Source organism: Lactuca sativa, chromosome 1 (genome assembly GCF_002870075.4).
Source record: "Lactuca sativa cultivar Salinas chromosome 1, Lsat_Salinas_v11, whole genome shotgun sequence".
Lineage (NCBI taxonomy): Eukaryota > Viridiplantae > Streptophyta > Magnoliopsida > Asterales > Asteraceae > Lactuca > Lactuca sativa.
The window spans coordinates 55584845-55656933 of NC_056623.2; the positions used below are offsets into that span (position 1 = coordinate 55584845).

At 36.5% G+C, this 72089-nt stretch overlaps 2 protein-coding genes, 1 long non-coding RNA gene and 1 other non-coding gene across 12 annotated transcripts; all 4 read left to right on the forward strand.

The window, feature by feature from the left end:
* The first annotated feature begins 25239 nt into the window (after positions 1–25239).
* Positions 25240–26114, forward strand: LOC111891298 (lachrymatory-factor synthase). The gene has a single exon (XM_023887360.3). The coding sequence runs from the start codon at positions 25442–25444 to the stop codon at positions 25946–25948; it is 507 nt and encodes a 168-aa protein (XP_023743128.1). The 5' UTR covers positions 25240–25441; the 3' UTR covers positions 25949–26114.
* Positions 26115–28399: 2285 nt separating this feature from the next.
* Positions 28400–31555, forward strand: LOC111891286 (uncharacterized). Of its 9 annotated transcripts, XR_008231720.1 has the most exons (6): positions 28401–29112; positions 29224–29300; positions 29410–29486; positions 29585–29881; positions 29965–29987; positions 30739–31490. It is a non-coding gene; the product is annotated as an uncharacterized LOC111891286 (long non-coding RNA). The 9 variants fall into 9 exon arrangements; XR_008231723.1 differs by having other exon boundaries at positions 28400–29112; positions 29585–31071; positions 31228–31555; XR_008231722.1 differs by having other exon boundaries at positions 29965–31490.
* A 16399-nt stretch (positions 31556–47954) lies between these two features.
* LOC111891331 (small nucleolar RNA snoR104) lies at positions 47955–48086 on the forward strand. The gene has a single exon (XR_002850153.1). It is a non-coding gene; the product is annotated as a small nucleolar RNA snoR104 (small nucleolar RNA).
* Positions 48087–55263: 7177 nt separating this feature from the next.
* Positions 55264–56188, forward strand: LOC111891272 (lachrymatory-factor synthase). The gene has a single exon (XM_023887334.3). It carries the CDS (start codon positions 55324–55326, stop codon positions 55852–55854), a length of 531 nt encoding a protein of 176 aa, XP_023743102.1. The 5' UTR covers positions 55264–55323; the 3' UTR covers positions 55855–56188.
* The last annotated feature ends 15901 nt before the right edge of the window (positions 56189–72089 follow it).

Genomic DNA, 72089 nt, shown 5'->3' on the forward strand with positions numbered 1-72089 from the left:
TCAAAGAATTAATTTGGAATTAATTAAGTGATCAAAAGTTAACTAATTAAATATATGGGTTGATTATGTAAATCATTCATATCTTGTATAGTGGGCTAAGAGGCTCCATGGATTATCAAGTTAGGTTCTACCCATAGGATGCTCCATGGATGCTCCATAGGAGTTACAAACCCATAGGTCATGGAAATGAAGAGTCATGACACATTAGGGTTTACATGGTGTAACCCTAGATGTGTCAACACTATATAAGAATCCCATTCTCTACAAAATCGGCTACACATAAGAAACTAGAGGGCTAGGCTGATTTCAAGAAGTGTGTATTCTCTCAAAGTCTTTCCAAGAGCATTTGGTGTTGTGTGAAGCATTTGAGGCATCACACTTGGGGTTCTAGGCTCACAAGGTTTCAAGGAACATAAGCAACAACAATGTAAGTTATTCTATCTTTCATTCAAGTTAGAAATTGTTCCCCATGTATGCTAGATAGGAATATAACCTTGGAATTCAACTTTGCATGATAATTAGACAAACATAGATCCAAGGTTATTAGGGTTGCATGTACACTTAGGAAGTGTTAGAATGCTCAAAACCCATCAGTGGTATCAGAGCCTAGGCTTGTTTGTTTGTTATTTGTGCTTAAAAGTTGAAAAAAGTCAAAAAACTTGTTGTCTGCCTGATGAACTCGCCGAGTCCATGGGGAGACTCGCTGAGTTTACTTGTATCTTCAACCTACTCGCCGAGTAGGTTCATGCACTCGGCGAGTAGGAGCCACAGAGTGCAGATTTTCGACTTTAGTCGCTGGAAATGGACTAGAAACATTACCCTAAACTGTTTTGGTACTTGAAAACTTGTTTTAGATGGTGTAATGTCTTTGCTAATCCATTTACAACAACTAGTTATCAAAATTACAAAGTTTTAAGTGTAGTTTTGATTCATGAAAGTGTTCATATTCATGTTCTTGATCTTATGATGTTTAGATGATCATAGGAATTATTTGTAACCTATGTGGTAGTTTAATTCTTGATCATAATGTGTTTTAATGAAGTCCATAACTTGTCCTCAAGTTATGGAAAACCAAAAGTCACTTGAGTTAAAACCATTAAAAGAACACAAGAGTTAGAAAAATGAAGAATCATCATTTTATTACTCTAATAAACTCATAAGTTACAAGAAATGAAAAGTTTTGAAAGTTTACAAAACTTGTCCTCAAGTTTTGGAACAAGTAAAGTCATGTTAAAAACTTTAGTTCCAACCCTTAGAATTTTAAAAGTTAAAATTCAACCCTTATACTTATATTATTATGATTTAATAATTATATATATATATATATATATATATATATATATATATATATATATGTATGTATGTATAAGAACAAAGTCGTTTTACTGCTAGTACGCCTCATTCACGAAGCCGGTCTATAAGGTGGGTATAAGGTTGTTGCCTATAAAATGGCAACTTAATGGGTGTCCACTCTCACCCACCGCTTGCTTGACCGGTGGAGGGTCGTTAGCCAAACGGGTAAGACAAGGACTTATAAATTTTCATTAAAAGTATGATGAATATTATAAAGTAACTAAATGTTTTATTAAATTCCCAATCTTAGTTACTTTAGGAAAAATGTGAATAAGGTGCTAATCCATGAAATTACACTTTACATTTTGTTTAAGTCGTTGGTGGAGCGTGTGTGGTTAACCGGCACACTAACTTGGACATAAAAAGGTAGGTAAAGGGTGACTTAAGGTTTATTATAGTATCGGTGGAGCGTGTGTGGTTTACCGGCACATCGATTGAGTGATAAACTTTAAGGGTACCAAGTGATTTGCATGGTTACTTCACACCTCGTTTTGTGATCCTCGGTATCCCAGTCACAAAACTTGGAGGGCACACTCGAGATTGAAACATGCCTTTGAAAAGTTCATTGAATCTCAAAGAATCTAGGAATTTCTAAGAACCAATCAAAAACCAAATATTTAATATTTCGGTTTTCGTGGTGGAAATTGGTGAATCGTCATTCACCTACCTTTCAAATATGTTATAGCTTGGATTATGGCATACCTCTTCTAAGTTATAATATATTGTGATTGGGTCCTAGCCTTAATATTACATTTGGGTGTTTTATTAAGGACTCTCTTAATATCTACACTAATCTTGTCCTCTTCCTTCAGATGTCTTCAAACAATGTTGCTTCTGGCTCTAATCCTAATGGCTCCTTTACCCTTATGAACTTGTGTGGGAAAGTCACTTTTGATGGATCCAACTTCAATGAGTGGATCAGAAACATCAGGATGATTACCCACTACGAGGACAAAGAATATGTCCTTGACAAGGAGCTTAAGGAGATTGATGAGACCACTGCAACTCCCCAGGAGATCGCTGACTTTCAGGCACATGAAAGGGATGCTACGAAAGTGGCATGCATCATGATGGCCACGATGACAACGGAACTCCAAAAGTCTTATGAGGATTTCTACCCTTATGAAATGCACCAAGATCTGATGGAAAGATACCATCAAAGTGCACGACAAGAGAGGTATGAAATCATCTGCTCCATGATAACAACCATGATGAAGGATGGGGAATCCGTCACGAGCCACATGCAGAAAATGCAAAGGTATGTGGATCGATTGCTGAAGCTTAATGTGAACTTCCCTGAGGAGCTTGCAATAGATATCATTTTGTACTCCTTACCATCGTGCTATGATCAATTCCGCATGACATATCACATGAATAAGGAAGAGGTCACTCTCAGCAAACTTCAGGGACTTCTCAAGACCGCAGAAACAGGTCTTAAGGGGAAGTCGGATGTTAACACTCCTACTCCAAACTCTACTCCGGTTTTGGCAATCGGGGAAAGTCGAGGGAAGAAGAGAAAGAGCTCTTCTAAGGGTACCAAGGCTCGGACCCTTGATGGCTCTTCTTCAAGTGGAACCAAGAAAGGTTTCGTCACTCCTTCTTCTGACCCAAAAGAGGCTGAATGCTTCTATTGCCATGAAAAGGCTCATTGGAAGCGGAACTGCCCAAAATACCTGCAAGATGTGAAGGATGGGAAAGTTAAACCCAACCATCACTACAAGAAAAATAACCTTTTACGACGCGCAAAATACGACACTCGTTGATTTATGTTACGCAAAAGGGAGTGACATTAAAAAAGTGTCATCTCTTCAAAAAATTTAAGGATTTAGGTGACGCATTATTGCGCGCCCTTAAATTAGTGTCTCATGTAAAAAAAAACACGGAGGGCACCTTATCTAAAATGCGCGTCCTCTGTGAATGTCGCTTTATAATTTTTACTCAAAACACGCGTTCTTATAAGAGGGAAATGAAATCCTCTTAAAATTCTAAAAATTTTAAATACCCCGCTTCAAGATCTCCCTTCTCCCTTCGTTTTCTTCTTCCCTTCTCTCTGCAAACCCTAACCATGATACTATCTCTGCTATAAACCTCGACAACTCATATAATCGTTCTATAATATTTTTTCTTAAAAGTGGCGTTTATTCCTGAAGATCACAAAATGGCGACCAACAACTAGGGCTTTTATTTCCCACTTACATATAATCTTGATTTTCATCAAGAGTTTCAAAAACACTTCCTTCACGTACGCTTTTCTTCTTCAATCTCACATCCATTTAGGGTTTTGGCATATAAGAACTCTATTCAACTCATCACACACCAACTATTAAGGGAAGACATCAAAGCATTCATAGGCCGGATGTAGCAACAGTCTAAGATTCACCTTGTCTCGCCTCGTCATTCGACAACCTCTTTGGTCACCTCTCCTCAGGTGACCTCGTGCTCACTTCTCCTCGTCGGAGACCCTATCATCTGACCTCGTCAAAGACTATGACGATTGCTCAAATTTACATGCCCTAGTTTTACTAAGGTATGTTTTTTTCTCTCTATTCCTAATGTTTTCGTTCTTCTATCCTCACTCCTCCATAATTTCTGAAAAATCCCGAAGCTTTCTGGTTTTCTCATGATAAAAAGTAGATTTTGGTTGTTTTAGTCGATAGAGTTTTCATGGCAACATCTCTCTCTCTCTCTCTATATATATATATATATATATATATATATATATATATCAAACTATTACCCTCCATGGCGATGTCTCCATGTCTTTTGTCTTATATCTTTTTCAAAACTGATCCCTATCTATTTTTGGTGGGTGATTAATAAATAAATTGAACTCCTCATGTTAAATATCTCACATAATTAGCTTAAGGTTCTTGCGTTCGGCTCCTGGTGTGTTTGGCGTCCTTGATTGTGTGGAATTTTACAGATGAGGCTTTGCATACTTTCAATTTTCGTGTTGAACTCATAATCTCATAAGCTTTATCCTCATATGACAATATTGCCCTTCCCACTGTAGCAATATATGTATTGTTCCATGTATTATTGTCTACAATCACAATAAAAAAGATTCTCACCTTAGATAATCCCTGTATACTCCATGTTCCCTTAGAAGACACGATTTGAGTGGTTTTTCCTCTAATTTATTGGGTCAAATTCTTTGTCTAGTCGTAAAGCTACTTTGGAGGGTTATTTCCATGAACACGAATAAGTTATTGACGCCCACAAGGTGCTCAACACAATGTTTCTGTTAGGTCAGTTACTGACGCCCACAAGGTGCTCGACATAATGTCTCTATTAGGTTTTCACCAAGATGAGACCAATTTTGCTACCTTGTCTATCTATATGCAACAAAAGGACTTGAGAACAAGATAACTGAACTACAATACTTGGAATTTAGGTTCAATTTTACCAATAAATCAATGTTTATTAGTGATGGCTTGTTAGCAGCAAGTCAACTTGTTAACAATCTTATCAAAGATGGTGAAATGTATTTTGTGTTAATAAGGATACCATTAATTATTAAGTTTGACATCTTTCTTTGTTGTTGTTGTAGGTTTGACAACCAAAGAAGAAACTCTATTTGGCATGTTATTGAAGCAGGGTTATTAACTTCATATACAAAATTTACAAAAATCTCTTTTAATTTCTTTCCTTTATGAGCTTGTTAACTTCATTTTGAAATTTAATAGACAACATTTTTTGTGTAGTGGAGCTGACCTGTTTACATCTGGTACCCAATCACCTACCTATCATAAGGAATTTTGATTTAGTAGTCTCAATAATTTAACTGAATAGGTTCAACAGTCTTTAGTCAACATATTCTCCAGTCCAAAGGCTAAAAGAGAATCTAATCAGGTTATAAATTGTTATTTGTATTATATTTCTATATTATAAATTTATAAATTCTGATTTTATCTTATTCGGTGTTTTTTTTTTCTGATTAAATATTATTATTCCAGATTGGTATTAAAGCAGACTGGCGAGGTCTAATCAGGTTATAAATTGTTATTTGGATTATATTTCTGTGTTTTTTTCTAATGATTTAGGTTCAATGCCCAGTTGAAATGGTATTTCAGTACTTATCACCTGTTATTTACACTTTTGTTGTATTTCAGTTGTGTATACTCAACCCCTCTCATCAACCTCTTAGTTTTCAGTGTCGGAGAAGGTGAGGTGAGGTCTCGGTGGATCTCTTTATCAGTTTCATGTAAATAAAAAAAATACACCCCTGAATTTTAAAAAAGGAAAAAAAAAATAGATGAAAGTATATGTTGATATTTATTACATAAAAATGCACGTAACACTACAATACAACAGTGAAAAGCTCTAAAATGCACTATTTCTTCAAGTTTTTCTTTCTTTCTATTGAAGTGTTTATTTGGTGTTATGTGTCGGAACACTAAGGTAAAATTTAGTATTTACAATGTCTTTGAGAAGAGGGTTATATCCGTCTTTTGTCTTTGTCTTTTTGGTCAAACCAAACTCTTCCATAAACACTGATGTATGAAGCTACATATACCCGAAACTGTAATGGTCGATCCGCTCCAAAAGCCAAAAATCAGTTGGGAAAAATATATCCACATCACCCTGCAACAAATATAAAAAAAAGATATGTAAATTTATTTATATTTAAAGAGTGCAAATATGAAACTATACCTTGTCATCCAAATATGGATGTGTGTGGTGATTTATGCAGCCCCTTTGATTAATGGATTTTGTTGTGTTGTGCGCGTGTGTTATATTAAGAATAATCACCACGTCGTTATCGTTGGTGCTCCTCCCAGGCTCACCACAGGCCACCGTGCAAGGGTGGTTGTGGGATGTGTTGTTGTAACCTGTTAAGAGTAAGGGTTAAGGTTGTTAAGAGATGTTTCTTTTTAATTAGTGTAACCACGATATTTGATTCTGATTTTTGAATTGGGCTCATGTATCTGACTCTTTTGACTCTTGCTCCAACTGTATCTCGCTATTTCATCTTTGGTTCTCATTTTTCATGTATCCTGACTCTTTTGTTCTGTTTTTTTTATTGTTTTCTTCTTTGATATATGCTATTTCATTACTTTTTTTCATTAATATTATAGTTGTTGAAAAGAAAGTAATAAATGCCGAATTACCCTTCACATAAGGATTGTTATAGTTGTTGAAAATAAAGTAATAAAGGATGGGGAATGGAAAGAGGTTTGCTCCTTTTGGTCTTAGTTGGACAAAATTGCCCTTCTTGGAATTACTCCTGTCAAAGCCTTTTTTACTAACTTTTTGGGTTGTAGTCTTAGCTCATATACTTTAGATTGTTTTGTCCCTTGTTTAGTTTTTTTTCTTGATCTATTTTGGTGTGTAGCTACACTGTATCTTTCCAGCTCCTAGATGGTTTTACTTCTTTTTTTTTTTTTTTAAATTTAGTTCTTTCGTTTGACAAATATATAGGTCTTGTATATAAAAAAAGCTTTGATATGGTCATCATTTCTGTTTTGGTAAAAGCTACCAAAAATGAACTATTAATTTTAGTTATTTAATTATAATATTTGTTTTTTTTACGGGGGCTCATTTTTACTTTTGCCCTAGGCCCAAAATTAGCTAGGACCGACCTTGACGAAAATGTTGCTTGAAAAAAAAGCACAAAGCAGACGCTTGAAGAACAAACGACCCTGGTTGCAGGAAGCCTTAACAGGTATCTCTCTCTCTCTCTCTCTCTCTCTCTAAGTTCAAAAAAAAGAGGATAGTTAATATCTGATATGAAGTATGTATATCTCCTTCAATTGCTATACATACAATACTCCCAATAAATAGAATAACAAGTAGTAATATAAATTGATAATGAATAACTGATCTCAATTGCTATACATACAATACTCCCAATAAACAAATTCAGATCATTCATTCAGTCCCAAACTGTTTGATTAAATGCTAAAGAGACTATCATCTACGAGGTAAATTATAAATATTATTATTGATACTAGAAAATAAACTATGAAGAAGCTTTAACTTTTTTTTCTTTTTTCTTTTTTTTTTTTTGTTTTTTTGTTTTGCAACTTGTCACATAGATTGAAGCATTGAAGTCAGCAGAAATGGTTTCGACTTTGGACTTACAAATCTATATATAATATATGTTATTTTCCAATTTGAATGAATGGGTATTAATTAACTTTTTTGGTATTTTCAGATGTACCAAAGATGTAGTCAGCATGAACGCATTGTCAGCATTCTAGACGATTATTTGAGAAAGAACCCAAAAGATGTTGATCTGAGTGTGGTCCATGTATTGGCTTCAACGCATATGTTGGGAAATGCACATGACAAAGCTCTTCACCATATTAAAAATGCACAATAGAATTATTCTGCTGCTAAAGACTTACCTGTTGAGTTGTTGGTTCAAGCAGGGATATACCATGTTCATCTTGGAAACATGGAAAAAGCACAGGTATTTTTTTATAAAAAAGTACTCATTTATATATCATGGATTAGGATAAGAAGAAATGGAAGTATAACGCTATAACATAATTTTTTGTGGAAAGAACATTACTATTTCATATATTTGGCCCTTGAGTGACTTGTTTCTCTTTAAAACTAACCTTGTTCTCTTTTGTTGTCAAATGTTTGTAGGCTTTCTTCGATGTGTTCACACATGAGACTGTAAATGATTATTCTCACTTAATTATTGAAGCTGCTAACTCATTAATGACCGTAAAGCCCCATGCATACCTTATGTTAGAAGGGAATGATGGTGTCAATAAAGTAAGTAAATAATCACAACCATGAAGGGTAATTATTATCATTTTCTATTGCTTTTCAATTCAAGAACTGGTTACAAACTGTAGAATGTGTTCAGTAGTGAATCTCATAGGGACAAAATTAATGGTAAATCTGCATGTGGTTGAAACAATGTCATTTATTAATCTTTGGAATTATAGCCTCTATATGTTTGACTAAAACCTTCTGATTTTGTTGACTTTTTAACTTTATTTTTGGAATTATAGCCTCTGTATGTTTCATTTAGTAGTTAACAACATTCTACTTAAGCAGGTGAGTAATCAAGATTAAGGGAGACTTGTAATCATGTTTGACATTCCTTTCCAGTATGAAACAGAGTTGTATGATTATTTGTTAGTTTTATAGAAATGTATAACCCATGTTAGCAATGTATTATTTTTGTTTAACATTTGAATGATTCTTTGTATGACATTACAATTTGTGCAATTTATTTTATTTTTTGAGTATGAAATTTTATTTTATATTATGCAATGGATTGTATTTTTTGTATATGGTATTTTATTTCTATTATGAGAAATTAAATGCAAATTTAATTTAAAAATTAATAAATATATAAATTTATTTTTTTAAACATTTAAATTTACGATACGCAAAAATGTGTGTCATCTTCATTTATGACATGGCCTTTCTTGACAGGGGCTTTCTTGATACGCATTGCGTGTCATTAACACGCGCGTCGTAAGGTTACGACACGCGAATGCGTGTCATCTTCCTTTATGACAGGGCCTTCCTTGATACGCATTGTGTGTCGTAAACGCGCGTCGTAATTGCGCGTCGTAAATGAGCGTCGTAAATGCGCGTCGTCTCTCTTTATGACAGAGCCTTCCTTGACACGCATTTGCGCGTCGTCTGAGCCTTTTACGACGCGCAATGAGCGTCGTAAAAGGCTGTTTTTCTAGTAGTGCATGCAGGTATTTACACTATTATTTCTAATAACTCACCCCATTCTAAATCTTGGGTCCTTGATACCGGTTGTGGTATTCATATTTGTTGTGACTTGCAGGGACTAAGAAGAAGTGAGAATATGGAGCAAGGAAGAATAAACTTAATCATGGGGAATAGGAAAGCTTTACCTGTTACCAAGATTGGAGTTTATACTTTATCGCTAAGTAGTGGGTTTAGTTTAGATTTGAGTAAGTGTTGTTATTTGCCAGAAATGGCAAGAAATATTATTTCCTTTCATGCATTGTATAAACAAGGTTTCACCTTTTCATTTGATAATGAAGTTGGTTCGATTAATGCTTTCTTTAATAATGTTCTTTATTTTAAAGCATTACCTTGTGATGGCGTGTATGAAACAGTATCTGTGGTTGATAACTTAGGAAATAATGTATTGTGTATTGATTCTGTTAATAATAATAACTTGGATAAAGCATCATTATGGCATTGTCGTCTTGGACGTATAAGCAAGAAACGCATAGGCCAACTCCAAAAGGATGGAGTCTTGGAGTCATTTGACCTAAAGTCAGATGATAGTTGCGAATCATGCTTACTTGGAAAAATGACAAAGTCACCTTTCACAGGCTCGTGTGAGAGGGGTGAAGGTTTGTTGGACCTTGTACACACGGATGTGTGTGGACCATTCAAAAATGCCACAAGAGATGCTAATCGTTATTATTTGACTTTTACTGATGATTACAGTAGATATGGATATGTCTACTTGATCAAGCATAAGTCAGATACGTTCGAAAGGTTTAAGGAATTTAAACAGGAAGTCGAGAATCAATTGGGCAGGAACATTAAGATGCTTCGATCCGATCATGGTGGTGAGTATCTTAATTCAGAGTTCCTTGACTATCTAAGGGAATGTGGGATAGTCTCACAATTGACACCTCCCAGGACACCACAGTTGAATGGTGTGGCTGAGAGGTGAAATCGAACCTTGTTGGATATGGTTCGTTCCATGATGAGTCGAGCTTCACTACCAATCTCATTCTAGGGGTATGCCTTAGAGACTGCCGCCTATATCCTTAATCTAGTCCCTACAAAGAAAGTTGCCAAAACTCCTCACGAGATGTGGACTGGTAAAGTACCCAAACTAGACCACATCAAGATTTGGGGTTGCGAGGCTTTCGTGAGACGCGAGACTCATGATAAGCTCGAACCCCGAAGCGAGAGGTGTATTTTCATCGGCTACCCACAACAATCCTTTGGTTACCTCTTCTACAGACCTAGTGAAAATGTGGTCTTTGTAGCTAGGAGGGCTTTCTTTAGAGAGAGAGAGAGAGTTCATAAGCCAAGGAAACAGTGGGAGGCAAGTTGATCTTGAAGAAATTCAAGAGTCAAACGGTGAAGGTGATGGGTTTTGAGCATTCTAACACTTCCTAAGTGTACATGCAACCCTAATAACCTTGGATCTATGTTTGTCTAATTATCATGCTAAGTTGAATTCCAAGGTTATATTCCTATCTAGCATACATGGGGAACAATTTTAACATGAATAATAGATAGAATAACTTACCTTGTTGTTGCTTATGTTCCTTGAAACCTTGTGAGCCTAGCACCCCAAGTGTGATGCCTCAAATGCTTCACACAACATCAAATGCTCTTGGAAAAACTCTTGAGATAATACACACTTCTCAAAATCGGCCAAGCCCTCTAGTTTCTTAGTGTTCAACTTGTGTCGCCAATTTTGTGGAGAATGGGTCTCTTATATAGTGTTGACACATCTAGGGTTACACCATGTAAACCCTAATGTGTCATGACTCTTCATTTCCATGACCCATGGGTTTGTAACTCCTATGGAGCATCCATGGAGCATCCTATGGGTAGAACCCAACTTGATAATCCATGGAGCCTCTTAGCCCACTATATAAGATATAGATGATTTACATAATCAACCCATATATTTAATTAGTTATCCTTTGACCACTTAATTAATTCCAAATTAATTCTTTGATCAACTAATCAAATAATATTATTAATATATTAGAACTTATAATATATTAATAATCTCCAAGTTATTTCTCTCATTTAGTCTATCCAATTGCATGGTGCCATGCAACCCAAATGGACCATGCCGGGTCGGGTCAAGTACAAGCCCGAAATAGTTATGGACTTAGACACCTTATCCAACAGTCTCCCACTTGGATAAGTCTAATAACTATATCTCTAGTACTTCAGGAACCGACCGGCAATCGTAGCTCTTTCAAGGTCTCTCGGAACTGAGAAGATGATGGTACGCCATTTAAGATAAGTGATTATATAATCCTCCGTTCTAGATATCAGCCGGACAAATACATGGAACATTATCTTGCTTATTGTCCAGCATTTGTTTCCCGATTTCCGATTGGTTTGACATAGAACTTAATTGAACACATCAACTTAGTTCTGACCGGGCCCGGTACATGGGTCAAAACAAAATCATCGAGGGGCCCAGATATCAGCTTCTAATCCAAGAAGGAACAGATAAACTTCAACTCATATGTTTGTTCTACCACTCATTGAATTACACACAAAAGTACGTTTTATAACATCGAGTTACCAATGCGGTTTCGTACAGTCAATGCATAACCAATTTGTAAGTAACAAATCATATCTCTAGGTTTGAAGACTTATATGATATTACCGTCTCACGATCACTCGAGATAGAATTCCATGAAGTGATTCCAGTGAGCGTGGGTTGAGTCCAATGCTCAGAACTTATGAGCACTCATGATTGTTGTAGCCTTGTCCAAGACCTCTACAACCAAACATGACAGTCTTGATTCATATCTACTTCCAACATATGACCGACTGTGGAGGTTTGAATAATATGTTATACCAAACAAAATTATTCTGGAAGTCAAAACATGCAAAAGAAATATAGTAAACGATCGACAAGAGATAGTAACACTTTACTCATAAATAAAATACTTTTTATTCATCATCAAATGTCAATTACACTTTACAAATTTCGAGACTATCTAACTACTAAATCTAATATCATCCTTCAGCCCTATGCTCCGAGCATGCTGGAGATGCTTAACCCGAGACAGTCCCTTTGTGAGGGGATCTGCTGGATTCTCATCTGATGATACCCTCTTTGCCACGAGGTGTCCTTCTTCGATCCGATGTCTAATGAAATGGTATTTTCTGTCGATGTGTCTGGATCTCACATGATCCCTTGGTTCCTTGGCTAAGGCAACAACACTTTCACTATCACAGAAAATTTCCATTGGCTCTTTAATAGCTGGTACAACTCCAAGGTCTCCAATGAAGTTCTTCAGCCATATAGCCTCCTTTGCTGCTTCGCTAGCTGCAATATACTCTGATTCACAAGTAGAATCTGCCACTGTCTCTTGCTTGGAACTCTTCCAAGAAATTGCTCCTCCGTTTAGGGTAAAGACCCAGCCCGGCTGAGAGCGGAAATTATCCCTATCAGTCTGGAAGCTAGCATCACTATACCCTACAACTCTCAAGTCATCACTCCCACCGAGGGTAAGAACCCAGTCCTTAGTCCTCCGTAGGTACTTGAGGATATTCTTTACCGCAGTCCAGTGTGCCTTGCCAGGGTTCGCCTAATACCTGCTAACCATGCTCAAGGCAAACGCTACATCGGGTCGAGTACACGTCATAGCATACATGATCGATCCTACAGCCGAAGCGTAAGGTGTTCGACTCATTTCTGCTATCTCAGCCTCAGTGCTAGGGCTTTGTGTCTTACTCAATCTGGTGTTACTCTGGATGGGTAACTCTCCTTTCTTGGAATCCTGCATGCTGAATCTCTTCAGCACCTTATCCAAGTAGGTACTCTGACTAAGTCCAATTAGTCTTTTACTCCGATCTCTCAAGATCCTTATCCCTAGAATATAGGCAGCTTCACCAAGGTCCTTCATAGCGAAACACTTCCCAAGCCAGGATTTTACTTCCTGCAGGGTTGGAATGTCGTTTCCTATGAGTAGTATGTCATCCACATACAATACCAAAAAGCTAACTATACTCCCACTAGCCTTGACATACACACAAGATTCATCTTCACTCCTAGAAAAGCCAAATTTCTTGACCTTTTCATCAAAGCAAAGATTCCATCTGCGAGGTGCTTGCTTCAATCCATAAATGGATTTCTCAAGCTTACACACTCTATTAGGGTACTCGTTGCTGACAAAACCCTCTGGCTGACTCATGTAAACATCTTCAGCCAACTTCCCATTAAGGAAAGCGGTTTTGACATCCATCTGCCATATTTCATAATCATGAAATGCAGCTATGGCTAACATAACCCGAATAGACTTAATCTTGGCTACTGGAGAAAAGGTCTCATCATAATCCACTCCAGGAGTTTGAGAGAAGCCCTTTGCAACCAGTCTAGCCTTATAAGTGTGTACTTTACCATCCATGTCGGTCTTCTTCTTGAAGACCCATTTGCACCCTACTGTCTTATGACCTGGTACATTTTCAACCAAGTTCCAAACTTGATTGTCATACATGGATTGTATCTCGCTATCCATAGCCTCTTTCCATTTAGCAGACTCGGGGCCTGCCATGGCTTCCTCGTAGTTGTTAGGGTCATCTTGACTTACTAGTGTCTCATCACTAATAAGTGTCTCACCTTCTGCAGTAATATGGAAACCATAGTAATGCTCAGGTGCACTCCTAACTCTCGTGGAACGTCTCAGAGGTACAGATTTGTCAATTTGCTCAACAGGAGTGTCCTCCTCAAGTTGAGGGCTAGAGTTTGAAGTTCCTTCACCGCTTGATTCTCGAATTTCTTCAAGATCAATTTGCCTCCCACTGTCTCCTTGGCTTATAAACTCTCTTTCTCGAAAGACTCCTCTTCTTGCTACAAAAACCACATTGTCACTAGGTCTGTAGAAGAGGTAACCAAAGGATCGCTGTGGGTAACCGATGAAAATACACCTCTCGCTTCGAGGTTCGAGCTTATCATGAGTCTCGCGTCTCACGAAAGCCTCGCAACCCCAAATCTTGATGTGGTCTAGTTTAGGTACTTTACCAGTCCACATCTCGTGAGGAGTTTTGGCAACTTTCTTTGTAGGGACTAGATTAAGAGTATGGGCGGCAGTCTCTAAGGCATACCCCCAGAATGAGATTGGTAGCGAAGCTCGACTCATCATGGAACGAACCATATCCAACAAGGTTCGATTACGCCTCTCAGCCACACCATTCAACTGTGGTGTCCTAGGAGGTGTCAATTGTGAGACTATCCCACATTCCCTTAGATAGTCGAGGAACTCTGAACTAAGATACTCACCACCACAATCAGATCGAAGCATCTTAATGTTCCTGCCCAATTGATTCTCGACTTCCTGTTTAAATTCCTTAAACCTCTCGAAAGTCTCTGACTTATGCTTGATCAAGTAGACATATACATATCTACTATAATCATCAATAAAAGTCAAATAATAACAATTAGCATCCCTTGTGGCATGTTTGAATGGTCCACACACATCCGTGTGAATAAGGTCCAACAAACCTTCACCCCTCTCACACGAACCTGTGAAGGGTGACTTTGTCATTTTTCCAAGTAAGCATGATTCGCAACTATCATCTGACTTTAGGTCAAACGACTCCAAGACTCCATCCTTTTGGAGTTGGCCTATGCGTTTCTTGCTTATATGTCCAAGACGACAGTGCCATAAAGATGCTTTATCCAAGTTATTATTAGTAGAATCAATGCACAAAACATTATTTCCTAAGTTATCTACAACAAATACAGCTTCATACACACCATCACAAGGTAATGCTTTAAAATAAAGAACATTATTAAAGAAAGCATCAATAGAACCAACTTCATTATTAAATGAAAAGGTAAACCCTTGTTTGTACAAAGCATGAAAGGAAATAATATTTCTTGCCATTCCTGGTGAATAACAACACTTATTCAAATCTAAACTAAACCCACTACTTAGCGATAAAGTATAAACTCCAATCTTGGTAACAGGAATAGCTTTCCTATTCCCCATGATCAAGTTTATCCTTCCTTGCTCCACATCCTCACTTCTTCTTAGTCCCTGCAAGTCACAACAAATATGAATACCACAACCGGTATCAAGGACCCAAGAATTAGAATGGGGTGAGTTATTAGAAATGATAGTGTAAATACCTGCATGGTTGGGTTTAACTTTCCCATCCTTCACATCTTGCTGGTATTTTGGGCAGTTCCGCTTCCAATGAGCCTTTTCATGGCAATAGAAGCATTCAGCCTCTTTTGGGTCAGAAGAAGGAGTAATGAAACCTTTCTTGGTTCCACTTGAAGAAGAGCCATCAAGGGTCCGAGCCTTGGTACCCTTAGAAGAGCTCTTTCTCTTCCTCCCTCGACTTTTCCCGATTGCCAAAACTGGAGTAGAGTTTTGAGTAGGAGTGATAGCAACCGACTTCCCCTTAAGACCTGTTTCTGCGGTCTTGAGAAGTCCCTGAAGTTTGCTGAGGGTGACTTCTTCCTTGTTCATGTGATATGTCATGCGGAATTGATCATAGCACGATGGTAAGGAATGCAAAATAATATCTATTGCAAGATCCTCCGGGAAGTTCACATTAAGCTTCAGCAAACGATCCACATACCTTTGCATTTTCTGCATGTGGCTCGTGACGGATTCCCCGTCCTTCATCATGGTTGTTATCATGGAGCAGATGATTTCATACCTCTCTTGTCTTGCACTTTGATGGTATCTTTCCATCAAATCTTGGTGCATGTCATAAGGGTAGAAATCCTCATAAGACTTTTGGAGTTCCGCTGTCATCGTGGCCATCATGATGCAAGCCACTTTCGTAGCATCCCTTTCATGTGCCCGGAATTCAGCGATCTCCTGAGGAGTTGCAGTGGACTCATTAATCTCCTTAAGCTCCTTGTCAAGGACATATTCTTTGTCCTCGTAGCGGGTAATCATCCTGATGTTTCTGATCCACTCATTAAAGTTGGATCCATCAAAGGTGACTTTCCCACACAAGTTCATAAGGGAAAAGGAGCCATTAGGATTAGAGCCAGAAGCATTGTTGAAAGACATCTGAAGAAAAGAGGACAAGATTAGTTTAGATAAGAGAGTCCTTAATAAAACACTCAAATGTAATATTAAGGCTAGGATCCAATCACAATATAATATAACTTAGAAGAGGTATGCCGTAATCTAAGCTATATCATATTTGAAAGGTAGGTGAATGACGATTCACCAATTTCCACCACGAAAACCGCAATATTTTAGTATTAGGTTTTTTTGAATGGTTCTTAGAAATTCCTAGATTCTTTGAGATTCAATGAACTTTTCAAAGGCATGTTTCAATCTCGAGTGTGCCCTCCAAGTTTTGTGACTGGGATACCGAGGATCACAAAACGAGGTGTGAAGTAACCATGCAAATCACTTGGTACCCTTAAAGTTTATCACTCAATCGATGTGCCGGTTAACCACACACGCTCCATCGATACTATAATAAACCCTAAGTCACCCTTTACCTACCTTGTTAAGTCCAAGTTAGTGTGCCGGTTAACCACACACGCTCCACCAACGACTTAATCAAAGTGTAAAGTGTAATTTCATGGAATAGCACCTTATTCACATTTTCCCTAAAGTAACTAAGATTGGGAATTTTAATAAAAACATTTAGTCACTTTATAATATTCATCATACTTTGAATGAGAATTAATAAGTCCTTGTCTTACCCGTTCGGCTAACGACCCTCCACCGATCAAGCAAGCGGTGGGTGAGAGTGGACACCCATTAAGTCACCATTTTATAGGCAACAACCTTATACCCACCTTATAGACCGGCTTCGTGAATGAGGCGTACTAGCGGTAAGACGACTTTGTTCTTATACATATATATAATTATTTAAATCATAATAATATAAGTATAAGGGTTGAATTTTAACTTTTAAAATTCTAGGGGTTGGAACTAAAGTTTTAACTTAACTTTACTTGTTCCAAAACTTGAGGGCAAGTTTTGTAATCTTTCAAAACATTTCATTTCTTATAAGTTATGAGTTTAATAGAGTAATAAAATGAGGACTTTTCATTTTTCTAACTCTTGTGTTCTTTTAATGGTTTTTAATCCAAGAGACTTTTGGTTTTCCATAACTTGAGGACAAGTTATGGACTCCATTAAAACACATTATGATCATGAATTAATCTACCACATAGGTTACAAATAATTCCTATGATCATCTAAACATCATAAGAACAAGAATATGAATATGAACACTTTCAAAATCACAATTAATCTTTGTAATTTTGATAACTAGTTGTTGTAAATGAGTTAGAAAAGACATTACACCTTCTAAAATAAGTTTTCAGGTACCAAAACATTTTAGGGTAATGATTCTAATCCATTTCCAGCAACTCAAGTCGAAATTCTGCACTCTGTCGACCCTACTCGCCGAGTGCATAAACCTACTCGCCGAGTAGGTTGAAGATACAAATGAACTCGACGAGTCCTCCCCATGGACTCGCCGAGTCCATCAGTCAGACAGCAGAATTTTCGACTTTCTTTAACTTTTAAGCACAAATAACAAACAAACAAGCCTAGGCTCTGATACCACTGATGGGTTTTGAGCATTCTAACACTTCCTAAGTGTACATGCAACCCTAATAACCTTGGATCTATGTTTGTCTAATTATCATGCTAAGTTGAATTCCAAGGTTATATTCCTATCTAGCATACATGGGGAACAATTTTAACATGAATAATAGATAGAATAACTTACCTTGTTGTTGCTTGTGTTCCTTGAAACCTTGTGAGCCTAGCACCCCAAGTGTGATGCCTCAAATGCTTCACACAACACCAAATGCTCTTGGAAAAACTCTTGAGATAATACACACTTCTCAAAATCGGCCAAGCCCTCTAGTTTCTTAGTGTTCAACTTGTGTCGCCAATTTTGTGGAGAATAGGTCTCTTATATAGTGTTGACACATCTAGGGTTACACCATGTAAACCCTAATGTGTCATGACTCTTCATTTCCATGACCCATGGGTTTGTAACTCCCATGGAGCATCCTATGGGTAGAACCCAACTTGATAATCCATGGAGCCTCTTAGCCCACTATATAAGATATAGATGATTTACATAATCAACCCATATATTTAATTAGTTATCCTTTGACCACTTAATTAATTCCAAATTAATTCTTTGATCAACTAATCAAATAATATTATTAATATATTAGAACTTATAATATATTAATAATCTCCAAGTGTTATTTCTCTCATTTAGTCTATCCAATTGCATGGTGCCATGCAACCCAAATGGACCATGCCGGGTCGGGTCAAGTACAAGCCCGAAATAGTTATGGACTTAGACACCTTATCCAACAGAAGGAACTTCAAACTCTAGCACTCAACTTGAGGAGGAAACTCCTGTTGAGCCAATTGACAAGTCTGTACCTCTGAGGCGATCCACAAGGATTAGGAATGCTCCTGAGCATTATTATGGATTCCACATTACTGTAGAAGGTGATACACTTATCAGTGATGAGACACTGATAGGTCTGGATGAACCTAACAGTTACGCGGAAGCCATGGCAGGCCCTGAGTCAGCCAAGTGGAAAGAGGCAATGGACAGCGAAATACAGTCCATGTATGACAATCAAGTTTGGAACTTGGTTGAGCATGTACCAGGTCGTAAGACAGTAGGGTGCAAATGGGTCTTCAAGAAGAAGACCGACATGGATGGTAAAGTACACACTTATAAGGCTAGACTGGTTGCAAAGGGCTTCTCTCAAATTCTTGGAGTGGACTATGATGAGACTTTTTCTCCAGTAGCCAAGATTAAGTCTATTAGGGTTCTGTTAGCCATAGCTGCATTTCATGACTATGAAATATGGCAAATGGATGTCAAAACCGCTTTCCTTAATGGAAAGTTGGCTGAAGATGTTTACATGAGTCAGCCAGAGGGTTTTGTCAGCAACGAGTACCCTAATAGAGTGTGTAAGCTTGAGAAATCCATTTATGGATTGAAGCAAGCACCTCGCAGATGGAATCTTTGCTTTGATGAAAAGGTCAAGGAATTTGGCTTTTCTAGGAGTGAAGATGAGTCTTGTGTGTATGTCAAGGCTAGTGGGAGTATAGTTAGCTTTTTGGTGTTGTTTGTGGATGACATACTACTCATAGGAAATGACATCCCAACCCTGCAGGAAGTTAAGTCCTGGCTTGGGAAGTGTTTCTCTATGAAGGACCTAGGAGAAGCTACCTATATTTTAGGGATAAGGATCTTGAGAGATCGGAGTAAAAGACTAATTGGACTTAGTCAGAGTACCAACTTGGATAAGGTGCTGAAGAGATTCAGCATGCAGGACTCCAAGAAAGGAGAGTTACCAATCCAGAGTAACACCAGATTGAGTAAGACACAAAGCCCTAGCACTGAGGCTGAGATAGCAGAAATGAGTCGAATACCTTATGCTTCGGCTGTAGGATCGATCATGTATGCTATGACGTGTACTCGACCTGATGTAGCCTTTGCCCTGAGCATGGTTAGCAGGTATCAGGCGAACCCTGGCAAGGCACACTGGACTGCAGTAAAGAATATCCTCAAGTACCTACGGAGGACTAAGGATTGGGTCGTTACCCTCGGTGGGAGTTATGACTTGAGAGTTGTAGGGTATAGTGATGCTAGCTTCCAGACTGATAGGGATAATTTCCGCTCTCAGTCGGGCTGGGTCTTTACCCTAAATGGAGGAGCAATTTCTTGGAAGAGTTCCAAGCAAGAGACAGTGGCTGATTCAACTTGTGAATCAGAGTATATTGCAGCTAGCGAGGCGGCAAAGGAGGCGATATGGCTGAAGAACTTCGTTGGAGACCTTGGAGTTGTACCAGCTATTAAAGAGCCAATGGAAATTTTCTGTGATAGTGAAAGTGCTGTTGCCTTAGACAAGGAACCAAGGGATCACGGGAGATCCAGACACATCGACAGAAAATACCATTTTATCAGACATCGAATATAAGAAGGACTCCTCATGGCAAAGAGGGTATCATCGGATGAGAACCCAACAGATCCCCTCACGAAGGGACTGACTCGGGTTAAGCATCTCCAGCATGCTCGGAGCATAGGGCTGAAGGATGATATTAGATTTAGTAGTTAGATAACCTAGAAATTTGTAAAGTGTAATTGACATTAGATGATGAATAAAAGGTGTTTTATTTATGAGTAAAATGTTGCTATCTCTTGTCGATAGTTTACTATATTTCTTTTGCATGTTTTGACTTCCAGAATAATTTTGTTTGGTATAACATATTATTCAAACCTCCACAGTCGGTCGTATGTCGGAAGTAGGTATGAATCAAGACTGTCATGATTGGTTGCAGAGGTCTAAGGTGTTGGACAAGGCTACAACAATCATGAGTGCTCATAAGTTCTGAGCATTGGACTCAACCCACGCTCACTGGAATCACTTCATGGAATTCTATCTCGAGTGATCGTGAGACGGTAATATCATATAAGTCTTCAAACCTAGAGATATGATTTGTTACTTACAAGTTGGTTATGCATTGATTGTACGAAAACGCATTGGTAACTCGATGTTATAAAACGTGCTTTTGTGTATAATTCAATGAGTGGTAGAACAAACATATGAGTCGAAGTTTATCTGTTCCTTCTTGGATTAGAAGCTGATATCTGGGCCCCTCGATGATTTTGTTTTGACCTATGTACCGGGCCCGGTCAAAACTAAGTTGATGTGTTCAATTAAGTTCTTTGTCAAACAAATCGGAAATCGGGAAACAAACTGCTGGACAATAAGTAAGACATTGTTCCATGTATTTGTTCGGCTGATATCTAGAACAGAGGATTATATGATCACTTATCTTAAATGGCGTATCAACATCTTCTCAGTTCCAAGAGACCTTGAAAGAGCTACGATTGCCGGTCGGTTCCTGAAGTACTAGAGTTATAGTTATTAGACTTATCCAAGTGGGAGACTGTTGGATAAGGTGTCTAAGTCCATAACTATTTCGGGTCAGTACTTGACCCGACCCGGCATGGTCCATTTGGGTTGCATGGCACCATGCAATTGGATAGACTAAATAAGAGGAATAACACTTAGAGATTATTAATATATTATAAGTTCTAATATATTAATAATATTATTTGATTAGTTTGATCAAAGAATTAATTTGGAATTAATTAAGTGATCAAAAGTTAACTAATTAAATATATGGGTTGATTATGTAAATCATTCATATCTTGTATAGTGGGCTAAGAGGCTCCATGGATTATCAAGTTGGGTTCTACCTATAGGATGCTCCATGGGAGTTACAAACCCATGGGTCATGGAAATGAAGAGTCATGACACATTAGGGTTTACATGGTGTAACCCTAGATGTGTCAACACTATATAAGAATCCCATTCTCCACAAAATCGGCTACACATAAGAAACTAGAGGGCTAGGCCGATTTCAAGAAGTGTGTATTCTCTCAAAGTCTTTCCAAGAGCATTTGGTGTTGTGTGAAGCATTTTAGGCATCACACTTGGGGTGCTAGGCTCACAAGGTTTCAAGGAACATAAGCAACAACAAGGTAAGTTATTCTATCTTTCATTCAAGTTAGAAATTATTCCCCATGTATGCTAGATAGGAATATAACCTTGGAATTCAACTTTGCATGATAATTAGACAAACATAGATCCAAGGTTATTAGGGTTGCATGTACACTTAGGAAGTGTTAGAATGCTCAAAACCCATCAGTTATGTGTGTTGTGTATTTTGGGAACTCACTAAGCATGTGCTTAGGGTTTTGGTTGGTTGTGTCAGTTTAATTGTGAAACTTTGAAGAAGTATAACTCCTTCTTACAAAGTCAGATTTACGCGTTTTATATATCTACAGGAATCGTATCAACATTTCCTATGTGTCTATGATAATTACTTTGGCTTAAGAATATGATATTTTTATTTCTTATTTTATTACAATATACGGCCTGGGTAAAATAGGGTGTTACACAATCAACATATATTGTGAATGGATATTGATGGGTCTGAAAAAAGAGATCATCACATAGAGTGTCAAAGTGTTAGGCGGTGGCCCTTGTTTGTCTTCTCTATCATCATCAACACTATCATCGACCATATTATCTAACAACCGTACACCCGTCATCATGTCATCCACGCCTCACCACCATTATCCTTCTTCAAAACTATAACGTTAAAAAATCACAACAAATTTTACTTTTCAAAACAACTCATTTACTCAAAAAGTGTTTACATAACCAATGTTTCCAAAAACATTATTAGAAATCAGAGTCTCCCAAGATCCAACATCATAAAACCAAGGATGTGTACGGTCACGTCTTCGTCTTGCCACGGTCCTCAGAAGTACCTGAAACAAAACTAAAATTGTAAGTCAACGCTTAGTGAGTTCCCCCAAAGTACCACTACATAAACATAACAAACAACATCATGCACACAAAGCCTTCAACATGACTGGACCACCTCACCGGACCTTCAGCCCATCTGGACCGCTCTCTGGGCCTTCGGCCTGACTGGATCACCTCGCAGACCTTCAATCTATCTGGACCGCCCTGGGTATCTTGGCCTTCAGTCTATCAGCTTGTACACCTTAGCCCAGTAAACCACAACATATCGATATAAACATTATCAATCAATCACAGCCAACACAAGTATTCCTACAGATCTACCAGTTTAATAACATAACCAATAACCATATATCTCTGCATAACATCATACAACATCTAGGATATCTAATCCAATGGGCCGACTAGTGCCTTAGACCTATAAGTACAATGAGGAAAACCCACCTCTCAGTCTCAATCTGAATACAGTCCGAATGAATTTCTGCTCCGACAACCGACTCTACCCGTCTCCTAATAATCAAAACATTTCTCATTATAAATTAATAACAATTTTCCCAAAATGCCCTTGGTCAAAATCGGTTAAAATCAACAAAATCAGTCGAGTCAACTCAGACCCCGTACGCGGGGTGTACTCATGGTCTGAGGTGTTGGGGCTCAAACTATATACACGTAGCGTACCATTTGGTACGCCCAACGTACGCAACATGTCTCGTTCTTAATGACTTAAGGGATGCAAACATAGAAAACATTGGAGGGATATATATATATATATATATATATATATATATATATATATATATATATATATATATATATATATATATATATATATATATATATATATATATATATATATATATATATATATATATATATATATATATATATATATATCGAAAGAAAGAGAAGAGCAGTGGAAATTGGGAAGTACTACCTTTTTTCTCAATTACAGAAGAAGGATTTTGTATTTCTACTTTATTGTTGACTTAATTACTACATACACCGAGAATCAATCCATCCAGGGCATCTAGAAAGTTATCTTGTAGCCAATTGATTGGACAAAAGGGGCTGAATGGTGAAAAAAGTTTTCTTGTTTTTAGGTTTTAAAATAACAAATTTAATATAAAATTAAATCATTCTATCTTACTGTCCATCTTACTCATACAAAATAATAATACTTAGACCCGTGGGGTGTGGTGTCACGTATTACCACATTTTTTGGCCAACCATGTTAGCACCATATCATTTTTCTTGCAACCCACAAAACTAATAGGAATGATATCATACTTCTTTGTAATTATATAAAATGTAATTTAATAAAATGTAACTGTATAAAGTTAATAAAAGAAAACCATTTCATTAATTAAAAAAAAATACATACTAAAAAATTAAGACATAAATAAATAAATAAAATATATGATCGAAATATAGTAAAATAGTACGTCACGCCTAATCACCGTCAGTAATCTTCCACCAAATCAATGTGAAGGTTGTGGTGTCTGACTCGATCATATACTTCCCCTATGTTCGCCATGTATCTCAATGTACTGATACTTACTCTTTCGAATGTTGGTAAATTCTCATTTTCATTGTAACAGGAAATTGTCATCCCCTCATCTTCTATAATCATATCATGCAATATGATGCATTCGTACATCAGGCTATTTATTCTTTTTTACTTGAATGATCGTGCCAGTACTAAGCGTATTTGCCAATGTTTCTTTAGAACACCAAATGTCCACTTGATATCCTTTCTAGATGATTCTTAAGCCGACTTAAACGTTAATCATTTTTCGTCATTTGGACATGAAAATGATTTCACAAGTGTAGCTAACTCGGGATATATCCCATCAATAAGGTAATACAAACGCTTGCATGATGTCTCATTTGCTTGAAACGGCATATCATACGATTTCTCAAAGTAGATGTCATTGAATATCGACAATTGGTTTAAAAAATTGATGTTGTTGGAACCCGCTACACCAAAAGTGCATATCATATTCAAAGATCATAGGACACCACTGCTTCTAAAATTATTTTCAGTGGGTTTCGATCACCACACATAAATTGGCCGTGTCATGCATTAGGGCATATTGACCACCTCCAATGCATGCGATCAATACTACCAAGCATTCATGAGAACCCATGTTTGTTTTCATGTGCCATGTACAGTTGTTGCATTTCGCTAACTCGTTATGTGTAAGCTTGCGTAAGTAATGACCATAACAGAGGATAATCACAACTTTAACAAACTTGTATAGACATTCCTGTGTTGTTCGTTTTGGCATCCTCAAATATTTATCCCATGAGTCTTATATCATGTCGAATGCTAGTTGACGAATTATAGTTGTATATTTTTGAATTGTAAAGAAACCTTCTTGGCCTCTTGCATCAATCTTTTGCTGAAAAGATAGATATCGATTTTTTAAACCATCAACAGTGAGTAGAAATAATTATTTCCTTATCCGGATTTCTCTGTAGACTACATCATTATTAAAGTAATCATTCATAAGTTGGTTGTACTCGGCTCCACAATTTCTCCGTATAAAATGATTTCTAGTTTTTGAATGCAAACTTTCAGCTTTATTTTCTTATAGATAATCAAGTGTTGTTAGCATAACGTTTCCGATAAATACTAACTCCTGCAACGCAAACATTTCTAACGAAGTCATTTTTGAATTCTATATATAAAGAAAATAGAAAGGAAGTATTTTTTTTTTTTTTTGTGATTTAAAATGTGTATTTATAATAGAGGGAAAAAAAAAAAATTAAAAACACACCTAAAAGAATTGTCACAAAGCAACTGCCAAAAAAATGTGAGGTTATTCTCCTCGTGTAGTGGCCTTACTGCGTTTTAAAACAGCCGATGGTGTGGTGTTCAGAACACCTCGGTGACCCGTCATCACTACGGTATACGTCTATTAATTCTCGTTTTTAAATATTTACTTTAACCGGCCTTATCTAAGCCTCCTCCCCATCATATGGATCATTATACGTCACGTGTCTTGCCAACCTCCTAAACCCAGTACATATCTCTTTCGCTCCTCTCTCTCTCTCTCTCTCTCTCTCTCTCTCTCTCTCATAAAGATAAAAGAAATGGAGGAGAAGTCGTCTGTGGCAAAATGGGAAGGTAAGGTATCAACAACTGTAACAAAAGCAAGTGCAGATGAAATATGGTCTTTGTTCATAGACTTCTTCAACTTCCACAACTGGTTTCCCAACATGTCTACTTGCTACGGTGTCCATGGCGTGAATGGCGAGGTTGGCGGCGTACGCTACTGTGCTGGTTTCTCTCTCCCAACTGAAGATGGCAGTGCTGAGCAAAACTGCAGTTGGTCAAAGGAGCGGTTAGTGGCCGTTGATCGGAACAAGATGTCAATGAGCTACGAGATGGTTGATTGCAATGTCGGATTCAAATCATATCTTTCCACTTTGAAGGTGGTTGGTGGTGGCGATGAAGGGTGCGAGATTGAATGGTTGTTTGCTGTTGATCCGGTTGAAGGATTGACATATGATTATCTTCTTCAGAAGTATCAAGATGGACTGGATCAAACTGCGAAGAAAATGGAGGATTCCTTCGTTCAGAAGAAGGTCGTTCAGTAAAATCCAAGAAAATGGAGGATTCCTTGGTTTAGAAGAAGGCCGTCCAATAAAATCCAAAGAATAAAACGAGGGGAGTGTTTTCTTACTTTACCCCTTTGTATTTGTACTACATTTTAATATTCATTGTGCCGATTTTAAGAATATAATATGATATTAAAAGTGATCATTTTCTGATTTAAAACTCAAGGTATACAACTCATTTTTGTTTTAGATTAAATGTTTTTCTTTTACGCCGTATATATTATTATACAATAATATTTTAATTGGATAATGACTTGAAATGATTAAAATGGCAAAAGAAGTTTTAATTTTGTTCAAATATAGTTATTAAAACTTTTTTATATATTCGTGAATTATTTGAAATTATTTATGTTTTATTTTTATGACTGTCTATAACCAGACATAAAATAAAATATTAAAATATGAACAATTTCAAATAATTCATATCTAAATCAGACAGGAAAATTGAAAATTCATTACCCTAAAAAGTCAACAAAAACTTAAAAAGTTGATAAGTCAAACATTAAGAAACTTAAAAAAAAACAAAAAGAGTTACAAAAAAAACATCTAAGCCCCCATTTTTTGCATTAATTACAAGATCTTCCCATATCAACTTACAACACAAACAAACGTCATAAAGAAAATCTAGTTTAGCAAAAAGGGACTACTACAAAAAAGAGTATTACAAATCCGTCGGTAATCCGTCGCTAATACCATTTACCAACGGAATTGTAACAGACTAAAATCCGTCGATATATTCTTGTCGCTAATTATTTGTAACGGATTTCCGACGGCTACAACAAATTATTAGCGACAGATTTTTCCGTTGGTGATTAGTAACGGATCACCGACATAATATTTTCTGTAACGGATTACCGACAAAATCTGTTTGCAAAGGATTACCGACGGAATCTGGAATAACTTACTAACGGATTACCGATGAAATCTCGGAATAAGTCATTGACGGATTACCGACAAAATCTAAGGGGGTCAAATACTTTCATTATCATGTTGGAGAAAATCCTTCCATGGCTTAAAGTGAAATGAAAACATACACAAAAATCATTTGTTGCTTTTTTTAATTTGAGGATCCTTTACTTAGTAAAAAAAAGAACCAACTAATAACTATTCATACATTTAAACTAATGAATATAAAAGAAGTGTAACTAGAAAATACTTTCATAAATATTCATCACAGAGTCATTATATTCTTCAAAGTCGTTAATCATCCATGGAATTATATCAATATCAACTAAATATGAACTTAATATAACATGGCTAAGTTTAAGACAAAGAAATAGAGTTTAAGTGTACCAAACATCCAACTAAGATGAAAGATAAGTGAAAAATGATGAGCTTCAAGCTTCAAGAACACCTCAAAGCTCCAAGAAAAAGTCTTCGAATTTCTTCTTTAAAAGTTGCAAAAGACCTCACTGAACCTCCTCTAAATAGCAACCAAATGCGAAAAGACAAGAATATCCCATAGGACTTACATTTGTGTGGATTGCACAAAAGCACCTGCTAGCTTTGACTTGCATGGTTAAGTCCATTTCATCCTTGATCTTCCTTTCCTCTTGCTTCCATTCCAAACAAAATAAGAGTCTAAAAGGCTTCCAGAATACTCAATTAAGCCCAATATCACTTCTTCATCAACTATATAGCCCATATTCATCCAATCTTCATTAATCTTCAAGCCCAATTACACAAATCTTCAAGATTAAGCCCAAGCTCCTCTTACTCTACCAAATAGCCCAAATAAAAATACATTCCAAGTCCATAAATTACCCCAAAGCCTACAAACACTCTCAATCAAATCTATACCAATCTCGTATGTCTTCTAATCGTCCATACTTCGTCTTCTAAAAATATGCAATTAAACACAAAAAGTATCCAAAATAGATTTAAAATAATAAAAAATAACATATACATGATAATTAACTAAAAGTAAAATAAAATACCTTAAAAAAAACCATAAAAAGTAAATAAAATGCACCTATCAAATGGGTTGGGAGAGATGAGAAAAATAAGTTTCCATTTTTATCTGATAAGAGATGTGGAAATTGGAGAATAGAAAAAAGTTGATACTGATGTGAAGTGGTTTGGAGGGTTGGAAAAGGTGGATACCCTCCACTCTTAGACTCAATGATATACATGTTTTTAGTTTTTTATTTTTTTCAATGTCATCTCATCTTTTTATTAACTTTTCTTTAGCTCTTTAAAACCCAGGAAATTTCACATTTCACTTCCTTTTATTCTTTATTTTTTTTAAATTATATACAAATAATATACTTTTTTTTTTTTTTTTTTGTAGAGAATCAAAAACCATATATTTTAATATATATTTTTTATAATATATATATATATATATATATATATATATATATATATATATATATTATTAAATATATTGGACATTTCTTGAAATTTAAGAGGTAGCTAATCCAATACATCGAATACAAACATATTATGCTTATCACTTGCTTTTCATCGTATACACTTTTCGTTAAAGCTTACGTAAACCCTAAAATCCTCTGCACATCCTGTCTCTACTCTATCTCAAGATCTTGAAAAAACTAAACCCTAACCTCCTCTACGCTACACACCTTCACTGTCGTCAAACTCACATCTCTTCTATCTCTCTCCTTATTCTCTCCGGTTTCTAGCAGCCGTCCGATACCACCACCTTCGTCATAATGCCGCTACAACCTACAATAGGTCACCGACCATCCCTTCTCCCGTTAACCTTCTACATTTATTTCTCTGTTCAAACCCTAATCTAGCCACCACCATTGCACCACTCATCAATCACCGACCTCTCTCTCTATATCTCTCTCGATCTTTCTCCCTCTGTTTCTCTGTTCTAAACCGCCATTACCACCTAATCAATGACAAAAGTACAACGTGCAAATGGGGCACCTATGTCTCTGCTCATGGAAATAGTAATGAAGATCCACCTTTTGAAGCCTTAATCTAGCTACCACCATCGTACCACTCATCAGTCACTGGCTACTGTTGCTTCTTATTCTTCTCTCTCTCTCTCTCTCTCTCTCTCTCTCTTGATGACAGAGGTTACGAATGAATTCCGGCAACCACCATTGTCATCTTCTGGTGCTTACATTCATCCCTATTTCTGAGAAATGTAAATAAGGCTTAGCCTTACACAGGTTAATTATTCCTCTTTTTCCCAATTTGTATTTCATTCTGACATATAAAACGAAAAACCCATTATTCATCTCCTTAAATTCGATGTAATTCACATTTCCCATCTATTTCAGGTTCATATTCAAGCATGTTGGTGGTGCAGAATGAGCGTCTTGCAAAAGAATGTGATGAGTTTGTCAAATTGTTGCAGGTATTATAAAATTTACAGTTAAATATTTTATGGACATTTTTCCTTTTTTTTTGGTTTATAATTTCATAACCAGTTTTAAATCTTTTTGTTTGTATTTTTCTCTTAACAGCAAGCCCAGCTGCATTTGGAAATGATGGTGTTTATTTGGAAAAATACATCCAAAATCCAAGGCACATTGGGTTCCACGTAAGTGATTTTGTGTTTTTTGTAATAGTGAACCTGAAAGACCAGTTTTTCCTTACCAACTTGTTGAGTTTCTAACTGCAGCGACATGCTTATTTCAGGTTCTTGAAGATATATATATATATATTCTACAATTGGTTATTTTGCTTTATTACTTCTTCTATATATTTATTTGTATGTATTGTAAAAAATTACGATTTTGCCCTTGCAGAAGAGGAACCAGAAGTTGCTTGAAGAAGTACCCTCGCCTGCATTAACCCCAGAGCTAAGGAAAGCAATGGGTGATGCAGCAATTGCTACAGCAGCATCAATTGGGTACATTGGTGTTGGTACTGTGGAGTTTCTTTTGGATGAAAGAGGTCAATTTTACTTCATGCAAAGGAACACCAGAATCCAAGGTTAGTTAAAAAAAAACTAACAAATTATAAACTCCATTTTATTTTAGATAAATTAATAGAGGAGCAAATCCATGTTGCTGTAGGTGAAAAACTTTGTATGACACAGGTACGAAATTTATTTTTCTCATCTTTTTATGCATCAAAAATATTTATTTTATCTTGAATTATCTTTACGATTATGTAGAGCATTTTAGACATTTCTTGAAATTAAAGAGGTACCACACATACTACATCAAATACAACTAACTTATGCTTACCATTCAATAAACAAACTACGTTTCAGAAATTAATAGTATTAGAGATTAACGTTTCAAAAACTAAATCAAAAAATTAAAAATTTATTCTCTGTCCCTCAACACTCGCATTTTCTCTCAAACAAATAGCAAAAAATCTGATTAGAAGAGTTGGCATCACGCCTTAGCCCGACTTATCGTCCTCACTACCAACGGCTCTCCGACCTCACACCACCCGCAGTATCTGACCATAGTCTCCACCAACTGTGTCAGGACTTTTCCATCAACGACAACCCACCTCTTGATTTTGAAAGGAGGGCTTGTTTATTTTGAAATGTTTTGAAATTTTCTTTATCCCTGTGTGATTTATGGAACAGCTTAGAAACTGGTTGACAAAATTTGAATTGAGATCTTTTCAAGAACTTGAATTTTTTTTGAAATATCTATATCAATCATACATTTCCAAACAATCTCACTCAGATTCAAATCTGTCTCTATCTTTTTCTCAACACATTCCTCCTATCTTCTCCACAAACCCTAGATCGAACCTATGGGAGGGGTGTAAAAGAAAAAGAAGGGGTTTTGCTGGATTTACAACTTGCACTTATTTTTCTTTATGCACAGGTGTTCATAGAGAGTGAGAGAGAGAAATGTGATTGGTGGCACTGGTGTATAAATCAGGGGAATCGTCACAAAGTTATATGATCCCCACCCTGCAAAGATATCAATCGGGTGAAACTCTGGTTTTAGTTGGATCACTTCTTTAACATTTCACTATCCAATCCGGCTATTTAGCCGATCTTAAAGGTTCTTGGCCAATTTTTTTCGATGTTTTCTTGGGAGATTTAGTCAAGAGGTGATTTTCATAATGTTTATGCAGTTTTCTCTTTGTTCTTGAAATAGTTAGGAATTGGATAAATAACTTACTATAATGCAATTTGAGAATTGTTCTCCCAGGTATGCGTTTTTGCTCTTCTCCCTCTCTACTTATGATGTTTCCTATTTTAAATTAAGACCTAATGCCACTTTGTAAATTTCGCTTGTGCACAATTGTTGTATTGCTATCATATGTTACTTTGAAGGTTTGATGATTTCTAATTGTTTTCATTTAAGGGTTTATGAAGAGAAAATTAAGAGTGTGGTGTTTCTTTCCCCTTCCAAAGCAAGTTGTGGTTGGTTCATATGGGAGTGTGGTGTTTGTCTGAATGTAATCAGAACACTAAGGGAAGGAAAAAATATACTTTTTTTTATCTTTTTGTGAAAAAATTGACCCTGTTAAATGGTTCTTTCTGTTTCAAGTGAAAAAAAACAATTATATATAGTGATATTTATGGTTAGATGCAAGGAATAATAATAAGAATGTTTAATTATACAAATACTTATTGGTTTGAAGCTTTATTGTGGATATATTAACATAATAATCCTATTTCTTGATGTTTAACCCTTTTTACATGTTTAAATGGGTGTGTGGGTTGTGTTTGTGTGTGGGTTTGTATTATAAAATAAATGAAAGTAGGATGCATGTTTCTGATTTTAAAAATTTTTAAATTAATGAAAGTTGGATGCTATTATTGGTACAAAACTTTGTATATTGTTATGTTATGTTGCTCATTGTGGTGGTGTTAGTGGCTAACATTGGCTTTGGATGTTTCTTTTTTCCTCAAAAAGTGTCCAGTGTGTAGTAACAAAACCAAAAGGGGAAATTTTTACAACAATGAAGACCACCAAGAAATGGTTTAGGGTATAAATAGACGCAAATTAGTAAAAGAGCACCAAGTTTTATCGTTATTTTAGCTAAAGGCGGTGCATAACACATCACTTCTTTTGTAGAAATTTATCTGAGTACTTTGCTTTTGTTCCGGCTGGTATTGTTGACTGTTGAGATCATGTTGATGGCACTAAATTTAAAGTTGTCATTTACCCAATTCACATTTTTAAACGAAATAGCTATTTAAACAATAAATTTGAAATTACTAATATGTTTAATCTTTTATTGACAAGTGTCATACAATTAGAACTCCTCATTAATGTTATATATCAATAATATTGCAACTTGTCTTTTAAATTTTAAATTTTCACTCTAATTACATTAAATTAATAATTAATTATCCATTTCAAATTTCAAAATTTAAATTTCCCTCTCTAATTACATTAAATTAATAATTGATTTTTCATTTTAAACTTTCTAATCCTAATTATATTAAGTTAATAACATTACATTGAAAAATAAAATAAAATTAATACAGATTATAAGGTGATATAACTTCACGTATTTATTTAAATCAACGATTATAATTTTATATAACTAAAAAATATCTCTTAAGTAATAACTTATTTAAAATACTTGATTAATAATTTTAACTTTTTAATAAAAAAATTTAATTAATTTTATAACCGTGATTCTTACGGATTATAAACTAGTATTCTAATAAAAAAAAAGTATAAAAAGTGCCACGTGTAACCTCTATATTGATTCTGAGATGATTTTCCCGCTCAATGCATTGCAATGTCGAATTACCAATTTGCCCCTATTTTTCTTCATAGTATAAGACCCTGCAATCAAGAAATCTTGTAATCCCGTGTAGTCAACATAATTTTTTAATAGATTAAACTCTTATCTATGGAAACATATCCCAAATCGGCAAAGATAGAAATCGATCGACCCTCCCAACTTCGAATTCTACTCCCTAATTTTCAAAATTTTCCGTTGATTAGCTATTAATCCACATAAATTATGAAGGTAATCTCACTAAATCAACTCCAAAAACTCTCCATTTATTTCTTATTTATAAACTACGAGAGCATAAAATTATCGATGTTCCTTCCTTCCCTATTTCCTTTATGTTTTTTTTTGCACATTGTCTCTTGATTAGGGTTATATATTGTCAATGATCTTTTCATTCTGACTAATCTTCACCATGATTAATATTAACCAACAGAGCCATTGGTTGATTCTAATCATCTTCTTTCTCAAACACTGGAACTCACATGTTAAAGTTCTTGATTTTTATTTGTTTTGTTTTGTTTTATTTTTGTATATTTTCCCTTTGGCTTATATGACTTTTTGTTTTGTTACAGCTTTCAGAGCAATTTCTGATCTTTTTTATTCTTCACGGTGGTTGTAGATTGTGGAATTGATTCCATTGACCTCTGCTTGAAGCAAAAATAGAAAAAAAGATAAAATACTATAACGATTAAATCAACTGGCAACTCTTGGTGCAAAAGGATCTTTGTGAGGAGGTGTAAGAGATCTACATAAAAGGTTATCTGGTATAATAGTTATAAAATAATCCTTTCATTTTTTACTAGTTAGGTTTTCATTCGGTTAGTTTTTGTGATGAAAAAAAGAAGATTAAATTGTTTTATCTTGAATCTAATAAAGTGCTTTTTTTAATTGTAAAATTATCGAATATTTGGGATTTGGTAATATATTTTTGAGTAAATTACTGAAATCGTCCCTATGGTTTGGTCAAAATTGCACGTTTGGTTCCTAACTTTTTTTTTGCACTCGGATCGTCCCTATAGTTAGATTTTGTTGCGTTTTCCGTCCCTGTGGTTTGATTTTGTTGCGTTTTTCGTCCCTTACATACATAAAGTTAGGGACCAAACGTACAATTTTGACCAAACCATAGGGACGAAAAATGCAACAAAATCAAACCATAAAGACGATCCAAGTGCAAAAAAAAAAAAAGTTAGGGACCAAGCGTGTAATTTTTACCAAACCATAGGGACGATTTTTGTATTTTACTCTATTTTTTTCTTGTTAATAGATGGATTTTTGCAGCTGGACTTGAAATTAAATTAATCACAAATATGTACTTGCTTTCTGTTTGCTGGAGGAATGAATTTTCGGTTCTTCATTCGACATATTAAAATGCTATAACTAAGAATAGGTAAGTATGTGTTATGATTTTCATTTGAAGGTGGGATCAAATACTTACACATGAAGTTTCCCTTATAAGTTTGTTTTGGTTTTCAATTATCGTATTCATGTCCAATCATATATAGAATAGCATAATCAAGATAAATAACTAAATCATTATAAAATCTCTTTTCACCATTTTGGTTGGGGTAGTGTCTGCTTTGAGTTACCACTACCCTTTTTTAGATCCTTATGAAGAATTTTAGGTAATTTTGAAAATCCAAACTTATTTAACTACTTGAAATTGAGTTTTTTCAACACTTTTCTTCTATAGTAACTTAAATGTCATCCTCCCATCAGACATGTTATAAAAGTTGGAACACTATCCAGTGTGGTGCACCAACATTGAATGTAGGAGGGTTCTAGATTCTTTACAAATTCACATTAAGCACATCCAAATAACACATTAATAGAATTAATTTCCAGTTGACCAAGCATGAATCATAACTTTTCCAATGCTATGATATTTTTAAGTGAAACGCATAAAATGGCAATCTACTTTTATTGATTTGTTTGTTACAACATCCTACTTTTTTGTCAACCTCCGTAGGGAAACGAATTCTTCATCAGTAACAGGTAATTAACTGATGGATAATATTTGCTAGTGGGTCTCCAATCTCTGATCGATCTTCTAAGATTCGGAGTTTCAACATTAGTTTGATTTGGAGTTTCATTTTCTAATTGATTTGGGATTTCGGTTTTTGAGTCTTTATCTTCTTCAGAACACCCACTGACTTCAATATTTACTGTCTCTACAACCTTCCCACTATTTTGTAAGCCTTCATCTGTTTCAGAATGTAAAACATTAGCGTCTGTCAATTCTTCAAACACCACCTTCTGACTTTGTTTGTTTTTGCTTAGAGCTGTAGCTAGATCGTCTTTATAGATGGCATCTTCATTTAAAGTGACATCTCTGCTCCCGATCACTTTCATGGTTTGGTTATCCCGTCCAACCTGTACCTGATAAAGATACACTTTTAGATTTGGCTTCAAGTTTGTCCTTTTATGCATCTTTAAACTTGAAATAAGCATTACAACCAAATAATTTCAGGTGATAGAGAGATACTTCCCTTTTCTTCCATTCCTCTTCAGGAATCTTAAACCCAATGGGGATTGAGGGACCATGATTTATAAGGTAACTGGTTGTGCTCACTACATCTGCCAATAACATTTTTGGCATCCCTACATGTAACCTCATGCTTTTAGTATTTGAAAGTGTATCCAAGGTCATTAACTATTAGTAATATTTCTAATAATAACAGGGTCCTCTTGGGTTGCCCTCAAGACTCAAATTAAGTAGAATTAATAATTGAGGAATTAGTTTATTAATTATTATGGGTTAATAATTAATTAGAAACCAATTACAAAACAATTTGGTAATTAATTAACAGTTTAATTAATAGAAGGGTTGAGTATCAATTAATCAGTAATTGATTAATTAGGAATATTCCAGAACCTTAGGAAGAAGGGTGGTGGACGAAAATTCCCTTTGGATAAAAAAAAATTGTTCTTAGGGTTATCCATCCCATATGGGCTTGAGGATAAAACCCTAAAAGGTATCCAATGCTATAAATAGGGCCTTAGGGATTCATTTTTTCTTGCTCATCGGCTTGAAGTTTCGCCTCTTCTTTCTCCATCCTTTTGGAAGAACTCTCTTATAGTTCATCCCCTCCTAGTTATTTTGATTATACTATTTTAAGTTCATTGAGTGTAAACCAAGAGAGGGATTCTGGTTTGGGTCCTAATCATCCAAACAAGGTGGCATGCACGAAGAGTCAAACATGAAGGTCTTTGGCTGCAAAAAGGTATGCGGTTCTTCCTTTGTATTTTTGTTTTCTAGGGTCGATGTAATTAGTATGAAACTATAGATCCATAGGTTGCATGTACACTTAGGTATATCGTAGTTTTTATTTTTCTTCTACTTAGTTTAGAGTGTATTTGATGTGTGGAAAACATAACATTTAGCTCTCTCGTTTAATGTTCTGTTCATCCTCTCTATAACATCATTTTGCTGAGGTGTTTCGTGCACAATCTTAAGCATTATGATTTTATGTTCTGCATAGTAATCAGTAAACTCCTTACTGCTGTATTCACCCCCATTATCTGACTTCAGACATCTTATCTACATATTTTGTCTCATTCTCCATAGCAGCTTTGAACGTTTTAAAAGTAGAGAAAACGTCAAATTTATTTTTCAGAAACTAAACCCATACCTTTCTTGTAGAATCATCTGTAAAGGCAACGTAATACTGAGAACCTCCTATTGATGAAATTGATGTGGGACTGAAGACATCAGAATGTATTAGCTCAAGCTTCTCTAATTTTGGTGGCTGATCCATCTTCACGAAAGTAACTCTTCTGTTTACCGAATATGCATGGTTCACAGAGGTCGACTGTCACATTCTTAAGCTTTGGGATCCTTCCCTTTGAAGCAAGCATCTTTATTCCCTTCTCAATCATATGGCCAAGTCTTTGGTGCCATAAAGTAGCAGACTCCCCATCTCCAATAGTTACATTTGCTTCTCCTGAGGTCAACTCCACCATATAAAGAGTTCCCTTCTTTTTTTCCTTGAGCAATGAGCAAGTTTCGTTTAATAACCTTCCATTTACGTTTTCCAAACTTTACATCATGTCCTTCTTCATCTAGCTGTCCGGCTGAGATCAACATTTTCTTCCGATCAGGAATGTATTGCACATCCTTCAAAATGCAGGTAGTACCCATTGAAGTTTTTAAAGCTACATCTCCAATACCAGTGATCTTCATAATTTTACCATCTGCTAGACGAACAGTACCGCTATAAGATATGAAGATTCTCATGATTTCTTTGTTGTGGCAAGCGTGAAACGATGCTCCTGAATCCATCACTGAAGATTTGAATGGATTCTCTACACAACAAATCAATGCATCATTGTAGTGTTCAACTACATTCATCTCCTTCTTTCCATTCACTACAAGAAAAAGACCCTTTTACGACGCGCAAACAACGACACTCGGAGATTTATGTTACGCAAAAGAGAGTGATGTTAAAAAAGTGTTATCTCTTCAAAAAATTTAAGAATTTAGGTCACGCATTATTGCGTGCCCTTAAATTAGTGTCTCATGTAAAAAAAATTAAAAACACGGAGGGCACTTTATCTAAAAGGTGCGCCGCCTATGAATGTCGTTTTATATTTTTTTTAAGGAACGCGCTTCTCCTTGGAGGGAAAATGAAATCTCCAAATTTTTTAAACCCCCGCCTTCTTCTCCCTCGTCTCCACCCCTAATCGAAGCTACCAGTTGAACAACCCCTAATCCACACCGCCACCTTCTCGTCTCTCCTTCTCCACCAGGTTTTCTCTCATCTTTATCCTCCACCTTCTGAATTGTAAAGGCGTCATTTTATAATTCTTTTACCAAATGCACATCCATTATCCTCAATTACAAAAGGCGTCCAAAGCTAGGGCTTTTTTTCATAAGATCTCATTCCACCTTACCTCATACTCACCTCTACACAATCGACCGTCACCACCATTATCCTCAATTACAAAAGGCGTCCACATCTAGGGCTTTTTTTTCAAGAAGAAACCAAACGGGAGTGCTCTATGCAACATTCGATACCTCCGCTCGCCCCACCTGCCGGCTGTTGGAATAGTGTCTAAGCCTGTAACTATATTTGGTATGTACTTGACCCGGTTATGCATGGTCCTTTTGGGTTGCCTTCTCCAAAGCAACTTAACAAGGTAATTTAAGGAGAAAGAGAGATTATTATGATTTATTAATATATTATAAGAATAATATATTAAAGGAGAAATCATATTTATTTAATTAGTATTGGTCATAAATTAATTAGGAATTAATTTGGTGGTCAAAAGAGATTAATTGAATAAAGGGGTATAAACTGTCAAATGTATGATAGTTGAGTTTTAGGTTAAGGAAACCTAATGGGATTAAGGGGGAACGAAATTATGATGGGTATCCATCATATTTTCATCCAAGGGCCTTATTCCAGAAGGTTCCATGGGCTGCTTGGTGGCTAAGTTATCCATTAGGGTTTAGAGTGAAACCCTAGTAACCTGTAAGTATAAATATGACCCTTAGGGCATGAATTCGGCCACCCCTTGATTCTAAGAGTACCCTAGGCCGATTTCTAGCCTCTCTCTACCTCTCTCATATTGCCTTCTTGCTTGTGGGGTTTGTGAACCATTAGAGGAGTTGCATTTGTGACTCTAGGCTCAAAAGAAGAAGATATACAAGATCTAAGCCAACCATTGAAGAGGTAAACATCTAGATCTGATTCTATATGTTAATTATGTTGTTTATATGCTAGATTAGGATTTGTAAGTCTTGGAATCAAAGCATGTTCAATAGTGAAACCTAGATCCAAGCATTAGGGTTTGCATGAGCACATAGGAATGTTTCTTATGCTTAAAACCCATTAGTGGTATCAGAGCTATGATTGGTTTCAGTTGTATGTGATGTTTAACTGCTTTAATTGCTGAAAAAAACAATTTTTGGTCCCTGCCCGACTCAACTCGGCGAGTCAGTACCTGGACTCGGCGAGTTGGCCCCTACTCGGCGAGTCCAGGCCTGACTTGGCGAGTCAGTTCGTCAGAATTAGGGCTTTTCGGGTTTTGGCTGCTGTTTTGACTTGGACTTGATGCTTAATTTGTTTTATGGAGTTAAAATCCGAATTTTATCTTAATTAAGTGTTTATCCTTGCCAAAAGAATAGATACTTTCAAATCTTTTTAAATATTAGTTGTTTATGTGATAAATATGGATTATTTAAAATTATTTGGTAATTATCTAATGACTAAAATTAAGATTAGGTCAAATATAGATAATTATGAAATTAATTGGTTAATTTGAATTATTTGTTATTTGATCCCTTATGTTTTGAAAAGTTCAAAACTTGCCCTCAAGTTTTGAAATTTGAATTTTGTAATTAAAAGTTTAATTTTGAATAATTTAAATTTCAAACCCTTAGAATTTTTCAAGTTTAAAATTCAACCCTATACTATTATATATTATTACAAGCTTAATTTATATATATATATATATATATATATATATATATATATATATATGTGTGTGTGTGTGTGTGTGTGTGTATAACTTTAAATGCTAGTCTTATCGTTAGTAGGCCTCATTCACGAAGCCGGTCTATAAGGTGGGTATAAGGTTGCTGCCTATAAAATGGCGCTTAATGGGTGTACACTCACACCTACCGCTTGCTTGACTGGTGGAGGGTTGTTAGCCGAACTGGTAGGATAGGGCAACCCTCTCCTCATTAAAAGTATAATGTTGAATATAAAGTAACTACATGTTTTATACATTCCCATTCCTAGTTACTTTAGGGTAAAATGTGAAAATGTTGCTAATCCATGGAATTACACTTCGTACCCTTGTCAAACGTTGATGGAGCGTGTGTGGTTAACCAGCACATCAATTTGGGGATGACATTGGTGGCGAAGGGTGACTCGATGTTTGTCATAGATCAATGGAGCGTGTGTGGTTTATCGGCACATTGATTAGGTGATAGAGACATTGAGTGCACCACGTTGATTCGCATGGTTATTCACAAATTTGTTTGCGATCCTCGGCATCCCAGTCGCAAATATGAAATGCATATCGAGATTTAAACATGCCATTGAAAAGTTCAATGAATCTCAAAGATCTAGGAGTTTTCAATACATTTAAAACCTAAATTGCTTTTTCGTTTTTCATGATGAGAATTAGTGAATCGTCATTCACTTACCTTCAAATTATTTACTTTTAGAGTACGGCATCCCTTTCTAAGTTGTAAATAATGTTGTTGGATCCTAGCCCTAATTTCTCATTTGGGTGTTTTATTAGGGATTCATTTCTAATCAAACTTTGTTCCCTTCTTTTTCAGATGTCTGCAAACAACAACAACAACAACGCTTCTGGGTCATTCTCGTTGATGAACTTGTGTCAGAAAGTGACATTTGATGGTTCAAACTTCAACGAGTGGATGAGGTATATCCGCATGATCACACGCTGCGAGGACAAAGAATATGTCCTCGATGAAAAGCTTGAGAAGATCATCCCAGATGTTGCTACTCCTGAGGAATTGGCCGCCTTTGAGGCCCACGAGCGTGATGCCACAAAAGTTCACTGCATCATGCTGGCCACCATGAACCTCGAACTCCAAAAGTCATGTATCCATATGAAATGCATCAGGATTTGCTGGACATGTATCACCAGAGCGCGAGGCAAGAGCGCTATGAGATCATTACTAACATGATCACCGCTAAGATGGGGAGTGGAGAATCCCTAACCTCTCATTTGCAGAAAATGCAGAGGTATGTTGATCGTCTTCTCAAACTTAATGTTAAGTTTGATGAGGATTTGGCTATCGACATAATCCTCCAATCCTTGCCCTCCTGCTACAATCAATTTATGATGACCTACCACATGAACAAAGAGGAGGTCTCCTTGAGCAAGCTCCAAGGACTCTTGAGGACTGCTGAGAGCAACCTCAAAGACAAATCTGTTGCACCGTCCCCTGCTGTGGCCGCTCCTGTGATGGCAATAGGTCAAGGAAAGGGCAAAAAGAGGAAGGCTCCATGTAAGAGCCACCATAAGGGGAAACCCCGTGATGGTTCGTCCTCAAGTGGGACCAAAGTTGGCTCCGTTAAACCCTCTTCCGATCCTAAAGAAGCAGAGTGCTTCTATTGCCACCAAAAGGGCCACTGGAAGCGAAGCTGCCCTCAATATCTACAGGACATAAGAGATGGGAAGATCAAGCCCACATTTGCAGGTATGTATTCTATTAAATCTAATAACTCATCATTTGCTACTTCATGGGTTCTTGATACAGGATGTGGTTACCACATTTTTTCTGATTTGCAGGGTCTAAAAAGAAGTAGGGAGATGGAGCATGGGAAGATGAACCTGATTATGGGAAACAGAAGATCGTCGCCTGTGACCAAAGTCGGTGTTTAGTCTTTAGTGTTGAGTAATGGGTTAGGAATAGATTTAGAGAATTGCTGTTATTCGCCAGATATGGCAAGAAACATTATTTCTTTTCACGGGTTGTTTAGACAAGGTTTCAGATATTCTTTTGATAATAGTAATGGTTCTATTAATGTTTATTTGAATGGTGTCTTTTATTTCAATGCATTACCTTGTAATGGGATTTATGAATCTGTGATGATTGTTGATAATTTTGGAAATAATGTTTTGAATATTAATTCGTCTACTAGCCTAGACAAAGCATGCTTGTGGCATTGTCGCCTTGGCCATGTCAACAAGAAACGCATAGCCCAACTCCAAAAGGATGGAGTGTTGGAGTCATTCGACCTTAGGGACGATGACACGTGTGAATCTTGTTTACTTGGGAAGATGACCAAGTCACCCTTTACTGGCACTTGTGAAAGGGGTGAGAGTTTATTGGATCTCATACACACCGATGTATGCGGGCCCTTTAGATCCACCACAAGGGATGCTTGCCGCTTCTACGTGACTTTTACAGATGATTATAGCAGATATGGATATATCTACTTAATCAAGCAAAAGTCGGAAACCTTTGAAAAGTTCACAGAGTTTAAGAATGAAGTGGAGAATCAGCTGGGCAGGAAAATCAAGATGCTTCGGTCAGACCAAGGAGGAGAGTACCTAAGTCTTGAGTTTCACGACTATCTAAAAGAATGCGGAATCGTTTTGCAATTGACGCCTCCGAGGACGCCACAATTGAATGGTGTGGCTGAGAGACGTAATCGGACCTTGTTGGACATGGTTCATTCTATGATGAGTCGGACTTCGTTACCAATAGCTTTCTGGGGGTATGCCTTAGAGACTGCCGCCCACATACTTAACTTAGTTCCCACCAAGAAGGTTTCCAAGACTCCTCACGAGATGTGGACAGGGAAGGCTCCTTCGTTGGCACATATCAAGGTTTGGGGTTGCGAGGCTTTCGTAAGATGAGAGACTCACGACAAACTAGAACCTCGGAGTGAGAAGTGTTATTTCATCGGCTATCCGCAGAAGTCTTTTGGCTACCTTTTCTATAGACCGAGTGACAATGTTGTCTTCGTTGCTAGAAGAGGAGTTTTCCGAGAAAGGGAATTGATAGGCCAAGAAGACAGTGGGAGGCAAATTGAACTTGAAGAGATTCAAGATCAAAGCGATGAAGGAACCTCTGACACTGGCACTTAACTTGAGGAGGAAACTCCTGTTGAACCTGTTGACGAGTCCCTACCTCTTCGACGTTCCACTAGGGCTAGTGTTCCACCCCAGTTTTATGGTTTTCATATTACTACTGAAGGGGATACATTTATCAGTGATAGTACACTAGTAAATTTGGATGAACCTAGCAGCTATAAGGAAGCCATGGCAGGCCCGGAGTCTACAAAATGGAAAGAGGCTATGGACAACGAGATTCAGTCCATGTGCGACAACCAAGTTTGGAATTTGGTTGATAATGTACCGGGTCGTAAGACAGTCGGGTGCAAGTGGATCTTCAAGAAGAAGACGGACATGGATGGGAAAGTGCATACTTATAAAGCGCGATTGGTTGCGAAGGGCTTTACTCAAACTCCCGGAGTTGACTATGATGAGACCTTCTCACCAGTTGCGAAGATAAAATCTATTAGGGTGATGCTTGCCATAGCTGCGTTTCATGATTATGAAATATGGCAGATGGACGTGAAAACCGCTTTCCTTAATGGAAAGTTGGCTGAGGATGTCTACATGAATCAGCCAGAGGGTTTTGTCGATGCGAAGCATCCAAATAGAGTATGCAAGCTTGAAAAATCCATTTATGGATTGAAACAAGCATCTCGCAGATGGAATCTTTGTTTTGACGAGAAGGTTAAAGAGTTTGGCTTTCTGCGAAGCGAAGATGAATCTTGTGTGTATGTCAAAACCAGTGGGAGTATAGTAAGCTTCCTCGTATTGTATGTCGACGACATACTACTCATAGGAAACGATGTCCCAACCTTGCAGGAGGTCAAGTCCTAGCTTGGGAAATGTTTCGCTATGAAGGACCTCGGAGAGGCTGCTTATATACTGGGAATAAGAATAGTTAGAAACAGGGAAAAGAGACTGATAGGACTCAGTCAGGATACATACTTGGAAAAGGTACTAAAGCGTTTTGGTATGGAAAATTCCAAGAAAGGGGAGTTGCCAATCCAAAGCAATACCAAGCTGAGTAAGACTCAGAGCCCGAGTACAGAGACAGAGATAGCTGATATGAGTCGAGTACCTTACGCTTCCGCAGTAGGCTCTATCATGTACGCTATGACTTGTACTCGCCCTGATGTGGCCTTCGCCTTGAGCATGGTCAGCAGATATCAAGGGAATCCTGGTAGAGCTCATTGGGTTGCAGTTAAGAATATTCTTAAGTACCTTCGGAGGACCAAGGAATGGTTTCTAGTCCTCGGTGGGAGTGATGACTTAAGGGTACGAGGGTACAGTGACGCTAGTTTTCAGACCGATCGGGATAACTTCCGATCGCAGTCGGGCTGGGTCTTTACCCTAAATGGAGGAGCAGTGACTTGGAAAAGTTCCAAGCAAGAGACCGTAGCTGATTCAACGTGCGAATCAGAGTATATTGCGGCGAGCGAAGCGTCAAAGGAGGCTATATGGTTGAAGAACTTCATTGGAGACCTTGGAGTTGTACCATCCATAAAGGAGCCGATGGAAAATTTCTGTGATAATGAAGGAGCGGTTGCCTTGACCAAGGAACCGAGAGATCATGGCAGATCTCGACATATTGACAGAAAATACCATTTCATCAGACATCGGGTAGAAGAGGGACTCCTCGTTGTGAAGAGGGTATCATCAGAAGAGAACCCAATAGATCCCCTTACGAAGGGACTGAGTAGGGTTAAACACTTGCAGCACGCTAGGAGCATTGGGCTGAAGGATGATATAAGTTTGGATTAGATAGGAAACGTGTAATAGATAGTTTGTACTTGACATTCGATGAATAAATAAAATGTATTATTTATGAGTAAAGCTACTATCTTGTGTTGGTTATTTATCTATTGTTTCCATTTTGCATGTTTTGACTTCCTGAATGATATGATTATTCAAAAGGTCCACAGTCGGTCATATTTTGGAAGTAGATATGAATGAAGACTGTCATGAATTGTTTGTAGACTGTCTGAAAGGTTTTAGACATAGCAAAGGTTTGCTGCAAATTTCATGAGTGCTTATAATATGAATTGAGCATTGGATTAAACCCGAGGTTGCTGTATCACTTAGTGGTGTTTTATCTTAAGTGATCGCAAAACGATAACATCATATAGTCTTAAAACTTAGAGATATGGTTGTTGTTTGTTGGTTGGTTGTACATTGATAATGTGTAAACGCATCAGTAACTTGATGTTATAAAACACATTATTGTGTATGATCCATTAGTAAATAATAGATGCATATGAGTTGAAGTTGATCTATTCCTTTTATTCTATGAGGATAAAAGTGATATATTGGCCACTTGATGATTTGGTTTGACTTATGTGTCGGGCTCGGTCAGAATGAAGTTGATGTGTTCAACTAAATTCTATGTCAAACAAATCGGAAATCAAGGAACTTTTGCTGGACAATAAGCATTGCCAGCATGATATCCAGAACAGAGGATTATACGATCCCTTATCTAAAGGACAAGTTGATCAGAGTTGACAGCGAAGTATAAGAGCTACAATTGCTAATCGGATTCTAAAGTCATATGTGAGATATAGTTACTAGACTTATCCAAGTGGGAGACTGTTGGAATAGTGTCTAAGCCCGTAACTATATTTGGTATGTACTTGACCCGGTTATGCATGGTCCTTTTGGGTTGCCTTCTCCAAAGCAACTTGACAAGGTAATTTAAGGAGAAAGAGAGAGTATTATGATTTATTAATATATTATAAGAATAATATATTAAAGGAGAAATCATATTTATTTAATTAGTATTGGTCATAAATTAATTAGGAATTAATTTGGTGGTCAAAAGAGATTAATTGAATAAAGGGGTATAAACTGTCAAATGTATGATAGTTGAGTTTTAGGTTAAGGAAATCTAATGGGCTTAAGGGGGAACGAAATTATGATGGGTATCCATCATATTTTCGTCCAAGGGCCTTATTCCAGAAGGTTCCATGGGCTGCTTGGTGGCTAAGCTGTCCATTAGGGTTTAGAGTGAAACCCTAGTAACCTGTAAGTATAAATATGACCCCTAGGGCATGAATTCGGCCACCACTTGATTCTAAGAGTACCCTAGGCCGATTTCTAGCCTCTCTCTCCCTCTCTCATATTGCCTTCTTGCTTGTGGGGTTTGTGAACCATTAGAGGAGTTGTATTTGTGACTCTAGGCTCAAAAGAAGAAGATATACAAGATCTAAGCCAACCATTGAAGAGTTAAACATATAGATCTGATTCTATATGTTAATTCTGTTGTTTATATGCTAGATTAGGGTTTGTAAGTCTTGGAATCAAAGCATGTTCAATAGTGAAACCTAGATCCAAGCATTAGGGTTTGCATGAGCACATATGAATGTTTCTTATGCTTAAAACCCATCACCGGCGACCTTGGTTCTTATATCCTCCCAGTTTTTTGCGTTCTTCTTTCAGAAATTTAATTGAACAAGATCTTGTGCCAGGCAGTTAATCTAACGATGGCGACATTTTGATTTTGATCTCGAAATACATCAAATACGAGCTTATGCTGGAACTGATGACCTATATATCTTTTCCTTTATGGGATAAATACATCGAATACGAGTACCAACAACAATAGTGGTCCAATCTTGCATTGATATACACACGGATATCGGAGCATCCTAATCAGCAATTGGACCGCTATTATAACAGGTGATATACAATTTTTTACGTAGAAGAGCCTCTAGCTTTTGTTAGGTCCAAAATAAACTAAACATGGTCATACTCTTTCCTACATTTTACAGCTTTAGGGATTAATAGCAAGTCGCCCTTTATCTGAACTGAAAACCCCTGAGGAATTTGCAGCTGCAACAAATTCTAAAGACGAAGCCAATATTGAAGAAAGTGAATGGGAATTTCATCCGGATGCAGTGGAGAAACCTTCTAAACCTGTAAGTGAAGGCGTAACAGAAGCTGAAGAGGTGGAGTCTTATATTGCCAGTAGAGAAGAGCTGTACAAGAAGGCTAAAGAATTTGATTCCAAGATTATTGATTTTGAGACTGCTATCAGAAGACCCTACTTGTATCAGGTTTTTAACATTTTTTTTTGATAATGTATACAGAGGCAACCAGAGATTCACCTATTCACTTCATCGTACTTGTGAACTTTGAATATGTGTGGGTCCGAAGGGCTTCATATGGACGGAAAAGTGATATAGGATAACGAAAGGAATATAACTGTTAACAGTTGATCAAAATCAAAAGATACAATTGGTATTCTTTGTTTAGGTTTTTTTACTGCTTAATATATAACTTCTGCATGTTAATTGCCACAGAGACGACAACCTTTAGGGTTTGCATTAAGGTTGATTGTTACAGAGATATGGAAATTTTAATGAGAAAGCTTAACTGAAGAACTTATAAAAAGACTAGAGTATAGAGTTTCCTTGGTTGATGAATGGATTATCTCTAATTATGTAGTAGGTACTCCACACTCAAACAAACACTGATATAGTTTCGTAGGCTTTCAAGTTTCAATATTGTATTCCTATTTAACATACTGAGTCTACTCTTGCAAAAGTTGTGGCGACTTTTTTTTTCTTCATGCAACTGTATCACAAATATAGCTAACTGGAAATATTATTATGATTAGGTTATCTAGTTCTTCATTTAGACCTCTACTTGTATTGCCTAGTTAAAATATATAACTTTTAGCACTTTTTGTGTTTATTTGGACTGATTAGATGTTACATGGTTGAGAATTTGGAACTGCTATCACCTTTGTATGGTTACCTTGGTTGTTCACGGTTGTTATCTTCTATACAGGTTTAAGATACAATCAATCACCTATTTACTATGGGTGATAGTGAAACAGTTGTTGCTCAATCATCAGCTATCCCAGAGCATCCATCAACTACAGTTAATAGAGATTTGGCTGCTTCTACAGGTATCGATACCATGGATGTAGACAATGCCATTCCTCATGAGGATGATCGAGCATCCATCCAGGTAGTATCGTACTGCTTCTATAGCAACCCCCCTATGTTCTTTAGAGTTCTTGGGCATAAACTTCCTCTTTTTGCTTCATATGGTGGCTTTTTTATATATATTTGTAGAAAACCATGTTACACATCACCCAAAAAACAAAATGAAAAGAAACTAAACAAAAAACTATGAGTTTTGATTTATGTTATAGATAATAAAGGGCATTTGATTACTTAATAGTTTTTAGAATCAGTCGGGAGTCTTTCCAAGAATTCAGAAAGTTTTCAAGAATCAAAAGCTACAGAGTCTTCTTTGCACTTTTTGAATAGCAACTAGCAAATCCCTTCTATCTTAATGTTCTTTATATAACTTATTTGCTGCATGAAATCTTTTCTTGATGCATAAGAATTTCATGCTTTCAGACTTTACTTACATGGTTGCTTTTTATATCAGGCATCACCCGAACATTTTTCTATTGCTTTTTATCAAGAGGGGTAAGAACTAAGAATTACTTTCTTATTTTATCTTTTTCTGTTATTTTTTCAATCTGATAATTTATATATATTTAAAATGACTTGTGATATTAATTTGTCCAATAACTTTTGATGAGCATGTGCATAGGGGTAAAACGGGAAGAGGAAATGCTCAGGAGATGGGCTTTGAGAGTTTCCTTGACTTTGTTCTAGCCCTGGAAAACAAAGACACTCCAGAGGGAATTACATATCTTTAATGATGTTTAGATCTTAATGGAAGAGGCTTCTTTACAACAGCTGATATTCACACCCTTTTCAGGTATAACTAATTATTATTAGGAAATAGGAAATTGAAAATTGGAAGTAAAAGAGGGGAGCATTTAAAGTTTAAATGTTGCCTGATATACCCTTCCTACAACAAAAAATAAAAATGAAAAATCTCTGCTTTTCCTACTTGTTGCACGCGAGACATGTCTGCAAGCCTCTTGACTATGAGATACATATTTTCACCATATATTAGTAATAAAAAAATAAAAAAATGATTTGATAATTGATTGGTACACTACACTATAGGGATGTGCACCAAAATTAAATTTATTTACTATTAGTGGAATTCAAGATATGTACAGGAGTGTCTGTTGCCTTTATAATTGGTAGAGTGCTAACATGGAGGACCTTGGCATTGACAAGTTTTAAATTAGTCTAAATTATATTATTTACTACTAGTGGCATTCTTATGGATAAAGAAAATAAAAGGTGATGAATTCTAGTGTTTTGTTTGCAGGATTAATCCCTTGTGCTGTTCTATTAGTGGGACTTTTCTTTGTACCAGAATCTCCTAGATGGCTGGTATGTGAAGTATCATGATTCATGAAGCTGTTTAATTTATCTTCAAGAAATTATGTTTGACATCATGCATGCAGGCAAAGATTGGAAGAAAGAAAGAGTTTGATGCAGCCCTAAGAAAACTTAGAGGGAAGGATGCTGATATATCTGAGGAGGTGGATGAAATCCAGGTGTTCATTTCAAAGCTCTTAACTTTTTTTCTTATTTTTGTTAACGAATAAAAATTATAGAATTCTTTTTATGTGTTATCAATGGGGTCTTGAATATGTTGATAGGATTATATAGAAACACTACAAATGCTCCCGAAGGCCAAAATATTCGATTTGTTTCAGAGAAGATATTTGCGATCTGTCACTGTAAGTTTATTTTCTTGACAACTCTTGTTGGCTACTTTAAAAAAAAAGATTTTTATAATTGTAGTCTGAATCTTGTTTTGACCATACATGGTACTTTTTTTATTTTCTGTAATTGTAGTCTGAATCTTGTTGGCTACTTTAAAAAAAGATTTTTCTAACTTGCTCCAGGACGTGATTGTGCTATTGAGTTTGATCTTGGAAGTGGAAGCTATAATGTAACTTGCTATTGCTCATACAACTTTTGTTGGAATGTGAGTATCATAATTCATGCATTTTTATAAAAGTTTAAAATATTAGTTTATGTTTTTTCTATATAAAAGATAAAATATTTTTGTTGCTATTGTTGTAGTGTACAAAAGAAACTCATCGCCTTGTGGACTGTGAAACTGTGTCCAAGTGGATTATGAAGAAAAGTGCAAAGTCTGAAAATATGAATTGGTAAAGGTCTAAACTGCCCCTTGGCAGGTATGCTGATCGAATTGCTATTGCTAAATGGGAAGTTAAAGAACATGGAATGGAATGCAAAGGTGATTATTTTTAATTTTAGCACCAAATTAATATTTAAAAATATCATTTTTTTATGTTAAATCATAACTATAACTCAAGGTGCTATATCTTTTATCTGCTGTTTGTAATGTTGATATGATAATATTAGTTAATAACATATTTATATAACAACTCTATCAGTTAGCTAAAACTGATTATGTCATTAATATATTAAATTTCATAATTATTATTTATTACATTAATGCTTTTAATATGTTCTTTAGTTGCTTACACCATCAGTTCTCATTGGTCGATTGGTTAATGCCCACCAACATCTCCTAGCACTAAGGATATCAGATTATCTTGGAATACACCAAGTTCTGTGATATTTCCAATACCAATGATAAGGAGGAATTACAATCTGGTGTTATGGAAGGAGACAATCTCTTAGGGAAGTAATGGAGCCAAAAGAAGGTAGTCTACTCTAGGTGCAGTTTGTTATTATTCTATTGGTGATTTGAAGCATGGAGTTGATTCCTCCTGCAAGTGAAGTTACTTAGTTGGAATTTGATGTACATATTAGATTAGATGCAAATTTATATATTGTAAGAAATAGAATTGTATGACATTAAATTTAAGCAATGGATTCTATTTTTTGTATATGATATTTTATTTTCTATTATGAAACATTAAATACAAATTTAATTAGAAAATAAGTAAACCTATAAGGATTATTTTTTTAAACATTTAAAATTATGATACGCAAAAATGTGTGTCATCTTCATTTATGACATGGCCTTTCTTGACAGGGGCTTTCTTAATACGCATTACGTGTCATTAACACGCGCGGCGTAAGGTTACGACACGCGAATGCGTGTCATCTTCCTTTATGACAGGGTCTTCCTTGATACGCATTGCGTGTCGTAAACGCACGTCGTAATTGCGCGTCGTAAATGAGCGTCGTAAATGCGCGTCGTCTATAAACGACGCGCAAAAGCGTGTCGTCTCTCTTTATGACAGGGCCTTCCTTGACGCGCATTTGCGCGTCGTCTGAGCCTTTTACGACGCGCAATGAGCGTCGTAAAAGGCTGTTTTTCTAGTAGTGATTATATACAAGAGGTTTAGGAAATTTATTTCTGAAATGTCCTATTTCATTACAGTGTCAGCATACGATTTCTTTTCTGCTTCTTGACTATCCTCTCTTCCTTGACTTTGATATTTTTCTTCCGTATCCACATCTATTTTGTTTTCCGCCCCTTTCTTTCGTATTGAGTAAACTGGTGGAACCTTCTCCTGCATTCCTTCTCTGAACATCTTCGCCAAGAATCAAATCTCTGATGCTTTCGAATGTGAGTTTCATAGTTCCTGAAGAACTAATGACTCCAGTAACCATTCCAGCCCATCTTTCGGGCAACAAAGATAATCATAATTAAGCCTGGACTTCGTCAAATTTAATTTCAACAGATCCTAACCTAGATATTATCCAGTTGAACTCGTTGACGTGGCCTGATCAAGAAAACCTTGTTTGCTGCAAATGGCTTTTCATATATGTTGTGGCAAGTGTAATTTCTTATGATATAAGTAATCCTCAATCTGTATCTTCCAGAATCCAAAATCATGGCCTTCAAATTTATCGATCTTCACCTTCCCATCTTTAGCTAAACTTGTGATACCAGTTGTTAGGTTTGAAGAAACGATAAATAAAACATATCTGAGAAATACGAGAAATCAGAAACGAAATCAAAGGACATTGAACATAGGGATTTAAGTGGTTCACACTATCTTGTGATAAGCTACGTCTACTATCGAGCCAGAGATAGAGATTTTATTTTATACATGTTTTTTCTGCTACAATTTTACAAATACCGTTGTTCATAAGTATATATACGGAAAAAATTTGATCTAAACCAAAAAGGCCAAGCCCGACTGAAAAAAAAAAACGTCAAAAGGAAAAGGAATCAGCCCACCGAGACCCAAAAATTTCAGTCTTTAAATTCAGATATGATGATAAGTCCCCATATCTAACAAATACATCATATAAGATGAAATGATTCACTAAAGTGGAACAAAAATATGTGAACATCTACAACATTTGAACACGTTCCATCTTTAATTTGGCTGCTGGTTCCTTGTTTCCTTCGTTCTCATACCTATTTATAACAAATCTTGAAACCTTTAATGCTTCCAAAACCATATTCTGCTAAAAAAAATACATTTGAATCCTAACGTATTCCATATATAATACTATAAATAACCATATCCATTTTGTATTTGAAATGTAATAGTTGTATAAAAGTTCTACATATAAACACAAACTTCATGGCTTAATATGCATAATAAGTAAGGGTTGCAATTATAACCTGACATGTCTTCAAATCACAATAAATTCATTTCAATGAAATTTTGTGCAAGCACATATAGATAACAAGAACACACCAAATCATGTTTCCTTGTCAAGTACCATTTGATTTCACTTTTCTTGACTTGATATCTTCTAAGAATTTAGTAAGAACCAGAGATTATAGACTAGAAAAAATGGATAAACCCTAATGGAAAAAATGCAGTGGCGTCGATGATGGAGATTCTAAACAATAAAAAAAACAAATTGATATAGGAATTGCTAAGAGATTTATCAGAGGTGTCACTCTCTATCAGAGAGGATGAGCTCCACCGAAGTTGGGTATCGTTGGACAATGTTAGACGAAAAGGCGGGGCTGGAGGTCATATGTGGGAGGAGCTGGCACCAAGAGAAATGTCGGGGATGGGAGAAGTTGTTGATGTACAGAGCTAAGAAATGGAGAAAGGGGTTGTTAACGTGAGGAGAGAAAGGGAAATTGATGATACTTTTCCCGATCTGGTATATTTTCTTTAAGGCACAAATCAGAGGTTTTCCAATGATTGAATCAAAGATATGGACCAGGTAAGAGACTTAAGTGTTGTTATCAAACACCCTGGCTGGACGGAGTCATCCAAAAAATATGATCGGACCCACTCAACAAGAAATCAAACAGGGCATAACTTATCCTCATCTTTATGATATGTATTATAGAACACCCCCCCCCCCCCCCCCCCCAAATATCTAAACATGTAATTCTTTTTTACTAAAATGTCATTGTTAAAAATAAGATATTACACGGCAAAAACATTTAATGAAAATAATATATTACTATATGAAAATTTTGAAAACTAAATTAAATTCTTTTGGTTTTTTTTTTCGAATATACGAAATATGATAAATTCTTATGTATATATTTATCAAAAATACCGAAAATACTATATTATAATTAAGAGTTTAATATAAATAACAAAAATTAAAATGAAATATCATTTAGTATTTATTAAAAGAATTTTTTAGTCAATAAATAAGAAAGACTTATGCAAACGAGCCGAGCTGAGCCCGAGCCTGACCAGACTCGGCTCAGACTCATTTAATTTATATGAAGCTCGAGTTCGAGCTCGGCTCGAGCTCATAAAGAGTTATACAAGCTCGGCTCGGGCTCAACTCGTTTTTTTATCTAACATGCTTAAATAAACTTAAGCTCGACTCGAGCATGTTAAGAAGCTCGTTTACCAATACCCTAAATAATAATAATAATAATAAACTATAATATATATATATATATATATATATATATATATATATATATATATATATATATATATATAATAATAATAATAATAATAATAATAATAATAATAATAGTAATAATATAGAAAGACTCGTTTAGGCTCGCGAGCCTAATCGAGCTTAATGACATAGGCTTGAGCTCATTTAATAAACGAGCTTAATATTATGCTCGAGCTTGGCTTGGGTTCGTTTAAAATCGGTTTCGAGTCGAGCTTTTAATGATCTGATCCTGAGTAGCTCGCGAGTAGCTTGCCTCGTTTGCACCCTTACTTAAAGTTTAACTATCATTAGGAAGTAAAATGAAATATCATTGTTTAAAGTGGTGTTAGTTTTATTACAGAAAAACTCAAAAATAGAAAAGAAAAAACATTAATTTGTATCGAGTTGTTGAATTATTCAACCAAAAAGTTCATTGTCTCCTATGGTAAAAAAAACAATTTTAAGGTCGATTCTAAATATTCAACCTCCGATTCTAAAAAGATAACTTTTAGACCGGTTATAAAATGGTCAATAATTTAAGATGGTATAAATTAATATGTTTTTGTTTGATAATATTAGTGAGAAACTAATGTAGCAAAATAAAAACTATGCTTGAGGTTATCCATGACTCTGGATTTTTTAAGGATGATTCTAATCATATTATCTTCACTATTTGTGATTATTTAAGTCACAAAATTTGACTCATTTCGCAAAATCTGCAATTAAGTCAAAAATCATAGAAAAGATATAATCAAAAAGATGATAAGAGGATCTTACTTTGATGATGATGATTCTACAAGTATGTGTTTAATCATCTCCTTTTGATCCTCTAGACAATAGACACCCCAAAGCACCCCAAGTTCATACATGGAGCACACATTAAGTAACTCTATAACTGATATAGTCTGATCAAAATGACTTCGTTTCTCTTTTAAATTCGCTAGTCAACACTTGATCCATTGTTTAGCGGTATTTGTACATGCATACAAGTTTTTCAGTGGTCATATATACCATTTACAAACTCCTTCATTAGGTCACAATGATACATTTTTTCGTAAGTTTCTTTACAGTTTTATTTTTATTTTTTTATCAGTTTTATTCTTACTTTTTTATCAACCGTCATAACTTGGTTATTATGCATTACCTAATGATGACTCACATACCATATGAATGAGATCAATTTTCCTAATCAGGTAACACAAATAACCTAATCAGGTAATTGTTTTATAAAATAAAAAAAATTAAAAAATAAAAATAAAAACCTGGAAATAACAATCTATTTTGCCAATCCCCCCAAATTTGCATTATCATCAAACAATATTTCCTTGAAAGCTTTCTTACCAAATATGAAGAAATTTGGAGAGCAAAAACAGAAATTTCATAATTTTTACCAAACTAATCATGTTGTAAATAACGTAAATAGTTATCTATTTTCTTTTCTCAAATCAATACAAACCACAAACTAAAATATGATATTTCCTTTTTCATTCTTTCCACATTTTTCGTTCTTTTCAAATTGAAAATACGCATACAAGTTACTTTTTTCTTTTCTCAAATCAATACAAACCACAAACTAAAATATGATATTTCCTTTTTCATTCTTTCCACATTTTTCGTTCTTTTCAAATTGAAAATACGCATACAAGTTACTTTTTCTGTTTATTGTTTTTATTACTTATTTTTGACTAAACACTAATGATCCATGTGATTGGGGCAATCTTAACTCTTTTTATTTACTCGAACAGTTCTAATAAGTACTACCTCCGTCCCAAATTGATAGTTTACTTTTGAGTTTTGAAGTCTTTTTTCTTCAACTTTGATCTTAAATATTTTTGTTTTTGATAGATAATATTTGATGCAAAATACATGAATGGATTGTATTTTAAATGTTTTTTCATTGTTATAAGCTTTATCAAGTAATATAACATAAATAAAAATATTTAAGGTCAAAGTTAAAGAAGAAAAAACTTAAAAAATCAAAAGTGGACCATCAATTTGAGACGGAGAAGTATTTGTTTGTTCCGATTTCATTTCAAATCATTTCTATTTGAAATGATTTTTTTATCCTTTCCGCTTTTCTTTTGACTTTTTATAATATTCTTTTATATTTAAAACATTAAATATGAAATGCATTAACAAAAAAAAAAAAACAAAAAAAAAAAAAAAAAAAAAAAAAAAAAAAAAAAAAAAAAAAAAAAAACAAATAGCACATGGACCGCCGAGTAAAGAGTAAACAAAAGTTAGGGATAAAACGCAAGAATTACCCAAATCATAGGTACCATTAGTGTAATTTACCTCTTATTTTTTCTTCAACCCCGGAAAACCCCACGTTGCTATATTTATGATAATTGCCTAAAAGTGCACAAAAATATTTGTAATAAATTAAAATATAAGCTGATAAAGATTATATTATATAGTGACTTTGAAGAAAAGCACAAACTCAAAATGGCTCAAGAAAGCAGAGAATCGAAATGGGAAGGCAAAGCCATTGCAGAAGTAAGAAGCGCAACAGCAGACCAAGTATGGCCTCTGATTGAAGACTTCTGCTCTCTTGAAAAATGGTATCCAGGCGTCGACGCATGCCAACAAGTTAAAGGAGTCTACGGGGAACCAGGTCTCATCAGGTACATCACAACCACCGTGCCAGCACCACCACCACCTGACGCCGCCGATCAGACTCCGGCGACTGTCGTCAAGTGGTGTTACGAGAAACTACTGTCTATCGATCCTGTTCAACGGCGTCTGAGCTATCAGATCACAGAGAACAACCTTGGGGTGGGGTTTTATGTGGCTGAGTGGACAGTTCTTGAAAACAAAGATGGTGATGGTGCTGGTGGCTGCCGGATTGAGTGGCGGTTCACGGCTGATCCGGTGGAAGACCGGACTTTCGAGGGTTTCTGTGGTTATTTACAGTCGTCTCTGAAAGGCATAGCGGAGAGAATGGAAAAGGCGCTGCAAGCTGCTACTAATAATTGAAGTGATCAAGTTTATGTTTAATGGTACGGAATAATAATTCTATATCTCAGTAAACTTCTTAAAGATCTTTATAATTAAGATTTGACAAAAGAAAATCCGTCTTTTTTTTTTGTCAGATTTTAGTAATTATAAAAGAAAAAGTTTATTAAGATATAACATTTGCTGATCTTATGTTGTTATATATGAATCCCTTATGATTATTCTCGGATCGAAGTGGTTTATGTGTTTCAATATAAGTTCGTTTTTTTAAGAGTAATTTGCTTGAATTCGAAGTCGTGAGGAAGAAGAAGAATATGATTGGATGATATTAAATAAAAAACATTAAGTTGGATTAGTTTTTGAAACGTGAAGAAAATGTCTTACTACGATGTTCTTCTAAACAGATGGCACTTTTGCTTCAAAAAAGTGAGTCGTTGTAATCATGTTAATTCATATTTTTTTTAGTATATTAGTATTTTAATTTGATAAGATAATTTATAGGTCACCTGAAAGATTCTTTTATATAATATGTGATGAAATCTAAACGATATTTAAATATTTAATTAGAAACATGATTTGAAAATTTATTAGACAGAAGCTGTATGAAGTATGAACTTGATATTAGTTATTTATATAATTATATTTGATACGGAAAAAATTAGTCAATAGTGGACTGCATGACTATGGGAGTATCTATTCGCACTTTATTCCCACTCGAGGCGAATCTTAGATGGATGATCATTATACACCCATTCATAAGTGATTTATGGCCTCATGAGAAGAATCTAAAAATGTTTCACCATTTACCTTCTATATGAGCATTGAAACAAATTAATATGGACCGTTCAAATTGTGTCATACTATATTTCTTCTTAATTATCTTAATACAAATTTCGTTAATGTGATTTGGTTTTTTATGTATGTAAGCGTTGAGTCAATTTTTTATTTATCTTTTTATTTATTTGTTTATTTATTTACTTATATTTTTTAAGCATTAGCCATCTCGAAGAAGCGTTGTTATCATACTTTGAGTCTCTACATCATTTCACTTAATGATTTAGGAGTTAAATTCATTCAAATGACATTTTTTCTACATTGTGGTCTTCATTATCCTCCAGAATCCATAATTAAATCAGCAATAAGTTCAACTAATAAAACCACAAAGTAAATAAGTAATCTTACAGTTAACCAAACCAAAATACGAACTCTACAAAAAAACAATTCAAAAAATTACTATTATTATTCATCAATAACCCTAAAATCAAAACTGATGATAATATCATAACTATATCGCCACATCGGGTTGGGATCATAAGAGGTGAATGCCAACATAATGTAGCCAATCTTATGTTGCTAGTATCGCTTACAAGGGGTATCTTTCATAAACCCTATTACATGCATGGATTCGAAATATCGATTTTTTTTTAATGGTGATATATAGCTAGAAAGATGCAAAGATGTAAGGAATGGTCAGGTACTATATAGGTTACAAAGGCAGACAACTTAAAGAAAAGAATGCACATGAAGCTGTTTTTGAAGGATTGCCAAAAAAAGGAGGGTGAGGGTTATAGCGGGAAACAAAGGGTTCATGGTCAAAAACAAATTTCACGCCTTGTCTACTCCAATAAGACCACCATTATATATATGAGTCTTCTCAGCAAATCAAACAACCCATGTCACCATGTGCAATTTAAATTCCAGCAACAACCACATGTAGATCTTTCGTCGATTGATTTAGTGTGATTCCTTTGATCCATGATCCATCACCAATGGAGTACATATATTACATCCAAAATCCCCACATTTCTTCAGTTTTCTCGCCAAAGAAATTTCCCTTTAATACTTGGGATTTTGTGTTGTCCCCACATTTCTTGATTCATCTACTTACTACTTTAATTTGTTACGTAAGTTTGTATTTTAATTTTGCTTTGTTGTAATTTTATGATTCTTTATAGACTTTTGGATTTCTGATTTAATGTGGTTATCGATGCAAGGTTTGGAGCTCAAACTTGGGTTGATCATGGTTATTTTTTGTATATTATCATATTTATAACCATATTTCCAATCGTGCATGCATGGGTTCATTGTATCGATTTTGATATGTGTATTTATGGATTTACCATGATGTCTTGCTAGACTTTATGTATGACATTTTTATTTTCGGTATCATACCATGTCATATCGGCATGTATGATGGTGGGAGTTATGATTGGAGGTCCACTGCTCCATTACGGAGAACCTCATGATTGAGGATTATATGTTTGCATCCGTCATATATATTTTACATATGGATTCATATGTTAGATTCATGCATATTTTAATTTTATTTATTTTCATAATTGTAGGTTAAGGTACTGTCGAGGTAAACCTGTCGTTTTATTTTCAAAAGCATCAAGTGAATATATGTAGGGATTTTAAACGCACCTCATTTTCTTTATGTGCACCTCTAAGCTGACCCTGTTGCTACGATACGACCTGATATGAGATGGGTAATCTCCAGAAATTTAGAGAGAGAAATAGAAGACACTTGAGACAATTTTCTACTTAATTCCATAATCAAAACAACTTACAATTTATAGAAAGCTAACTTGGTTGTTATCAACCTTAGGGAACAAGTAAAAACATGAGAATATGAACTAAAATTAAGGAGAGTTTCTTGCATCCACTTCTTCCAGTCAGGTAGCTCCTGGAACGTGATCTGACTTGGTCTGTATGACTGTTTGTTGAGTCAATCTTCATAACGTGATGGACGTTATGGGTCGCGTCGTGGGAGCGGTATCTTGAGTTGGTATCCGGATTGTGTCAGTACTCTCCCCTTCGAGATGGAGCTTGTCCTCAAGATCCGAATTGAGGTGCACATTGGGGTAGTTTTCCTTATTTTCTCAGGTAGCTTCATTCTCATCTTTGCCTTTCCACTTGAGTAAAATTTGTTGAACCTTTTTGTCCTGCTCGATTATCGTTAGTGTGTCTAGAGCTCTCTCTGGTTCTTCAACTCAACTGGATGGTCATCAATGTAATAGCCTGGAAGCGGTAGAGATGGAGATGTGGTTGGTCCTATGCATGGTCGTAGGAGTGATACATGAAAAACAAGGTGAATCTTTGATTTTGGTGGGAGTGCCAAGTGATATGCAAATTTACCAATTCGTTCCTATATGGTGAAAGGACTGAAAAACCTGCGACTTAACTTTTGTGACTCTCTTTTGTGAACAGAATGTTGGCGATAGGTTTTTAGATGCAAGTAGACCAAGTCGCGCACTTTGAATTCCTTCTCCAGTCAATGTTTATTAGCTTGGTCAGATATTCGTTGGCGTGTTTTGTGTAATGTTTCTTTTAGTAACGAGATAAGGCGTTGATGTTCCTGGAGTGTGTTTTCTATTGATGCTACAATGGTTGTACCTGTAGTTTAATGAGGTAGAGAAGGATTCGGGCGTTTATACAGAGATTGTAAAGGTGTCATTTTGATGGCACCGTGATAACTAGTATTATACCAGAGTTCTGCCAAGTATAGGAACTTGCTCCAAGTTCGGGGTTCATCACACGCAAAAAACCGCAAGTATGATTCAAGGCATCAATCGACTACTTCAGTTTACCTGTCAATTTCGGGGTGGCATGTGCTTGAATGTAAAAAACGTGTGCCTAGTTTAACAAATAACTATTTCCAAAAGCAGTTAAGGAAGACGGGGTCTCGGTCGGATAAGATGGATTTAGGTATTCCATGCAGGTGATAGATGTGATGTAAGAGCAGTGTAGCCAAGGATGCTAATGTCGTGTTAGGTGATAATGGGAGGAAGTGAGCGAATTTGGTGAGGCGATCGACAATCACCCAGATAGCGGTTTTGCCATTTGATGGGAGTAGATTTGAAATAAAATCCATTGAGATTTCACCCCATACAAGATTTAGAGTGGGAAGGGGTTGAAGTAGTCCGTCTGGTTTATGTGTTGTGGTTTTCGTTTGTTGGCAAATGACACATTTGGTGATAAAATAGGTGTCGTCCTGTTTTAAGTGTGGCCATACAAATACCCCATTGCTTCGTCGGATCGTGGTTGTGATTCCCGAGTGCCCACCGATTGTGGTGACGTGGAACTCTTGTAGCAGTTAATGTCGAAGGGAAGGTAAGTCTGGCATAAATAGTTTGTTTTGGAAAAATACTAACCCATCGTGAAGCAAATATCCAGGAAGGTCGTCGGGGTTTCATTAACACACTTTATCCATGTGCATCCTCTTGGATCATTGAGGTAGTATGCTCTCAGCTCTTGGAACCATGGAAAAGTGGGTGTGGAGAGAGCAAGAAAGTGGTTGTCGTTAGTCCGACTTAGAGCATCAACAACTTTATTTTCTTTTTCAGGCTTGTAATGGACCTCAAAGTCATATCCAAGAAGCTTTGTGGCCCACTTGTGTTGGTCCGGGGTTTGTATAGCTTAGCTTAACAAATGTCGCAAACTCCGTTGACCAGTGAAGACTCTAAATCGATAACTCAAAGATATTGTCTCCACTTATTGACCGCCTCTGTGATGGCGTATAATTCTCTGATATAAGTGGAGGCGGTTCTCATATGTGTAAAAAGCTTTTTATTGAAAAAATCTATGGGTTTGTCTTGTAGGGAGAGGAGGACACCAACCCTGGTATCTGATGCATCTCTCGTTACATCAAAAGTGATTGTGAAATCCAGCAGACATAAGGTGGGGGTAAGATCATGACATGTTTTAGGGTTTGGAAAGCTTGGTGAGCCATGTCATTCCATTCCAGCTTGTTAGGTTTTTGGAGGAGATCGGTGAGTGGGACGGTTATGTTGGCATAATGTCATACGAATCTCCTGTAGTACCCTGTAAGACCAAGAAATCCTCGTAGACTTGTGATATTAGATGATAATGGCTAATCTTGTATCGCCTTAAATTTTTCTAGATTAGTGGCTACTCCATGTTGCAAGTGTTGGATAAGGTGTTTAAGTCCATAACTTTATTTGGTATATACTTGACCCGACCTGGCATGGTCCTTTTGGGTTGCACTTCACCCGAACTATTAATGGTTAAACCTTTGAGAATTGTATGTTTATGATTTGTTAATATATTATAAGTTATAATATATTAATATGAAATCATATTATTTAATTAGTATTGATCATAAATTAATTTAGAATTAATTTGGTGATAAAAAAGGTGACTAATTAAATATGGGCTCTTGTATTTATATAAGTGTGGGCTAATACTCATTTGGAATGGGCTTGGCATGCATAGGAGTCCATGGATAGTCCATGGAGCTTTTAACCCATGGATCCTTGGAAAGGAAGAGTCATGGGTATTAGGGTTTACATGGATGTAACCCTAATCATCCACACTATATAAAGGATCTTGTGATGCTTGAAATGGACTAGTTGTTTGTGTAAAAGGTGGTGGCTGATTTCCATAAGCAAGCATACACTCTCTTAAGGTTTTTCCAAGTTTGTGGTGATTTTTGATTTCCATTTGAGGCATCCACATTATTGGTGCTAGGCTCTCAAACTTCAAGGAATCAACTCACAAATTGAAAGGTATGTATTCTTCTAGCCATTATGTTTAATGTTCCCCATGCCATGCTAGATAGGTTATGAACCTTGGAAAAATCAAAGTTGCATGTATTCATAGTAAAACATAGATCCAATGTTTTAGGGTTGCATGAACACCTTAGGAGTGTTAGTTTGCTAAAAACCCATCAGTGGTATCAGATCCTAGGATTGTTTTCTTGAATACTTGATGCAAACTGTTGAAAAGTTGCAAAATTGAGTTGTCTAGGCAGTGGACTCGCCGAGTCCATGGGGGGACTCGACGAGTCCAAGCACAAACTCATCCTACTTGTCGAGTAGGTTTGTGCACTCGACGAGTAGGAGGCACAAAATGCAGTTTTTCGACTTTTGTTGTTGGAAATGGACTAGAAACATTACCCTAAACTGTTTTGATGTTTTAAAACCTATTTTAGATGGTGTAATGGTTGTTCTAATCCATTTACAATGGCTAATATCAAAATTTCATGTTTATATGCGTTCATATGCTATTGAAATTTTGATATGGATATTCATGTTCGTATGTGTTATTGTTAGATCATAGGAATTACTTGCTAAATTGTTTAATGATTAATTCTTGATCAATTATGTGGTTTAATGGAATCCATAATTTGTCCTCAAGTTATGGATTTCCAAAGGTCACCTCCTTTAATGAATATTTAAACACATAAGTTACATAAAAATGAAGAGTCTTCATTTTTATGAACTCTTAACTAATAAGTTATGAAATGAAAAGTTTTGAAGAGTTTGAAAACTTGCCCTCAAGTTTTGAAATTTGTAAAGACACACACACTTTAAATTCCAACCCTTAAGATTTTAAAAGTTAAAATTCAACCCTTATGCTATTATATGATTAATGGTTAATATTTATATATATGTATAAGATCAAGTCGTTTTACCGCAAGTAGGCCTCATTCACGAAGCCAGTCTATAAGGGGGATATAAGGTTGTTGCCTATAAAATGGCAGCTTAATGGGTGTCCACTCTCACCCACCGCTTCCTTGATCGGTGGAGGGTCGTTAGCCGAATGGGTAGGACAATGAATTTAATTCTCATTAAAATTATAATGATTATTATAAAGTAACTAAATTTTTTAGTAATTCCCAATCTTAGTTACTTTAGGAAAATGTGAATATGGTGCTAACCCATGAAATTCACACTTTGTACCTTACCAAGTCGTTGGTGGAGCGTGTGTGGTTAACCGGCACACTAACTTGGACTAGTAAGGATAACAAAGGGTGACTTAATGTTTATCATAGATCGGTGGAGCATGTGTGGTTAACCGGCACATCGATTAGGTGATAATATTAAGGGTAGCAAGTGAATTTGCATGGTTATTCACACCTTGTTTTGTGATCCTCGGCATCCCAATCACAAAACTTGAAGGGCACACTCGAAATGGAAACATGTCATTGAAAAAGTTCAATGAATCTCATAAGAATCTAGGAATTTCAAACCAGTTAAAACTAATAATTCATTTCGTTTTCATGGTGGAAATTAGTGAATCGTCATTCACCTACCTTCAAATATGATATAACTTAGATTACGGTATCCCTCTTCTAAGTTATAATATATTGTGTTGGGTCCTAGCCTTAATATTACATTTGGGTGTCTTATTAAGGACTTTATATATCTAATAAAACTTGTCTTTCTTCTTTTCAGATGTCTTCCAACAATGCTTTGGGTTCTAACCCTACTGGATCCTTCTCTCTCATGAATATTTGTGGGAGAGTCATCTTCGATGGTTCCAACTATATGGATTGGATCCAGAACATCAGGATGTTCACTCTTTATGAGGACAAGGAATATGTCCTCGACAAGGAGCTTAAGGATCTTGAGCCGACTGCAACTCCTGAGGAGGTCGCTGCATATGAGGCACATGATAGAGATGCTACAAAAGTGGCATGCATCATGATGGCCACTATGACAGTCGAGCTCCAAAATTCCTACGAGGACTACTATCCTTTTGAGATGCACCAAGATTTAATGGACCGCTACCATCAGAGTGCTCGTCAAGAGCGATATGAAATCGTCTCCTCCATGATTACAACACAAATGAAGGATGGTGAACCCATCACGGCCCACATGTAGAAACTGCAAAGGTATATGTGGACCGTTTGCAGAAATTAAATGTGAACTTCCCTGAGGAGTTGGCAATTGACATCATTTTGCACTCCTTACCTTCGTGTTATGATCAATTCCGCATGACATACCACATGAACAAGGAGGAAGTCACACTCAGCAAGCTTTAAGGACTTTTGAAGACCGTCGAAAGTGGTCTTAGAGGTAAGTCAGTTGTTACTACTCCTACTCCTATAGCTACCCCTATTTTGGCTATCGGGCAAGGCAAAGGGAAGAAGAGGAAGACCCGTTCGAAGGGTACCAAGGGAAAGTCTCCTGATGGCTCCTCATCAAGTGGAACCAAAGGTGGTTCTGCTACTCCTTCTTCCATCCCTAAGGATGCTGAATGCTTCTATTGCCAGAATAAGGGGCACTGGAAGCGAAACTGTCCAAAGTACTTGCAGGATGTCAACGATGGGAAATTGAAACTATCCCATGCAGTTATTTACACTATATTGTCTAATAACTCACCATATTCTAATTCTTGGTTTCTTGATTCAGGTTGTGGTATTCACATTTGTTGTGACTTGCAGGGCCTAAGAAGAAGTGAGGATGTGGAGCAAGGAAAGATAAACTTAATCATGGGGAACAAGAAGGTTACACCTGTTACCAAGTTTGGAGTTTATACTTTGTTGCTAGATAGTGGGTTAAAGTTAGATTTGAATAAATGTGTTTACTCGTCTGAAATGGCGAGGAATGTTATTTCCTTTCATAGTTTGTACAAACAAGGGTTTACCTTTTCTTTTGATAATTAAATTGGTAGTATTAATGCTTTCTTTAATAATGTTCTTTATTTTAAAGCATTACCTTATGATGGTGTGTATGAAACTGTGTCGGTTATAGATAACCTAGGAAATAATGTGTTGTGTATTGATTCTTCTACTAGCTTGGATAAAGCATCATTGTGGCATTGTCGTCTTGGACATGTAAACAAGAAACGCATAGACCAACTCCAAAAGGATGGAGTCTTGGAGTCATTTGACCTAAATTCAGATGATAGCTGTGAATCTTGTTTGCTTGGAAAAATGACAAAATCACCCTTTACTGGTTATTGTGAAAGGGGTGAGGGTTTGTTGGACCTTATACATACCGATGTATGTGGACCCTTCAAAACCACCACGAGGGATGCTAATCGCTATTATCTGACTTTTACTGATGATTATAGTAGATATGGTTATGTTTACTTAATCAAACATAAGTCAGAAACTTTTGATAGGTTTAAAGAGTTTAAACAGGAAGTAGAAAATCAATTGGGCAGGAACATTAAGATGCTTCGATCCGATCGAGGTGGTGAGTATCTTAGCTCAAAGTTCCTCGACTATCTTAAGGAGTGTGGGATTGTCTCACAATTGACACCTCCCAAGACACCACAGCTGAATGGTGTGGCTGAGAGGCGTAATCAGACCTTATTGGACATGGTTCGCTCTATGATGAGTCGAGCTTCGCTACCAATCTCTTTCTGGGGGTATGCCTTAGAGACTACCAACCATATCCTTAATCTGGTCCCTATAAAGAAGGTTGCCAAAACACCTCATGAGATGCGGACTGGGAAAGTTCCCAACTTGGACCACATCAAGATTTGGGGTCACGAGGCTTTTGTGAGACACGAGACTCATGATAAGCTCGAACCTCGAAGTGAGAGGTGTATTTTCATCGGCTACCCACAGAAATCCTTTGGTTACCTCTTCTACAGACCCAGTGAGAATGTGGTCTTTGTTGCAAGGAGAGGAGTCTTTCGTGAACGACAGTTCATAAGCCAAGGAAACAGTAGGAGGCAAATTGACCTTGAAGAACTTCAAGAGTCAAGTGGTGAAGGAACCTCAAATCCTAGAAATCAACCTGAGGAGGAAAATCTTGTTGATCCGACTGACGAGTCTGTACCTCTGAGGTGTTCCACGAGAGTTAGGAATGCACCTGAGCATTACTATGGTTTCCATATTACTGCGGAAGGTGACACTCTTATAATTGACAGTACACTGATAAATCTGGATGAGCCTAACAGCTACACGAAAGCCATGGCAGGCCCTGAGGCTGCTAAATGGAAAGAGGCTATGGATAGCGAAATACAATCCATGTATGACAATCAAGTCTGGAACTTGGTTGACAATGTACCAGGTCGCAAGACAGTTGGGTACAAGTGGATCTTTAAGATAAAGACCGACATGGATGGTAATGTACACACTTATAAGGCGCGACTGGTTGCAAAGGGTTTTTCTCAAACTCCGGGAGTTGATTATGATGAGACCTTTTCACCAGTAGCAAAGATTAAATCTATTAGGGTTATGTTAGCCATTGCTGCCTTTCATGACTATGAAATATGGCAAATGGATGTTAAAACTGCTTTCCTTAACGGGAAGTTGGCTGAGGATGTTTACATGAGTCAGCTAGAGGGTTTTGTTAGTACAGATCACCCGAATAGAGTGTGTAATCTTGAGAAATCCATTTATGGATTGAAACAAGCACCTCACAGATGGAATCTTTGTTTCGATGAGAAAGACAAAGAGTTTGGTTTTTCAAGAAGCGAAGATGATTCTTGTGTTTATGTCATAACTAGTGGGAGTATAGTTAGCTTCTTGGTGTTGTATGTGGATGACATACTCTCATAGGAAACGACATCCCAACTTTTCAGGAAGTGAAGTCCTGGCTTGGGAAGTGTTTTGCTATGAAGGACCTTGGAGAGGCTGCCTATATCCTAGGGATAAGGATACAAAGAGACAGGAGTAAAAGACTAATTGGACTTAGTCAGAGTACCTACTTGGATAAGGTGCTGAAAAGGTTCAACATACAGAATTCCAAGAAAGGAGAATTACCGATCCAAAGTAATGCCAAACTGAGCAAGACTCAAAGACCAAGTACAAAGGCTGAAATAGCTGAGATGAGTCGATCGCCATATGCTTCTGTTGTTGGCTCGATCATGTATGTTATGACTTGTAGCCGCCCTGATGTGGCCTTTTCTTTGAGCATGGTCAACAGATATCATGGGAACCCTGGCAAGGCTCATTGGACTGCGGTAAAGAATATTCTCAAGTACCTATGAAGGACTAAGGATTGGATTCTTACCCTTGGTGGGAGTGATGACTTGAGAGTAGTAGGGTATAGTGATGCTAGTTTCCATACTGATAGGGATAACTTCTGCTCTCAGTCGGGCTGGGTCTTTATCCTAAATGGAGGGGCAATCACTTGGAAGAGTTTCAAGCTGGAGACAGTAGCTGATTCGACTTGTGAATCAGAGCACATAGCAGAGAGTGAAGCGGCAAAGGAGGCGATATGGCTGAAGAACTTCATCGGAGACCTTGGAGTTGTACCAACTATTAAGGAGCCTATGGAGATTTTTTGTGACAGCAATAGTGCGGTTGCCTTAGCCAAGGAACCGAGAGATCATGGCAGATCCAGACACATTGACAGAAAATATCACTTCATAAGACACAAGATAGAAGAAGGACTCCTCGTGGCAAAGAGGGTATCATCAAAAGAGAATCCCGCAGATCCCCTTACGAAGGGGTTGATGAGGGTCAGGAACTTACAGCATGCGAGACGTATAGGGCTGACAGATGATATTAGTTTTACAGATTAGATAGCTATTTCTGAAACTTGTAAAATGTAATCGAGAGTTGATGATGAATAAAAGGTGTATTTATTTATGAGTAAGGTGTTACTGTGTTTGTCAATTATTTACTATTGTTTCAGCTTTGCATGTTTTGACTTCCAGAATAAATTACTTTATTCAAACTTCCACACTCGGTCATACGTCGGAAGTAGGTATGAATTAAGACTGTCATGAATTGGGCTTGTAGATGACTAAAGGTGTTTAGCCATAGATATGGTTGCTACAACATTCATGAGTGCTCATAAGTTATGAGTATTGGAATAAGCCCACGCTCACTGGCATCACTTCATGGAATTTATCTCGAGTGATCGTGAGACGGTAATATCATATAAGTCTTCAAACCTAGAGATATGACTAGTTACCTATGAGTTGGTTATACATTGATTGTACGTAAATGCATTGATAACTCAATGTTATAAAACGTGTCTTTGTGTATAATTCAACAAGTAGTAGAACAAGCATATGAGTTGAAGTTTATCTGTTCCTTCTTGGATTAGAAGCGATATCTGGGCCCCTCGATGATTTTGTGTTGACCTATGTACCGGGCCCGGTCATAACTAAGTTGATGTGTTCAATTAAGTTCTATGTCAAACAAATTGGGAAATCGAGAAACAAACTGTCGGACAATAACTAAGACATTGTTCCATGTATTTGTCCGGCTGATATCTAGAACAGAAGATTATATGATCACTTATCTCAAATGGCGCTTCATAGTTCAACAAAGTTTGAGAGCTACAATTGCCGGTTGGTTCCTGAAGTAATATAGGCAAATATAGTTGTTAGACTTATCCAAGTGGGAGACTGTTGGATAAGGTGTCTAAGTCCATAACTTTATTTGGTATATACTTGACCCGACCCGTCATGGTCCATTTGGGTTTCACTTCACCCGAACTATTAATGGTTAAACCTTTGAGAATTGTATTTTTTTGATTTGTTAATATATTATAAGTTATAATATATTAATATGAAATCATATTATTTAATTAGTATTGATCATAAATTAATTTAGAATTAATTTGGTGATAAAAAAGGTGACTAGTTAAATATAGGCTCTTGTATTTATATAAGTGTGGGCTAATACTCATTTGGAATGGGCTTGGCATGCATGGGAGTCCATGGATAGTCCATGGAGCTTTTAACCCATGGATCCTTGGAAAGGAAGAGTCATGGGTAGTAGGGTTTACATGGATGTAACCCTAATCCTCCACACTATATAAAGGAGCTTGTGATGCTTGAAATGGACTAGTTGTGTGTGTAAAAGGTGGTGGCCGATTTCCATAAGCAAGCATACACTCTCTTAAGGTTTTTCCAAGTTTGTGGTGATTTGTGATTTCCATTTGAGGCATCCACATTATTGGTGCTAGGCTCTCAAACTTCAAGGAATCAACTCACAAATTGAAAGGTTTGTAATTCTTCTAGCCATTATCTTTAATGATCCCCATGCCATGCTAGATAGGTTATGAACCTTGGAAAAATCAAAGTTGCATGTATTCATAGTAAAACATAGATCCAAGGTTTTAGGGTTGCATGAACAGCTTAGGAGTGTTAGTTTGCCCAAAACCCATCAGTAAGATGATATGCCCCAGGTACGAGATGTCGTGAACCAGGAATATGCACTTGGATAGTTTGCTGTAATATTGGTTTTTTGTGAGGATTTTGAATACGTACTGTAGAAGATCATAATGGGTTTTTCGAGAAGGGCTATAGATGAGAATATCATCAAAGAATACAATCACAAAGTTTTGTAAAACTAATCATAATATATCATTCACGGCAGCTTGAAATGTTGTGGGGGCATTCGAGAGTCTAAATGACATTACAAGAAATTTGTAGTGTCTGTCTATGGACTCAGATTAGGTGGTAACCCACCCGAATATCAATTTTTAAAAATATTCGGGCGCCATGCAGCTTATGGAGGAGCCAGTCCACTCTTGGTATTGGGTAACAATCCTTGATAGTGATGGAATTAAGAGCCCGATAGTCAATGCAAAAACACCATGTGCCATCTTTCTTTTTTACGAGGAGGATCGGGGATGAAAAAGGACTTTGACTTGGTTTAATTAAACCGTCTTTCAGCATTTCTGTGATGAGTTCTGTTGTGATTTTCTTTTGGTAATATGGGTAGCAATTGGGGAAAATATTAACAAGAGGTGCCATTGGTTGGATATTGGTGTGGTGGTCGTGTAAGCATTCAAGTGCAACGTTTTTTGGTGTGTCAAAGAGGCTATTGTAAGTAGTCAAGAGTGTTTGAAGATTTAGGTCAGTAGGTAAGGTGGGTTTTGCATGGGTAACGTGGGTTGATGATCAAAAAGGAGGGTATGCATCAATGCAATTGCATTGGATTGTAATAGGTGTTGGATTGTGTTTTGCGTTGCTTGAGAAGCAGTGGGTTCTTCTTGGAGTGTGAGCGATTGCCCATTGGCTTGGATGGTGATCTGGGGAATTGAAAAATTGGCTTGGATAGGTCCAAGGAGGCTAGCCATGTGACGCCTAATATAATTTTAGCACCTTCGACTGGAAGAACAAAGAGAGGTATCGTGAAGGGTACTTTTGGAAATGGAGGAGTAAATACAGGCAGTAATCTTAACAATGTATGTATGAATCACTACTAACCATGATAGGTGTAACATCCCGACTCCCAGGTATAATATTTATGCATTTATTATGAGTTGTCTAAGCTAACTCGACGAGTTGTGTGCCCAAATCATCGAGTAGGGTCGAATTGGCCACGTGGGTTTAATGACCAACTCCACGAGTCAGAGAGCCGACTCTCCGAGTTGGCGGTGTGTGAGGAAACCCTAAATCTTCGGGGTTGGGCCTTATTTAAAGGACCTTAAGCCCTCATTTCTGCCTCCCCAGCCACCCTACTCCCATGTGTGAAACCCTAATCGTTTGAAGTGAGCTAAGAGAGAAAAGAGATTTTATCTTAGGTATTTTTGTGATCTTTGGAGGAGAAGTGGAGAGCATCAAAGCTTGGATCAAGATGAGGCTTTTGGATCTAGTGATTCTTCATAGATTTTCTTCAGTTGGAGGTAAAAAGATGCTAACTAGATCATTTCCTTATGAGATCTTGTTTTAGGGAGCTTTTAGGGTTTTTCTCCCATCCGTCTTGTGTCATTAAGTCATTTGAGCATGGTTTGAGGTTGGAACTTCAGATCTGGAGCTTGTGAGGTCCCTAGAGTCCAAAGGTCCTAGCTTTATCTAGATAATAAAAGAGCCTTCAAGATTAAGACCCTAAATGCAATTTGTTTTGGCATTTCAAGCCCTAAGTGCCATACATGAACGTAAAGCTTGCAGCTTTACGTGACATTCGAGCCTTGGGAGTCTAGATCTAGAGTTTGGGGTTGTAGATCTGACTTAAAACGTCTGAATGAGGAAGTAGACTGAATGGAATCACCGAGTCAATGTGTTGACTCGATGAGTCGGCTAGGGTCTTCCCCGATGAGTCTGGACATGGGTAACTCGGTGAGTTGACGAGACAACTTGACGAGTTAAGTTGGATTTTCACGACATCTCAGAGAAAATGAGGGGACTCGACGAGTCGCATAGATGCACTTGACGATTCGGGTCAACATGGATTGTTGACTCTAGTGTTGACTTCTATTGACTTTAGGGTTTTGGTCAAGACGGGGATTATGGGGACCGTGGAGGGGTAAAATGGTCTTTTACCCATTTCAAGAGTTTGAGAGAGGAAATAATTTAGAGTCGTGTTTTAAGTGTTAATTAGAGATAATTATCCTATATGTTAGGCGGAGGCCTGTCCACTCATGATTAATGATTAGGGTTTTACTATTTAAGGTGCATGCATGCATCGTGTATTAGTTAATCGTGTAATTGTAAACCCTACACACCTCTACAGTAGCAGTTCTTTATTGAGCTCTTCTGAGGCTGTGATTTATAATCATTCGACACATTCTTGATTCATATTCTTTTTTTGATTGGTTTTACTTGTTTGAATCTAATCGATCTTAAGAGTTTTATAATTCATCATGCTCCTAATAGGTATGTTCTTAGTGAACTCCTTGCCTGCCCTTGTCTTATTTGACTCGGGCGCGAGTCGGTACTTTATATCTCGATCATTCAATAAGGAGTTTGATATGCCTATTTTGGAGTTAAAGTGTCTGTTGTAGGTTTCTATCGCCAACAAACACGGGGTTTCTGCATCCGCAGTGAATTAGGGTTATATATTGGAGATCTTTAGAGTGTCTTACCCAATTGATCTGATCCATATCCCCATGAGGGATGTATATGTGATAGTGGGTATGAAATGGTTGATCAGGTTTGGTGCCATGATTGATTGTGAGGGACAGTGAGTGGTAGTTCGAACTGGTTATCTATGGAGAGGGCACGAGGGTTGGTTCAGGATTTTGTTCGGCAACTAGGGCTTGACAGTATATTCAACAAGTGTGTGCAGGTTATTTGGCTTATGTGGTTGATACTCGGGTTGGGGAGCATACTTCAATTTCAGAGGTTCCAGTTGCCATGGAGTTTGCTGATGTTTTCCCAGAGGAGTTACCCGGTGTGCCACCTGAGAGGCAGGTTGAGTTCAGGATTGATCTTGTGCCAGGTGTAGCCCTAATTGCCAAGGCGTCGTACCACTTGGAACTGCATGAGATGTAGGAGTTTTCATCTCAGCTTCAAGAGCTTCTAGGCAAGCAGTTCATCATACCGAGCAGTTCTCCGTGGGCAACGTCGATACTGTTTGTCAAGAAGAAGGATGGTTCACACCGGATGTGCATTGATTATCGGGAGTTGAACAAGTTAACATTGAAGAACCATTATCCTATTCCACGGATTGATGACCTCTTTTATCAGTTGCAGGGTGAATCTTAGTTCTCCATGATAGATTTGAGGTTTGGGTATCATCAGGTGAGAGTAAGAGAGGAGGACGTGGAGAAGATCGCGTTTCGGTCTCGATATGGGCATTACGATTTTGTGGTGATGCCATTTGGGCTCACCAATGCGCCTGCCGTGTTTATGGATTTAATGAA

Excerpts from the sequence above, each read along its gene's own strand:
- LOC111891298 (XM_023887360.3), top strand. The coding sequence starts at position 25,442 with ATGGAGGAGAAGTCGTCTGTGGCAAAATGGGAAGGTAAGGTATCAACA.
- LOC111891272 (XM_023887334.3), top strand. The coding sequence starts at position 55,324 with ATGGCTCAAGAAAGCAGAGAATCGAAATGGGAAGGCAAAGCCATTGCA.